This window comes from Pyrgilauda ruficollis, unplaced genomic scaffold (genome assembly GCF_017590135.1).
Source record: "Pyrgilauda ruficollis isolate IOZ18807 unplaced genomic scaffold, ASM1759013v1 scaffold79, whole genome shotgun sequence".
Taxonomy (NCBI): domain Eukaryota; kingdom Metazoa; phylum Chordata; class Aves; order Passeriformes; family Passeridae; genus Pyrgilauda; species Pyrgilauda ruficollis.
The window spans coordinates 2,094,015-2,165,764 of record NW_024529821.1 but is presented as its reverse complement, the minus strand read 5'-3'; the positions used below and the strand labels follow the sequence as shown (position 1 = coordinate 2,165,764).

Genomic DNA, 71,750 nt, shown 5'->3' with positions numbered 1-71,750 from the left:
TTGGGCAGGTGGCTCTGAGGGATCTGTGGGCCAAGGGGCCAGGGCAGCCCTGGGCAGCAGTGGGAACAATTCTGCTTTCACCACAACTGTCCCCCAGCAGGAAAACCGGGGGGAACCTTCTGCAGGATCTTCCTCCTGGGCATCTTTGGGAAGGGAGGGACAGGCGGTGCCTCCTACAAACAGAAAAGCCCCAGAAATGCAGGGGGAGGAAGAATTGCAAACAAACAGGGAATAACCTTCTCCCTCATCAACTCTGAGCACAATCTCAATATTTTGACAATATTTTCATCCCAAACAGGAAGGAAAACATGAAATGGCACCATTCTGTGGAGAATTACTCCTCAAATCCCAAACTACATGGGAATGCCTTCTTTTTTTCACACAGAAGCAAATCCACAGCCCTGCCAACACAGCTGCCAAAAACTTGTACCACAGTGCTGTAATTACCATAATTAGCCAACACAGGGGTCTGGGGGAGTGAACCCTCCATGCATATCATTACCAGGGTACCTGTTCCAAAAGGATATTTTGATTTTTCAGATGATCAAAGCTGTCTTTTTCTTCCAGGGATGTGGGTTTATTTTTTCTTTGCAATATTAACAAAAGCTTCCACGTAGTCACAACATTATTTCACAACCTATTTCTTTTTTTATCCCTAAACCACAATTGTTCTAATAACCTAAATAACACCAAAAGTTTCAAAATACAGAAGCAGAAGCCACGAGTTGAGGTTTTTACTGAGGTTATATTTCTGGATGAAATCTAAGCAATAGATGCACTTACTGCTAAGCAATACTAATCAATTATTTATTCCCAAGCACATCTTTTTAAAAAGTAGTTTGTTATTTTCAGATTAGAAAGCACGCCAGGAAATTTTCAGCTTATCTTTTCCCTTGATATTGTCTCTAGGTGGATTGTTCAATTCCAGTATGAATTTCCACATTAATAATAATATTGCAGCTCTGTGTCTGGTGGGTTTTGTGCATGCAAGGATTTGTTCTTAGAGCATACAAATCTGGTGTTGGTAGGTGTCTTGGAGGCTTTAAATAGTTCATGGTTTGTGATACAAATGTGTGTTTTCAGCACAAATTGTTGGTTTCTGTTCCATTAACCCTGTCACTTGCTGCAAACACCACCTGAGAGCAGCTTGTGACTGCCCTGCTTGGAAACATGCAGGATGTTGTAGCTGTAAATAAAAATATTCTCCTGTGGTACCTCCCCAGCCTCATCTCCTGAGCAGCTCACTACCACAGCCCTCACACAATTCCCACATTTGGCACCAAAGGGACAGCAGCTGCATCTGATTTGTGCTGCCCCACAGCTCCCCTGGCCAATTTGCTGGATAATACCATCTAGGTGACACCAATTTTATGAAAAACACACAGAAAAAGGCCATACACACACACCAGCACAAGCAAAACAACATCAAATTCCCCAGATTTCAATTTACACTTCCAAAGGGAGAGCAAAATTCTCCTCCTTGAGAAGGAGGTACAGCTCCCTTTTTTTTCAATGGGTGTACAGCTTGTAATTTCATTTCAGCAGGCAGGTTTGCTGCCATTAAAAGAGATGATAATTTTATAACCATTTATCTGGAGTTTTTTAAGCAAAGCACTGTAGCTGTGTAACCAGCAGTATCACAGGGTATTCAGCAAGCAGTCAAGCCTTCCCTTACCTGTTTTTAGTATCTTCAGTATATGAAAAATTAGCTGAATGAAGGAAATTCAGCCCTTGCACTACTTTGCACTTTGCATCCTTTTTTTTTTTTTTTTTTTTTTGTGATAAGGAGATGTCACCTCCCAGAGGCACAGACCCCCTTGTACAGATCAGAGCAAAAGCTTTCAAGAACTCTTCCACTCTTTCCTCTTCTATCTGGATTGTGGTGGTCCCCTTCCAGGAAGAAATGAGGAAAAGTCTCTTCAGGCAACGGGAGTTTTCTCACCACTGCAGGAGAGCTTCAGGCCCACAGTCTGAAACTTCATTTAAAGCAAATCAGTTCTCAGTGACCCTCTGCCTCACCTGGAACTGAACATGAATACCAGCTCAGCTGCAAAAGGCCAAGGTCCCAGATCAGGAGCAGAACAAGCACAAGTCCTGCGGGAGGAGGAGGAACACCCTCTGGAGCTGCAGGGAGCTAAATCCCAAGGGAGTCTGGGGTTACTGGCCACGTGGGGACAGCCAGCACTCATTCTGGAGTTACCCTGCAGAGTTTCTGTCAGGTCTGGGGCCAGGACAACCCCCAAACAGGGAGGAAGCTGACACACATGTTATTTTTACATAGCACAGTACCAGGGGAGAACTAAACTTAGGGCGATTAACACTCACTGCAGTTGTTGTAGTGACTGAATTTGTCTTCTTCATAGGCTAGATGGCTTTTTCTCCCCTCAGTCTTAGAAAATATTGCCCAAAAAAGTGGGCAACACCGGTCACACTGCTGACAACTGAAATAACATCCAGCACCCAGAAAATGTTTCGATATTTAATGGGTTTTCCCATCAAACTATGAGCAAGTTCAATAACAGATGAACTAATTACACCAGAATGACACCAGTACTGTCAGCAGCCCACAACAAAGGATTGTGCAACACCTTCATGATGTTTTGGCAACCCAAGTAGAGAGATTATACCAGGCAGCCCCTTTCCTTTTCCTGATTCCTTGGTTTTCTTGTTTCCACTGAGCACCAGCAAGTCCTGCTGGTAGGGCCAGCTGAACTCGCAGTCTGTGAACAACTTTTGCAGGGCACCTTTCATTTCCCCCCACAGGTTTTCTTGCAGAAGGCCTTTGAGCACCTTTGCTCAGCAGGAGAGGAGGCAGCATCCAGTTCTTCAGCTCTAGATCATCACACAGGTGCTTGCATGTAGTTTCACTTTTGAATGTGTTCCTGGTTTAACTTTGCCAGAAGGCTGGAAGGCAGCACTCGGCTAAGTGGGAGCTCCTTCTCTTGCAAGAAGTGTAAGTTATCAGTTGTGATTTAAAGACAAAAACACTGTTTAGCAGCAGCGTTGGGACTGCCAGGGAAATCTGTCAGTGAGGTAACAGAGATTGAGAGCTTTTTCAGGTCCTTCCATGAGATTTTCCAGGTAGAAGTGGAGCAGAGATTGTCTTCCAGGCAGCTCTTCATTACAAAGGTGGCATTAATTGTAATGTTGCAGTGTTTGCTCCTCAGCAGAGAGAGAGGCTGTTTCCAAGGAGGGAAAAAGGAAGGATGAGGCAAGTTTAGGCCATCCAATCCCCTTACTTAAAAGCTGCTTTTGCTTGAGAGAGAAAACCACTCTGGAGAGCACTGGGGCCCTGGACCTGCCTGCACAGGGACACAGGGAAATTGGCTGGAGTTAACTTAGGGGTGTGGGTTTAAAGTTAATTGGCTGAGCTGCATTAAGTTGCTTTGAGTTAGTGGTGCTTACTCTACTTTCAGATACAATTAATCTGAAGTACCTGATAGTAAAGCAACACTATTTGAAATCCAAGCCCACCTGAGGGTTTAACCAATTCAAACGGTCTGGTTATTTTAAATGTTAATTCAGGTCAACTTTCCACATCCTCACACAGCCAGAAGTCCTCCAATGGGTAAACCCTGGGGTGTCAGCAGAGTCAGTCCCTGCTAATGCCACCAGCTGGCCCTGACCATGCACTCTTTAATCTGCAAGGTGCACCACAGCTCTGTCATATCAAAGGCTGTCCAAAGGCACAAAAAGCTCCTGCCATCCCTGTCCAAGGTGAGCTCCACTGCAGTGGTTGGGTTTGGTCACTCAGAGAGGCAGGGTGCAGTCTGGAGGCAGGATTGCTGTGAGCAGAGAGCTCCTTGCCCCAGCTCTGCCCTGTGTGGGCACAGCACGGCCCCCCAGAGCATCCCAGGCTGGGCAGGAGCCTCCTGCACAGGGCTGCCCTGACACTGCACGTGCCCCAGACCACAAGGGGTTTTATGAGGCACTGATGCCTCAGGATTTCAGCTTTTCTATTTTTCAGATCCTGTACTGCATTAGTGCATAACTCCAGACTCCATACACAGTGTTAGTTACTGCCTTCACATTTTGCTCAGACAGAACAATTCCTCTGGGCCTGGGAACCCAAGGACACCCTACAGCCTCAGGCCCCAAAAAGTACAAACAAAAGTGAATTGGGAGGGTGCAAACTGGGGGTAAATGACTTCATTACCTAAAGCTGTAATTGGAGAATTAACCCCTGATATATGAGTGGACCAAACTTATAATTGTCTGTAAAACTGGTGCCCATTGTCCACCTTGGGTGCAGCCTCTGGGAGGCTGTGACTGCCCAAGGCGTGGCTGTAGAAGGTCTTTAATAAATACCCACTTTATTCTCTGAATCTTGTCTGCCTCTGCTCTAGGCAGCCCCTCCAAGGCATCAGCATCACCACTAATTTGCTGATGGCCACAGGACAGAGTGATCCAGCTGCACATGAGCCACAGCTAAAATCAAAGATGAAAACCAAGCCAAAGACCTTATCAAGCTCCTGTTACACCCCAGGCCAGCACATTTGCCGTGCCACGTTTTGTGCTGCTGACAGAACACATCCTCATGGCTTGCAGTCCCACAGCAGCCAGCCTCACACCACGGACATGTTTGCATCAAACAGCTCCAAACCTGCTGCTCACAGCCAATGAACCCTGCACAGCACCTCCCATGGATGAGATTTAAAAGCATGGAGTGCTTTTTGAAGGCAAAAATGCTGGAAAAAGCTCCAGTGGTGAGGGTTCATGCAGGTGTCACACTTATGATCTAAATGTAGCAAAAATGCACTAAGTGCCAGCCACAAATACTTCAGCAGAAATTTCTGGGATCCAAGAAGAAAAACATCCTTTGGAAGGAGACCTGGGAGGAATGAACAGAGAGGCTCCTGTTCCACTGGCTCCCAATTATCAACTGACACAGTTACACAGCCCAAACTGATGAACAATGGAGAAGGAATTTCAGCATCTATTTAAAGAAAGATGAAAAATAAAGGAAGATGATGAAAGTTGAGAGGAATAGCGGATTTGTCTTTACAAACAAGCTGTGGGTCTGCTGGGAGATAAAAGAAACAATGGGAAGGATTCCACTGATTGAAGAATGGAAAAAGATATTTGCTTTTACAAATAAACTTTAGGTTTTCATGATAAATGAAATTAGACATTGAACAATGAAAGAAACAATGGGGAAGAAAAACCCCTAAATTCCATAAGGATTAAAAATTAAAAGGAAGGGTTATACATTAGAGGGAAATCTTTGGCATCAGGCGTTCCAGAAAGCCTGAACCTCTCAAGTACCTCAGCCAATGGGGAAAGAGACGGGAAATGCGGCCGGGAAATTGGGATAAAAAGGAGGCTGAGTCCTCCAAAAATTTGAGAGATCCCAGGGAAATGCCCCATGGCCTCTCTCTTTATTGGAATAAAGTCAAAGGACTCCTCTGTCTCCTTTTTGGACATAAACCTCTGGTGTTTGTGGATTAATTTTCCTAACAACGTCAAAGTGCACACAACTCTGTTCCACTGCAGGAACTGGAAACAGATTTACACAAGCATTAGATGACCAATTACCTGCCTTTGCTTTGTTCAACTGCCTGAGTTTAACAATTCATTCCTATCAAATTGGAATTTGAGGAAACACAGGGAGAAGATCCTATCCTGTCCATCTACATAACCCAAACACAGACAATAATTTGAGGTATTATTGCACAGTGCCTTCTATAACGACCTCAGAGAGGACTGTTTGTTTCTCTGCCTTTATTCCTGCACATCAATGCTTAACCCTCACTACAGAGGGGTTTGCTTTCAGAAAGAAACCTCTACATGTGCACTACTGAGCAGAAGAGGGATTTAACTCTCCCCTTAAGCTCCAAAGCAACGAATCCAGTCAGGCTGCAAGTTTTTTAGCACAGCAGAAACCAGGTAGGAAACTGCTGCATTCTGAGTCATTCTGAGAACTGCCTTCTCCAAAACAAGCTGTCCTCAGTGAGGATGTCTGTGGTCTCCTAACTTTTTAGGAGCACAGCAGCTGGAGATCTTCAGCAGCCTGGTTTTCAAAAGGTGCAGATTTTGGGGTGATGGAGTCTCTTTGACCCCAGCCCCACACACGTCCATATAAGCCTTTATTTGAGGTCTTTTGAGCAGTTCCCTCAGCATCAGCGTGGTCAGTCCAAGCTGAGAAGCTGCATTAAGTCTGCAGGATTCACCCTCTCCAGGGAGCTGTGCCTTTGAGTATAATTAATGAAAGACTTGGGATCCTGGCTGGTCTCCCTGAGTGAAGTTCTCAGGCTTGCTCTACAGAGAAAGTCCCTCTGGACCTTTGAAAAGCCAACCAATCTATAAACAGCCCATGAGAAACATCCTGCAAGTTTAAAATTAGCCTGAAAACCACTGAGATCTCAAGGATCTGGGTAGAATAACAAAAGCTCTTTGCGTGGAGGGAGACTTCTGTACATGCACTCCATGTACATGCACTCCTCCCCCAGCAGGGCTGAGCCCCCCCAGCAGGGCTGAGCCCCCCCAGCAGACCCTGCCCGGGCACCTCCATCTCCATCACCCCCTGCCCAGCTCAGCTGGGGGCTGGAGGTGCCCAGGTGAGCCCTCGGATCCAGTGGGCACCCTCCAGTCACAGCAGGGTTCTCCACCTCTAAACCCCAACACCAGCCATGGTTTTCATCTTGAAAGATGAAACCAGATCTTACAACTGAATACAAATAAGGGAGAGGAAAACAAAAGAAAAAAACCAAGATGACTCCACAAGTAAAGAAGGACCAGCCTCCACCCTAAAACCTCCATCCTGCCTTACATATATTGCTATATTCTGAAACCCCAAACTCTAAGTTTTCCACCATGTGATATCACACAATTCTATTCAAACTCCATACCCATAATCCCAGTTCTGTCATTCCATATTGGAAGCCTTCTCCATGACCTCAGGTTAAATGCAGTGCTCTCTTGGGGGTCAGTGCCTGTCAGCACAGAAAGTCTGAAATTCTCAGCAACCAGGGTTCCAACAACTTATGAACATGGTAAATAACAAAAATGTTCCCTTCAATCCAAAATGATGATGATAGGATAAAAATATATTTATGGAATAAAGGAAGATATTGATTAGCAACAAAAAGAGCTTCATTCAATCTAAATTCTACATGTTGAGGTTTTTAATATAATTTGCCTAAAAAACCCCACCACTTTGCATTAAAAACCAGACAATGCCACAGTGGTAAATCAATGAGAATAAGATTAATCAGACAGGCTTTCCAGTGCTAAAACATCTTCAGCTGAGTCTGAAATTGCTGATGGAACCAGCAGACCTGGCTCCTGATTTGGTCTGATCTGAGTTGCCAGGATCCAGCTCAGTGACATCAACAATTCCCTGCTCCTGGAGAGGGACACTTGTTTCACACAGCTGCCCCATGCTCATCACTGCACATTTCCAAGGCCCCCTCAGCAGGAAATGCCTCCCCCTCCTGAATTTTCCATCTGACCCCAAACCAGAGGAGAGGTTCACCCCACGCTGCATTGGGAAGTTGCTCAATTAACCTGGGCATGTCTAACAAACAGGGATCTCTGTTTCCAAGAAAAAGAGAGGGCATGTTTGTTTTAGGTGCACTTCTCTGAATTTGCTTTCAGATAAAATAATGAAGACAAGGGGGACAGAGGACATCCATCTAGACCTGCTGGAAGTGACCAGGCAAGTGAGGGGGTTACAGAAATGGATGTGCTTGGCCAGGCTGTGCTGCTCTTGAGTGGGTGCAACCCAAGGCAGGAACCCAAAAGCCCCAAGTCGGGGTTCTGACCTGCCCCATCTGTCAGGGCAGAGGTTTATTTACAGAATCCCTGTCAGACCCAGGCAGGTGACTCTGCAGCCTCCCAGAGAGCTGGTTTTGATGAGCAGCTCCCCAGGTCAGGGGTGGGTTCTGCCTTTGGGTGATGTGCAGCCGTGCAAGGGGATGCCCTCAATGCAGTTCAGGTGACCCCAAGGGGATTTTGGCTTTTGCCTTTTCACTGATTACCAAATGCACAGCAGCGTCTCATGCTGATGCCTCCAGATATCGACTTACTGACCAGGACAGTTCTCTGTCTTGGCAGGTATCCCAAAGCAAATGCCATTTCCCACATTTTGGCAGAGGATTTCCCTGCAGGCTTCCTCAGGATGACTGGCTGTGACTCCCCTCTGTTCCAACAGGGATTCTCACCAGTCAGTCCAAAGTTTGGGCTACAGCCACTGCTGATTTCACTGTGTTTGAAACAGCTAAAACCTTTTCAGTCATTTTCCACCACCTATATGTTTTAGCAATCCTTTAAACAGCTTTTTCTATTTTGAAGGACAAACAGCCAAGTATCTGCATTTTTTTCCAAAACCAGGGAAGAGTGATCTTAAGCTACCCAGTTCAACAAACCCTCCTTCTGCAAGTTGCTGTTGGTCTGCAAACTGGAGCACTGAGATGCCTTCAGCAATCCATATCCTGTCCTGAGCAGTGCAGCAGGGAGAAACCAAAGCTGATTTAAAACCTGGTGCCCCAGGAGTCGGGGAGGGCAGGTGAAGGGGAGAAGCACTGGGGAGCTCCCCTGCACTGGGGGCTGTTCCCACTTGCACACTGTAAAACTCCTGGGGGTGAATCAGCCATCACACTCCCCTGCTGCCTTCCCAAACGTTCAGCCTGTTTCCATGCACCTCTCAGGAAGCTGAGCCCCAGAGACACACCTCAGACATGGCACTTCTTCCCTTCAGCAAATTTCAGTCTAAGACTGGTGCTCTGCTCTTTGCTGCTCCTCCCAGCAAAGAGTAATAGTGGTTAAATTAATTTGTAATTGGAAGGGTGACTCAGAGCTGAGCAGAGGCATTCAGTCCTGGGAGGATAAATATTAATAACTCTGGCTTCCAGGAAGTATGTCAGAAAATTATAATTAGAAAAAAAGGTGTAAGAGGGGAAAAGCCACATGCACATACATAAATGGTTGAGATATGTGGATGCCATGGGACAGAGAGAGAGAAACAGCAAGCGTTTCTCACAGTAGCTTGTAAGAAATTTTAAGGAGTTGGAAAGATGTGATAACTTGTTAGGTATAAGCATCTTGCAGGTGGTGTTTTTCTACTTTGTTTTCCTGTTGTCTTCAAGGACAGTGAGCAAAGAAGATGTTTTTGTTAGTTAGCCAATGACATAAAATCTCTCATACTGCTCTATAAAAACCACGCTGTTCTCTTGAATGAAGCCTTCTCTACAATCCTGCCTCTCGCCTGTTCCCGTGTCATTCTCGGCAAAAGAACGACAGACATAGAAGGGTAGAATATTTTCCCCCAATTTGTTGAAAACAGAGACATGGGTGTCCTGAGCATGTACAACAGAGAATCTCCCGTGGAGGAGGGAACTCTCCTGCCCTGAGAGCCGGCTGGCAGCTGGAACTGCTGTCCCTGCTGCCCCAGCAGCTGCCCTGTGCCCTGCCCACATCCCCAGCTGTTCTCCCTTCTCCTCTGCAAGTCCCCAGGAGAAGATGGAAGAATCCATCACGTGTTGCTTTTCCCCACCATCCATGGCCCAGCTCACTCACCCCTGGGCTGACTCCACACACCTCAAGGCATTCAGGGACAGGAGCACTTCAGAGCTGGAACAGAAACTAATGAAGTGGGGATAGGAAACTCCTCAAACATGGACAATTGCTGTCCTGAGGTGACAATAAATTGCTTCACGGGAGAAAACTATGAGGCTCCTGGTGTTTTTCCTCAAACAATTCAAGGAACTCTTCATTTTAAATACTCAATTCCTTAGCTTTGTCATGAGACAGTTGCAATTGTGCAAGTTTTTATAACTTGTACCAAAGGCTGTTTTAATTAAAGTGCACACTTTACTGTGGGAAGTATCTACTGCAGCTGGAGGGAGGAGGTTGTGATTTTATCCCATTTGATGTATTCAAGCCTTTTTTTTTTCCCCCTGAGTTCTTTTCTTCCAGCCAGATATCTAAAAGAATCAGATTACCAGTCTTGAGAGAGAAACTGAGGAATAGCTGTGGCAGCAGACATTACAAATCTGGGTTTAGACTACACTAGTGGCTTTAACAACCTCAAATACTACAAAACTAAACAGCCAAAGAGTGGCAGTGAAGGCTCTGACCAACCTATGACAACCTGAATGGACTGGAAGCACCGACCTTGGGAACTCAATTAAGGCAGGAAAAATTCATTAAACAGCAATTGAATGAAAGAAACTAATTTTCATTTACACACAGCCTTTAGCCGAAGTGTGAAGATCCCTGCTGGTTACACCTGCTCACATTTTTGAGTCTCTACTTCCCAAATTCCAACCTATGCCCCATCCTCAATACTGTTAGGAATCCTGAATACTGGAAAAGCCAGGAATGCCCCTCGCTGCCATTCTTGCTGACAACAGCCCTGCTTCACTCTGCAGTTTTGTGCTTCTTCCCCTGATGTGCACACACACACATCTCCTGGAAAGCCAGCAGGGCCCCAAGAGTGCACAAAGAGCTCAAATCCCACTGAGCAGCAGAGCTCTGGCAAGGTGGGAAGGGGCCCAGCACTGCAGCACAAAGCCCCTCCCTGCAGCTCCTCACTCAGCCAGCCCAGGGGAGATGCTCCAGGTCTGCACCAGGCAAGGACCTGCTCACATTTGCAGATGCAAAGTTGCTGGGGCATTGCAGGATTTCTTTCGGGTGCCTGTGCATTGGCTTCAGTATAGGAGCTTAAAATATTAATAATGCAGCAAAATCACGTTGACTCAGGCCACTCCTGACTGCCAAATGGGAAGGTGCCTGTCAAGTACTTTGCCATATTTACCCATATGTTGCTGGTAAGGTCGGTTTGGGGCTTTTGTTTTGTTTATTAAATAGAATTTCCTGAAACTGATTGCATAACTTTTCCCAATCTCACCCAGCATGCCATTTCCTGGTTAGTTTCCCTGATGATTACTAAGCTTTTGTCATTGTTTGACCATGAACAAGTGTCAAGTGCTGCTCTTGGTAGAATAATCACCTTCCGACTTGAAAGGAAGAGCTGTTTTTAAGAGCTGTGTTCTTGGAAACACTGCACTCAGTTCTGCCAGATCACTATCTTTATGAATCAAAGCAGAAGGTACATTAGCAAACAAACAGCAAATTTTTAACTTGACCAGGTCAGATAGATGTCACCAACTCTATCTGTTTTCATAAGCACTGCAATTCTCAGGCTTGCACTGAGCAGTCACTGGAGGCTCAGCCCTGATTGAAAGGAAAATATAAAGTGTTTCTGGCACTTGCTGATCCATGGAAGAGCTTTGAAGTGCAACTTCATCACAAGTGAAAACCTCATGCAAGATACCCAGGTGTTCCCAAGGGCTTTGGGGAGTTTGGAGGGATTAAGCTAAACTTTGCAGTCCAGGGATTTTGTAACAAAACACCTGGCACAAAACCAGCTGTATCCACCTCCGTGTGGTTTGTACCAGGGATGAAAAAACTGCCCTTCGAGTGTCCTTGTGCTGAAAGCAGCGTGGGGCTCAGCTCCCACACGCACTTGGTGCAACACTGGTGTCTCATCCTCAAATTCCTTTATGGCTGAATCCCTCTCCTCACCTTCAATGAGCTTCCTGCTGCATTGCACCCTCAGCTGCAGCAAACCACAAGGCTGACCTTTTCTGTGTTTGCTGTTTTTTCTCTAAGCAGCTCCCCTGTAAGAATCGCCCCCCACACACACAGTGACAGCTGGGCACAGAGGGAATTGAAGCCTGCTGACAAATTTCACTTTGCAGAAAAACAAAGCATGACTTCAGGTGATGGGATAGCTCAGCTGCTTTTAATCTGTGTATCAGCTTTTCCAAAGATGCTTTACTGCTTACACTGGCAGATTAGTGAATAAAAGCACCCATGTCATGCTGAGGCTATGGAAATATCAAGCACAGCTCTACAAAACCATCTGCTCCCAGGAATGGATGGATAGAGAACAGGGATGGGATCAGACCACAGGTACACACACGGCTTGCAGAAAGGAGAAACCCACAGCCATCACTGTCCCTTCCAGCCCTTAGATATTTTCTGGGGCAGGGAAGGTGCAGTGGGGGGACACAGCTCCTCCATGGAGCAGGAATCTGGGTGCCAGCACGGCCATTGCCACGCCTGGGGTGACAGTTTTGGACAGAAAGGAGCAGGGGGCAACACAAGCTTTGTTTTAATATTAATAGTTATTCAAGAGAACTGAAAATTAACTGAGCATAAAACTATTTCCTGCACTGTTCATTTGATGGCAAACAGTGGTAAAAATAGCTGATTTCTTGACACATCACTTCCTTGTTCACTCATACCACCAGGGCTACTCATTTGCTATTTTTTTTCATTCTCTGCCACATATGACAGTGCTGCATTATAGCACCATCATTATATTTCTTTATTAACTAAAAGTGTAAAGTTAAACTGGAGTAAATCAGAACTCCTTCAGGGCACAGGCTTGTGTGTCTAGAGGCAGGAAGGCATCAGGGTCAGGCATGCAGAGCTGGATGAAATTTTTACCATAAATCCTGGAGCAGCACAGCCTCACCAATGCCCAGGTGTCCCCACAGACCCACTCACACTCACTTACTCTGCCTTGGTTTGCATTACACACGTCAAGAGATGAGATCTGCAGAGACCTCCTTCCTTCCTTGGAGGACACAGCCAGGGAGGAGATGGTTTCATTGCTCTGTCACCCAGGGAAAGTTTCTGAGTTCCATGCTATGAGAAACACAGAGGTTGGCATTGCTGCAGGGCAGGCTTGCCCAGAGCACCCACCTCACCCCAGTGTCCCAGCAGGGAAAGGTCCATCCAGCAATGACTGTGGGGGCTCAGTTCATGGAAACACACCCATTTTATGGCTCTTCTTTTGCATCCCTCAGCAGTAGGGCAGTCAGATGGTGCAAAGCAAAGCAGCCACTGCCAGCTACAGCTGTGTCACCTCCATGTAGAATGAGCAGGAGGCACTGTGCCCACCCTGGGGCACCTCAGACCTCCACTCAAGATCAGCAGAGAAGCTCAGAGGCACCAGCTCAGCTGTGAGGTGAGCTCAAAGATAGCTCAGGCTCTCTCAAACCTTCAAAGCCAATTGAGCAAGGCTGCAGTGGTTTTGACATGATGGGGCATTTACTGCACTCTACACATCTGGCACCTCCAGAACCCAGCTGGACACAGGGAGCTCAGCTGCTGCCAGGATACACAACTTACCCACACAATTACCTCGTGCCAAAGCCAAATCTCCACTTCATTGTCCCAGTCACTCACCAATCTCCCTACACAAACAAGGTCTAGAACTGGAAGCAGGAAAGAAAAACAAATAAGAGATCTTATTTATGCAAATTATAACTCTTATGAAAAATAAGAAAAGAGTTTATCTAACCTATGGGTCACAATTAGCCCGGTCAGACTCAAATTATCTACCATGACAGTTCAACAAGATGAAGTTGCTTCTTGTCAAAACTGCTTTGAGTATCTCAGTTCTAACAAAACAATTTTTTTTTTTGTTGTTTCTCTTAAATTCTTTGGCTTCAGTCCTGGTTCACACATCCCATACAAACAGCCTTAAACTGGCACCTGGGACAAGACAACATCTTCCAAATTCCCTATAAAACTCTGTTCCCCTAGCAAGAAACTACTCTGCACTTTGTCCCAGGCACTGGAGGTCCAGCCTCAACCATTTGCTCAGCCTTTTTCCTAAATTCCAGTGCAAATGCTTCCTCCCACATACTTACTTAAGGAATGTGTGCCTTTAATGTATCTTTGGTAAACGAAGAAAGAATCAAGTAGGATAATGTCTGTGAAGATACCCAAGGAAAAACCAGGCAGCTGAGAGGGGAGACAGAATCTCAATTCATGATAATGATTTATAGCTTCCTTGATGGAGGACACTTCAGTGCCTTATCCCAGTTAAAGATCAGCTTCCGTTTTTTGGAAGTATTTTATGTGGTAATGCAGCTATTTGGCTTTTCTGAATGGGTGTGGAACACTCAGCTGAGCAGGAGAAAACTAAAGAAGTTCCCCCTCTGTACACTTGTTAGAATTAGTGTTTATATAATACTTCAGGCACCATAAATAACAGTGATTTTGTAATATATTAAACTACACACTGAGCCTGCAATTCTGTTTTCCTATTTTTATGCTGCTGATATATCTGAAACTGGCTTTTAATGAAATACAGCCTACTTTCACACATATTAGTCATTTTTATTTTCTTTTGGGAAATGAAATGAGTGCTACAAATGCTGGCACCACTTCCACCATCATTCCACCTGCATTTCATTTGTCTTTAACTCCCAGAGAAAGACTCAGCTATTCCCCATGTTGACAAGTCACATTTATAGACCTGAAACAACCCAGAGCATTTCAGCATCACCAGAGTGGTACGAGGTAAGCACCCATGGAGGGCTCTGTGTGAACTGCTAGGGGTTGGAACAGGAGATAACACCCAGCAGAGCTGTCCTGGAGCAGGATTAGCAAACGTTTGGCAGATTTAATCCCCTTGTTACAAGGACTCTCTTGTTTGTCACAGGTTAGAACCAATGCTGGCCCATGGAAGCACCTCGCTGTTGTTTTTGTAAAGGATGCCAGGGCCAGGCAAAAAATAACACTGCAAGGTATTTGCAGGAATGGAAATAAAGACATTCCAAGTCGGTTTTACTCCCACAGGCACAGCTTTCCATGCACACTGACATCCAAAACCAGCAGCACACTCAGACCTGGATGGAAACATCAAGCCAAGCTCACTGGGGTTTGGGAAGTGTCTCTTTCTGCCCCAAGAGATCCAACTTCTGCCAGAAGTCACTCACTCCAAACCACTTTCAGTCCACTCCCTCTGCTCCTGCCCTTCTCTGGCTTTAGGAGACTTATTTGGAACAAATTACACTAAACAAACACTTTTCCAAACTATCTCTCATGCCTGATTTTCCCTGCTCATCTTCCATTCTGCTTTTGCAAACATCCATGTATCTTCCTAAAACATACCTTGAACTGAGTTTTTTATTTTTTCAAATACTCATTGCTTAAATTTTTCCTCTAAATTAAGTCTTCTTCATTGTACACTGAACACAAGTCAGTGGTAGAGCACTAAGCTTCATGTTCACCTGGCTGTCAAAAGATGCAATTTAAATTAACTGCTCCCTTTAACACACATGAAGCTACAAGCTAACTGCAACCAAATGAACACAGAGATGCAAACTTTCAAAACTTGGAGACACAAACCCCTGCGGAGGTGACAGCCTGGAGGATAAGGAGCAGCAGGAGCCACCTACCTACAGAGGGAAGTATTTCACAGGACTTGGGTGGAAGATGAGCGGTGCCCAGGCTGGCCCCTGAAGGGCTCCTTCCCTTCTCAGTGGAGACACTGGAGGGTGCTGCGTCTGCAGCCCTTTAGAACAATCCCCTGAAAGAAGCCTTGCACACCACTGCCAAAACAGCCCAGAAGTTGTGCATGACAGGATCTGAGCATCAGACACCAGATCCCCCTCCGATGTTCCTGTGCATTGAGGCCATTTCCCAGACCTTTCACGAGACAAGGCTGTTTAGCAGCTCACCGAGTTTAGGTCCAAAAGAGAAGGAGCAGCTTGCTTAGAGCTTAGGGAGACACAATTTCACCTTCATCTGCACTTCCAAAACCAAGCTAGAAATAAGCACGTCCTCTTCCTTTCAAGTTCTGTCTTCAGGAAGGATCTGTAGCTCCTTCTGGAGTGGGGCACAAAGCCAGCCGGGTCTCAGCTTGCTCCCAGCACTTCCCAGGGAGCTGACGAGCTGCAGGGGATGCCCTGCTGGACCAGGTAACCCCACAAACTCCGACTTTCACCTCTCCTGTCAATGCACAGGGAGAGGAACTAAGGTATGGATAACCATGCACACCAATTATCTGCTCCGAAGTGAAGCTTCCCTACTGTGCCTTGTATCATCACCTGCTACAAGTGCTGCAGTTTCCTTGCCAGGCTGGTACAATTCACAAGTGAAATCAAACACCCACAGCTCTGGGCAAGAGCGTCAGACTTCACAGAGCAGAGGAGGATGAGCCATCGTGCCTGTGCCCACACCTTCAGCTGCCTGCAAGCACAGAAACAAAGGCTGGGGCAGATCCTGTTTCTTTTCAGGGAGTGCCTCCATGTATCTCTTTAACCATTACTGCTGATTTCCTGTGTGTTGTCAGATCGAATTCCCACTCACCCACTCCATTTTTCTTAGGGCATCTAGGATGGGTGTGTTTACTCAGGTGCATGCAGTTTGAATTTCTGGGACTTTTCCCCCCTTTTCTTCAGTGAAAGCAAACCCACAAAACCCCACAGAAAGCTTTGTCAGCCCAGACAAGGAAAAATCTTTGATGACAACAAAGTCCAGTGTTCCCCTGCCAGTAACATACTATCATTTCTTCTACATCACCCAAATACGTCCTTGTCCAGATATGAACTGCTCACAGTGGCAGTCACCTCCTCTGGCCTCTGGTCCGGCCAGATAACCTCTTCCCACCCATGTCCATGGCTCTCTAAAAACGCAAAGCCCAAGTGGGGTAAAAACAGGTTCCAGCTGGAAATTTTCCAGCTTTCCCATGTAATTACAGAGCATCCTTCCCAGTCCTTAGTCCTTCAGTGGGTAACTAGAAAGGGCAGTGTTGCCCCTTTTCCCCTTTCTACATGGACAGAAAGCTGTTCACTCTGGAAGCGAAGACTGCAGGAGGACAAGACTTTTGTTACAATCTAGCTATTACTGCCCACTAACTTACACCTGGCTCTTCTAAATACCAGATTTGTCATCACTTGCACTTTATACTAGATTTTGATCTAGGCAAACAAAAAAAGGAGAAACAAAAGAGGGTTACCACTGGCTTATTTTAAGCTCTGTCACAATTCTGTTAAACTCTGTTTAGACTGTAAATGAATCACATGTTGGATGTAGCTAAAACTGTTAGCATAACATTTGAAATTCCACGCTGTGTGCAAGACTATTGCACCTAAGTAACCAAGGGTTCTGAGAGATCTGGGGAATCTGTTGGACATTTTGTCTCCTTGTAGGAGCCCTGCAGGGGAGCAGGTGGGTTTGGGAGCCCAGGTGAGCAGACTGTGCTTCCATCCATTCCAGGGAGGGTGGCTGGGCTGGTCTCCACAGTGGGGGAATTGGTGGAAAATAATGTTGTGGGAATTAACAGATGAAACAGCCTAGGAAAAAAGTCAGAAGCTATTGGAATCTCAACTAAACACATAATAAGAAGGCAAATTGCTGTAGCAGATAGCTCCTTCATCCAAGGAACAGAGAGGTAGGGCTATCAAAGCCAAGGCTATTTGTCATCACTTGCACTTTATACTAGATTTTGATCTAGGCAAACAAAAAAAGGGGGCAAAAAAGAGGGTTACCACTGGCTTATAAAGAGGGTTACCACAGGATTTAGCCAGGGCTATCTCCAAGAGTGGAGATGGGGAGAGGATTACTGTGGCTCTCCTAAGCAGCTCCTCATGGCTTTTCCTCTGTAAGCTCCCTCCTTCCCTGGCAGTGAAAAGGAATGCTTTCCAAGCTGCCCTCCTTGCACTCCTGTCCTAGTGGAATGTGAGGCTCCTGAGCAGGGGTGCAAGGACCTGGACCTTCCTACCTGTATGAAATTTGTGAACACTGACACATCCAATCCATCCCAAGAGATGAGTGTGCAGAAAGGCAGCCCTCACAAGCTGAGGGCTCTCTGAACAAGCAGGGAGCAGCTGTGCCTGCAGTGGCACAAGGCTGCTACAAATCCCCAGGACCATGGGACAAGACATTTACCACTCACCAAAAGCAGGCCAATGACTTCACAGGATTTATTCAAAACAGGAGAAAGCTTTCTTTACAGACCTGATGAAACACTCGAGTACAGAAGACAGGGAAGGTGTTTTCACCAACACCCTGAGACTGTAGAGCACGCTCTCCCTCCCCATCACTCCTGAATCATGGAAGTGGCAAACCTGCTCCCCACCTATGCAGAAAAGCACACAGCAGTTGAGAGAGCCCCTCTGTTGGCCTGCAGAGGGCTGGAACTCATCTAGCAGCAGCTCTGTGGTGTTTGTGTCAATGGGTACAGCAAGTAATTCAACAATTGCAAAGGTAGAGGAGCAGAGAGATGGAAAAAGGCACCGACTTCCAGTGTGTTCTCCCATTTGTGCCAAAACCTTTCCGATAATAACGATTCTTCTGTACCAAGCCCAGCACTGTACTGGAAAAGTAAATGATTGCTAAAATTTATTTTAAATTATTAAAAAAAAAGAAGATTAAAAACTCTTGCAAGATTCACTGAATTATGAATTGCTTTCCTCTTCCTTTGCCAAAAATGTCACCTGAGTGGTTCCAGAAGTCTTACAATTTGGAAGTTCACAGACTGTTTATAAAATCAAATATTTTGGATTAGATGTGTCGCTTATCATTACACAGCCTGACAGCATTTCCATAAATCATCCCTACTCTGAAGAGCCCCTGACTATAGGAACAAATTTTAAACGATTTTTCATGTTTCCCAATGGCCCAGGGTTTTGGCTGTCACAACCCCTTTGAAGCAAACCAAACTATGTTCATTGTACGATCCCGACTTGTGCAATCTCTGCTTAGAAAGCCTCTCCTGTGCCTCCCCTAACCCGTCATCAGATGAGATGAAGCCAGAGGTATCCACGTGCTGCAAGAGCCTGGCTCCAGTGGGAGTCCATTTATTGCAGTGACTCATGCAGGTCAGTGGCTGTACCACAGTGAGCCTTACAGCTCACAGTTGGTCAACAAAGTCCTAAGAGCAAGCCTTGCTACATGGAAGAGCTGTCAAAACACACCAGTGCTTAGACCTAACAAATCTGACAACCCTGATTTAGAAAGTGCTTTGAAAGTCAAGGAAAACTAAACACAGTAAAACCAATCTGTCAGCAATGCACTTTTCGGAAGCCAGGCAGGGTGACTTTGCCGTGAGTGTAGATGTCCTCATCCGTGCCCTGGTTCATGTGCTTCACCAAGTTCTTCTCAAACAGGAGGGGGTGGTAAGCTCCCATGGTGCAGGCGTGGTCGTGGAACTTCTGGTAATAGTGACAGATGTCTGTCTGCCGCTTGGAAGGGAGGAATTCGTACACGTCCACTTGGTCACACAGCGTCATCATGAGCACGATGCCTGCGGGGGGACAGAGAGCAGACATCCCAGTCACACCAGAGACAGCATTAAACATTCCAGAGGGACAGGCAGCCAGCAAGGAGCGGTTTCTGTTATTAATGTTCAGAGCAGAGGGGCAGAGAACAAGTCTGGCCAGACAAGGCTCTCTTTTGAAGCCCTCCCTTGCCAAGTGTATGATCAACGTGATTTCAGCAAGTTGTTTACACTGATAGCCGTGCCAAAAGGACAATTTTTAAGAGTGCTACCATTATCTGTGACCTTCATGGAAACTTGGGTGTCTGCCAAGCGTGCACTGCAATTAGCTGATCCGAACAGCCCATCTCAAACCTGCCTGGATAAGCAGAGATGAGACCTTCACATTTGTCCCAGCTGCCTCTTGTGAGTGCAGGGAACATGGAAGGGCCTGTGCTGGGAGATGCTCAGGGAGACTGAGCAGCCTCTGCTCTTCAGGCTCCCCGGAGCAGAGCAGTGCTGCCCTCCTGTGTCTTCTCACCCGAGGACATCACACCAGGCAGTGCTGGGCACAGCCGGGTCAGATGGAAGCCATAGTTACCAGCTACTTTTCTTCTAAGTGCAAGAAATAACAAGAATAGAGAAACTGAATCAGTGTGCAACATCACAGAAAATTCACGCAGTGTCTGAGACAGCAGGGATCATGAGGAACTGTAAAACATTAAAAGAACCTAAAGTATATTTTAAACATGTCTTCATCCACCTTTTCAAATAAAAATTTTCTATCACACACAGGACTTCCAGGGAACACAGAGGTGGAAACTGGAACTCATCTATGCCCTTGAATTTGGCAAGGTGATTTGTTTTACAAAACAAAAAGCAAGAAGACTTGGCCCAAAGTTAAGCCCTGGAGGAACTGCTGTTTGACGTGTCTTCAAGCCCATAACTCCAGTTAGCAATTCTGCTGCTGAAGTCATTGACTGTGCTGTTACACAGCTGCTCTACACATATCCAAGCAATGATGCAATGATTTAGTAGGTGCTGGGCCTGGCAAAAACATGAAGCAACTCTGTTTACACAGAGACAGAAAGTGCCTCTGCCCCAGCAGTGATGAACAGAGGTGGGAGAAGATAAAGGGGTGGAAGCACAGCAGTTGGACAGTCTGTGGCAAACAAGACTCTGCCTCTGTGCTGTGATTTCAAATACATGGAAGCTTCCCCAGAGGTTCACTCCTTTTTATTCAGTTGGTCATGAGAGCTGCTCTCCACTAAGCAGGAAAACTTTTGCAACAGCAGAATGTAAAAAGGAGTTCCTTTGCTGAGGAGAGCATATCACTGACCTTTTCAGGGCAACTATTCAGTCTGACTTTCCACAGAACCCCAGTAAGTCTTTATATACATACACACACATATATTTATATATAAATAATATATGGAAAAGAAACAGGCACACCCTTAGAATTCATTTACAGTAATCAGATTTATTTGCCTGACCAGATCTGAGCTTGCAGGAGACACATCCTTCCTCTTGCACCCTGTGGGAAGTGCTCTGGCACTAGAAGCTACAAATCTAGAGACCATCCCAGTGCTGCAGCCTGCTCTCCTGTTTCCACCTGGAACTGGGCCATGTTTGTGACTGCTGTTTCAGAGGGGTGCTGCAAACCACTGACTTTAATACAACTGAGCTGCTGCTCTGAAGACAGGAAGCTTAAATTTTGGCACAGGACAAACACTGTAAAAACAACTCTGATAAGCACCATAAATTTGTAGCTGTCTTTGAAAGAAGGCATCTTGGAGAGTTCCTGCCTGCAAACTGAACCAGAAGTTTAGAGGGCAATTATCTTACCAAGCATTCCTGATGATGGTGGATTAGGCTGAATATGCTCCAGGGAATTCTCCTGCAGAATGTCCCAGAGTTGCCACTGCATTTTGGGATTCAGGATATAGAAGGGCTGCTCTGGATGTGCTCTACGATACGCCTTATAGCTTTCAAAAAAGTTGTAATCTGGTTTTCTGTACCACTGCAAAACAGAAACAGAAACAGATTCTTTATTTCTGGCCCACTCTACTGTAACCAACAAGAAACAAGAATGAGTGAACCTGCTGCTGCTGGGGAAGAAGATCCTGCTGTACACCCTCACTCACTCCTCACTCACTGTCCCCTTGGGTCACTGTGGTGAGCTGACTCAGTAAACAGAGCAGGAAAACCCCAAATCTCAATGAAGGACCACTGAATGGTAATTCAATTTCGTAATTTCATTTTGCACTCCCCAACAGCAAACAATGTTGAGAACTCTGCCTTAAATGTTCCAGACCCAGATCCTTCTCCACACTGTAATTCCAAGCAGCATATTCTGCAGGTAAGGGTTCCCAGCTCAGCCTCCTGAACCAGGCTGAGCTGATTTGCATCCTTAAATTTCCCCTTTCAGTAAAAACTAGGAATGTTTATGTTTTCCTAAAGTAATTTTGAGATTTTTTCCCTATGTTATAAATAGCCCATCCTGGTTTTACTGACTCTTAAACATGATGTCATAGCCCCTTATGCCTCCTGGAGCTGTGGGACCAGGAACAGAAATAAATATCAGTGAGAAAATAGGAAATGCAAAGACCTCTCAGTTACAGCCAGAATTTAAAATAAAAGTAAAGAATGGACTATTCACTCCTACCTGCTTTCACTGTGAGCCTCCAGAGCTCATCACATATCAAACAACACTTTTTTGTACTCAAAATCAAAAGTGAATTGCCAGGGGGATTGCCCACAGATGAAAGCTGACACAGACCTTCAGAGGGTTTCCCAATCAATTCATAATGCATCAAGTTTATCCCATGGCTGACTGCTGCTTGAAATATCCAAGCGAATCTTAGATTAACTGTCAGAGAGAGGAAATCATCCTATAATGAGACAACTGCTGCATCCAGCAGTGTCCTCCTCCCTGTGCCATCAGCCCATGGGAAAGTACAGGTAGTGACCCATTATTCGTGGCCTGAGGTCCTTCACAGAAGCAGGCAAGTGTTTTCTTAGGAGAACTCATGCATGGGATACTCACAGAAGTATGCACAGATATATCCATAAAACAAAAAGGCAGACAAGTAAGGCCTTGGAATGAGTGATTGCCCACATTAGGAGGAAGTGGTTTAACAGAAGGCACTTCAAAGCACGTGAATCTGATTTTATTTTAAAACAACTCAGCCTTACCTCATGAATTTCTGCATGATATGGTGCTGGATCCCAGACAATTAAAATTCCAGTGTTATATAAAGGTTCCCTCAGGAACTGCTGCTCTTCAACAGTTACAAGCTTGGAAAACAACAATAGATAGTTCTAACAAAACAATATTATACAATGATATGCAGTATATTATCAGAATTAGCAGGCAGCCAAGCAATAAAACACACCTGAAAATGGCCAGACCCTCCCACTGCTGGTTACTGAGCACGGCCCACTGTGTGCAGCAAGGACACAGCCCCAGCAATGCCCTTCCAACCCAAGCCAGTCCTGCCTAGCAGCAAAGGACTTTGTGGAGAGTCAGAACAGAAGCTGCCATAATGCTTTCCAAGGTTTTCCATCCATCTCCAGTAACACACTAAGGACAGCAGCTGCAGAGTGACCCAGCCTGTGTGAGGATCCCAGCACTACGACAGCAGAAGCAGGAGGAACAGCAGCTGCTGCCAGCAGTCACCAGGACAGTCCAGGCAGAGCCTAATGCAAATACACTGCTGGATCTATTGAGAACCTTCATTTAACCCCCCAAAAAAAGGCCTGCAGGTGGGTTTCTCCTCAGCAACAGGATCCCAGGCAGCCAGTGCTCAGCCTGCTGAGACCACCAGTGCAAGAGACTACAGCATCCCCAGCCAATCCTGCCTTGTGCCAAGCCCCTCCATCACCTCTGTAGGGCAGGGAGAGGAGGTTGGAATCTCCTGAGAGCAGCAATGAGAAGGAAAGCTTCAAACAGAGTTCTCTCCATACTGTGGACATAACCACCACTGCTTGGGACACCCAAGGGTAACCCAGGTTTGCAGCAGAAAGAAAACAATCCTAATCAAACAATTTATCTTCTGTCCTCCCCACTCACCCAAAGCCATAACCTGTACAGACACAGCTCGTAAACATTGTAATCATAAATCATAACAATCAGCTCCCATTTGTCCTCATTTTCTCCACAGATCTAATTATGATCTAGCCAATTAGTCCTCAAGCATCCTGGCTGTCTCAGGAGCTGGCTGCCTGCATGGCTGTCCCAAATAACCAGAGTACAAGGATGCTGCAGGCAGCCCAGATGGGAATTATTCCAAAAGCAAAAAGTTTCCTCACATCTGTTCTTAACTCCATGGGATTAGGCCTTGGCCTTGACCACATGCACTGCCTGGTTTAATTTCCTTACAGTAGCTAAAATATCTAGGTCACTGACAGCTGGAGTGTGCAGTGCTGCAGGTGTGAGTATCTGCCTGCACCCTGTGGACACCAGGGGCAAAAAGGGGCACAGCAGCTGGCACCAGCCATCCCCTCAGCTGGGCACAGGTGGGATGGAGCACTGCAAAGGAGCAGGGATGTTCGAGGGGCACATGCACTTTATTTTCATGTCGTTGTTTCCATAGCCATGCCAGCTGGCAGAAGCACACAAACCCCGAGAGAGCTGTGACAGGCACAAAAGCAAAGGGACAGGAAACCAGGTGGGGAGCACCTCCACAGCTCCAGTGTGTCCTCCCACACACTGGAGCTGGCTGTGGGCACTGCCTGCTAGCTATCAGTCACTTACCCTGTCTGCTGAAAGAATCTGGCTCCCCGTTTACCCTCAGTGTCCATTTGTTTTTTAATAGCAACTGATTCTTTCTAAGTAAAATTCATTTAAATTACTACATGACTGACTTGTCTTGCCCAGATTTTTGATCCTAATTAGTTAAGTGATCTGTTGGTTTTCTGATTTCTTCTTTAGCCAGTTCACTGTGTAACAGTATCCTGTTAATACAGTCCCTATCCTCTTAGTACATTTATTGGCCATATCACAATGATTTCCTTCTTTCCTGCTACCAGCAGTCAATGTCCCGCAATCTAAACATGCTCTCCTTTCCCACCACAGCCTTCCTCCATTCCACTGATGTGCTATCTCCTTTCTCTTCCTCCCTGCAGACTGTTAGTGCCAATAACAGCAAAGGCAGCCAGAGCAGAGAGCGTTCCCTGTGACAGCAAGAAGCCAGCCCAGGAGAACTGGAAACAAGGGTTGGGAAGAACAAGGTACTCTGGCCCTTGGTCAGCTGTGCAGAAAGGAGCTGTGTCCTCCACCATGACATTGGCACACCCTCACCTGTACTTCTGCCCTTGTTTTTACAAGATGTGACAGCTTTCCCAGGGCAAATCAATGCCTTGTGTCAGACTGCAGGAAAACATGCCATTAAAAAAGCAGCAATACTGATGAACCAGTCAAGGCCTGAGAAAATAAATGAGGCAACATTAAATAAATTCTTTATTTAGAACGACTACAAAGCTTGTGGGCCTACAAGCATATCCTCAGATCCAGAGATCCCGAATTTCTTGCCTTGTTGTCAGTACCAATCCATTAATCTTTCTCCATGCACACAGATGTACAAGATACTCCACTCTACTGTTAAAAACATCTGCCCCCATGTATGTCCTAGAGACTGGCCAGAAAATTACAGAAAAGTATCTTAAAACAATTATTAAGAAACTCAGGGCCACTGGCCATGTGTGCCACAGAGATATTACTCAATACAGACCAGCTTTGACAGATCAGATTCAGGAGATCCCATTTCCTTCACTTTGGCAGCAGACTGAGGTTGATCAGCAGTAAGAGCCAAAATAAAAGCAGCCAATCCCCAAACCCATTCCTTTTCCCAGTTATAACACAAGAAAAGCCAGCCCAGAACAAGAACAAATTACAGCTTGTCCAGTACCTGATGCCTGTAAGAGCTCTGGGCAAGGCCAGATAAGGCACAGCTCCTGCAGCGAGCTAAAAGGAGAACGTGATCAGGCCACCCCACTAACAAGAAGGTTTAATTGATGTCACCAAGACTGAAAACAGCACTGAACCATTCAAGTGCAAATAAAAACATGTAAGAAAACCAGGCTTCCAATCCAATGGTCTCTGAAGTTAACAAACTGCAGTCAGAGATGCTCAGTTTAGAAACCCCAGATGAGAGACTCCTGCACTATACATATGGAAAACATCTTTTTCCCTGGTCAGCAGCCAGATCAACGCTGCCTTCTGAGTCAACTTCAGCCTCTAAAAACTGCAGCAATATTGCTCTCCCTGTAACTGAAGTTTCCTAAGCTGGGGTCTCCTTTCAGAGGGAACATCACCCATGACTGCAGGCTGATCTGCATGGAGAACAGAAGCACTATAATGACATGGCTGTAACTCCACGTGGTCCAAAGCAGGAGAATCCACATGGAGAGTCACATCACAGCTGTACAACCACACAGTTACCCTCCTCCCTGAGCAGATAACACTGATAGCACATAGGTCATGCACATATTTTCTCTTAATATCACTGTAAGCTTGGCCATGAGCACATCCTCCAGAGAAAGTTTGCTTAAGTGATAACACCTATCTGACATCAGAAAAATACACAGAGACAGGAAAGATTAAAAAAAAAGAAAAATGTCAAACAGGGCACAGAAGGCAGCAGTCAGATCTGTCTGCTCAAACCAGACTGGCTCAGAAAGGACAAACTGTCACACTTCTGACTGGGGGCTTAATGCAGGGGAACAAGATGCAGCAAGCAACAGCAAAGAGCATGGCAGCAAGTGGAGAGTGACCCAAGAGCTGAAAGAGGCAGCAACAGCATTCACACAAGAAGCAAGAATATCCATTAAAAGACACACAAAATGAAGTTGGCAAACTGGTTACATATTAGCTCTGTCTTCTTGCCTTTGAAGAGGATGGTCAACCTCCTGCTGCTGTTTTGAGAAACTACAAACCTGGTTACACAGCAGCATCCACACTCTCCTCATACAGGGGCAGGTGAGAAAACTCCTGGCCTACAAATCTTAATTTTGGGGTAAGGAAAAGAAACTGCCTTTTTGGTTCAGGCTTACAAAAGCTACACTTCAGCCACTCATCTGTCTCTCACTCAGTTCCTCAGCCTTCATGTGCCTACAACCTCTTTCTCCTCTTGTGGGGTGAGGAGATGCTTGAACTCAGTGCTGCACCAGGTCTGTTAATCAAATGTCTCCTGACCCATTCAGTCCTCCTCCGTTCTCTCACCAGCACATTCTACTGAGATTTCCCCTTTTGTCTGCATGTCTACACTTGAAGATTCCTCCCCCCAGAAAGAATAACCATGAAGGGTAACAGGTCTATGGAGGAAAGGTGCAAACACTCTGAGATGTGCCTACAAGAGAAAGAGTCTCACTGTGCTGCTGGACAGGTGGCAGACTGACTCTGCTAATGCACTGTGGTACATGGCTCTAACCCTGGAGAGTTTGGCCAAAGGGAATCAGCAAAGGGACACCTTGGTACTTACATGGAGCTCTCAGAGGCAGGGAAGATTTAACTCTGTGAGCAAGGCCTTGCATTAAAGGCACTTTTTGCCATGCTCTGCAATGAGGTCCTGGACCCACCAGAGCCCATCCCTCTCCTGGCTGTGCACAGGCTACAGCTTTACAGGTGGGTCTTTTGTCAAGTGTCTTCAGCCATGTAGCAGCCCTGGTTAATGTGGTAACCTGCAGAGTCTGCAGCCTTGCTGGGCAGTAAAGAAAGACTGTTCTTTTATTCAAAGCCATATAAACATTCTTCATATCCATCTCTAGGGCAGGCACAAGTCATTCCTTGGCACACCCCTCCTCACTGACCTGCACTGGCTGAACTGTGGTGCTGTTCCTGCCTCTCACCCCAAGGGACCACAACCAGCATGGATTGGTCTTCCTGTGCCTACACAGAGCCTTTGAGCAAAGACAAAACACAGATTGCTTTGTGCCTGCTGTAAATCACAAGCAGGCTTCTGCAAGTTTGCAAGTGCATGCCAATGCCACTTTAGTCACCTCAGATTTACCAACTGTCCCCATTCCAAGGAGAGACATCCCCATCCTACAGCCATGTGCTAGGGACTGGAGAAATCAGATGGACAGCCCTGTTCTTCCCAGCTCCCAGACCATGCAGCTACACAGCTGTGCCATACTTGGCCTGCTTGGTGCACACTCCTCAGACCTACCTGGGAATTCACAAGACGAATTGTTGTCTTCTGCCCCACATCATCTTGAAAGCCCCTGACAGGAGCCCCATTGAACCGCAGGACGGCGTCGTGGCTGTCTGAAAGCCAAACAGAGGGAAAACCTGTGAGCCAACAACTGGGTTTGAGTGATAACACAAACAAGTGACATTATTCACCTGCACTCCTAATACCATCTCGTTAATCCCTGGCTTTCAACGTAACATTAGAAGTAGCAAGTCAGATTCTTTGGGGGAAGGTGTGGCTCCAACTTTATGACCAATACACTCTACTCTCTAAAACTACAACCAACTGCCAGGTTGAGAGCACAACCGTAGCCATTTGCTCTCCCTCTTCCTCCTTCCAAACACTTTACCAGGAGATAGACCAATAATTAATTTACCATATGGCTAGCTTCAAACCAAGAAACTAGGAAGCAGTAGCAAGCCGGCATCCTCTCTTCCAGCCTGGAGGTTGACCAGCTCCAGAAACATGTAAACCAACCACAGTGGAAAGCCAAGCTAACCTCAGCCTGCCAGCATGCCTCCCACAGAAATAAACCCACTGCTGTGCCTTCAACAGACATAGCTTCTTACATGCCTTGGCATTCACTGCATTTTCCTCTGCTGGCATCATCTCTTAAGATAGCACAGCACTCCTCCAGCACCCTCCTCTGCCTCGGCGCAGCCAGCCAGGCCACTATAACATCCTAGAGTCCTGCTGCTGCTGTGACATGAAGGGAGGTTGTGCTTGTCAGCCTGGCTCCTCTCTGCCTTGTGGCTCCAGTTGGGTAGGAAATGTTCCCTGTGAGCAGAGGGGCTGAGCTAAGGAAGCAGGGCAATCTTTCCTGCATTCACACTGAGGCCACAGGACTGCAACACACAGCATGTGCAGTCAGGGTCTGTGGGAACTGCCAAGTTCTAGGGCAGAAGGACCCACCTGGTCCAGAACTGGGTCTTTTTGAGATAATTTTCTTGAAAATGGGAGTGTTCTAACAGGCAATGCTGGAGGATCAGTAATCCCTGGCAGCAAAGACTGATTTCTCAATTTTATTTCTCCTGGACAAGTGGGGCTTCTTAAGAGCCCTTCCAAAGCACCATCCAAAACCAAGGAAGGTGATTTTCTGGAAAAGTGTCTCCATGCTGAGAAGTGGCTCTGTGCTTTCCACTGCAGACCCTTAGCTCCACATCCTGCCTTGAACTAACGCAATACAGGGTTATGATTTCCCCATCTGTAACTTCAGCCAGACACCAAGCATTCCTAGGCCCCAAGTTTGCACATTAAAAGGGTGTTTAGTGACTGCTCAGGCAGAGTAGCTGACTCTCTGTCCCCAGGTGGTTGTGCTACACTGGGTATCTCTCATATCAGATTTTTCAGTGGCAATTTATAACCTTCAGTAATACCAAGAGCCCAGTAAAAGGTCGTTTACAACCCTGTGCTGCTCTGCCAGCCTCCCTTACTTTATCTAATTGCTAATTTGATATCTTAACATGATTACATAGAACAAATATTTCACGGAGTAACAACTCAGCAATCCACTGTGCTCATTAACACAAATATTTAATTTTAAGCTTGTAAGATTTAGTACCTTTGTGACAACTTCCTCCAACAACACCACAACATTTCCTACATGGCAAAAGTGAGGAAAACAGTACAGAAATACACTGGTTGCTCCTGAATCCTTAATACTTCCTCTGCCTAGCTCAAGGCTGCAAGCGCTCAAACTCTGCAGAAGCACTAGCAGAGTTAAGTGCTTGAGCAGAAGGGTGAAAGCTTGTGACCCAGACACAAGAAACACAGGGCAAGGACACCAGCAGGGGTTAATGGCATTTGACTCAGGCACACTATACAGTGACCTCCCCAGCATCCATCCCTTGTGATCTGGAACAAACCAGTGCTTCAGTGTGGGGAGGGCTCAGAGAGTGGCTGTGGGAACAATGAAAGGGCTTTGCCTGTCTGACATCTGTGCTGGAGCCAAAGCACAGCCCACCCCACTTGGCTGCTCCCATAGCCAATGCAGAGGTGCAGGGACTGCATTCCAACACTCCAGAACATCACCTCCCACTCCTGTGAGGGTCTCCTTCCAGAGCAACAAGCACTGGCAGTAATGCTGGAGCCTAACACAGACAGCCCTGGGCACAAGCCAGCTGAGCTGGGGAGGCTGTTCAACAGAAGGTCACTTCTGTGCGAACCTTTAGCTCTGAACTCCAAGAGGCACCCAAACAACCTGAGACAGGTACTTGAAAAGGAAGAACTGCTTTCCCAAGTCTTGACCCATCTCACTTCAAACACTCCTAAGAGACAGAAACAATTATATCAACCAACTCTCCCCTGCAATTTTTACCAGGAGGCAATGCTGTTCTTCAATGCATATTTCATAGCATTTTAACACATTTCCAACTGATCAACCTCACTCTAGCTCCTGCTCACCTGCCCATGGACACAGAGGAGTCTCGGGGAGAACTTCTGAGCAAGTACCAGAACTCAACAGAGTCTCCCACAAGGGACTATGATTCTGAAGGCTTTGCCAAAGTTATCCATGAATGACATATTAAAATCTATCCATCTATCTGTTTCAAAAGATGAAGGCTTCTTACAGCTTAGTGCAGGCCAAAGGGACCTGATCCAAGAGACTACTTATGAACAAAACCAAATCCTGCAAACAATTTCCACTTGACAGAAAACTCCCAGACTTTAAAACTTCTCCTTCAGTGAAGCTACAGTTCAACAGAGCATGAACCTTAACTGAGCTCCATACACCAAAAAATGAAGCAAGCTGAGGGAGTTGCAGGCTCTGAAGAATTTTCTGCCTGGTACAAAATCCTGAGTTGAAGACTGAAGAGTTGGTTTCCCTAGCATGCTGCTTTTGTAAAGACACAAAATGCTTTGACATCAAAACATGCTTCTTTATAATTCACAGTAAAAGACCAAAGCTTTGGCAGTTATTAATTAATGCATTAACTTCAGGTAAATATGGTTAGATAAGACTGCAAAGCATCACCAAACTTCATCCAAAGAGTTAAATCCCTGTAAAGCCTTTTGATGGTCTTCTGGGCCACTCAAATTCAGCCAGCTGCCTTATGGCTCAGAATGAAGTAGTACCACTTTTGGAAAGCCTTGAGCAAAAATTGCAGCATCACTGAAGCTGGAAGGGACCTCTGAAGATTGTCTGTGCCCAGCCCTCAGCTCAACACAGACTGCCCAGGGCTATGTCCAGAAGGGTTTTTCCCCTTTACCATTTTCTTTAATTTCTTCTCTGAAAATATCTTCCAGTGTGAAATTTTTTCTGACTGCGCAATAAGCATTACACAACCCACCCCAAGCCCTCTCAAGAAACAAACACCTGAGGAACCAAGACTGCTTTCTGGTATCCAATATTTGTGTGACCCTCCAGTGATGCCAAAAGGATCACAAAAATCAAAAGGACTTGCTAGAATACAGTTACCTATTACTCCCACCTCCAGCTAGGCTGAAATATTTACTGACTTTAGAAGGTTAACATTTCCACTTGTTTTAACCCTTTTGACCACAAGAGACTTATCAGTAATTGCTTGACAGCAATACTGACTTCTACTCAGCCCAAGTTATAAACAGTGATATTTAACTTCATGCAAACTGAAAAATACCAACCTATCTCTTGTCCCAAGCGAGATGATTTCAGAGACCCTGCTGAGGACACGACAGCACAGCGACCCAGGTGTCCCACTGCTTCACTGAGGCTTTTCCCTGGCAAGTACTGCTGCCACTCAGAGGTACGGAAAGGACCATCCGACCTCTGGATCATGGTCACATTGACTCTGTCCCGCAGCTGGCACAGCAACTTCTCTGGGCTGAGCTTAGCATTCCTCTTCCCGTTGTAAGTCACATTGTACTTGTTCATGGCCAGGTAGTTTTTCCTGACCTTCTGCAGCCTGGGTATGAGATTTCTGGATGAGCTGTCCTTATCCCATACCTTCCCAAAGGCTGCTTTCTTGGACTTTTCAGCTGTTTCAGACGTGCTACCTTTTACTTTGTTTTGGGGACCAAGCCACATTTTGGATACCTGCCCCAGTTCACTGGCTGCTTCATGGAAAAGGCCTTGTGATTTAACAGTGTTCCATTTCTCCAAGCTCCTATGCCCCTGCAAATCATCATTCCTGGTCTTCAAAGGATCATAGTAGCTTCTTCTGGTTTCTCTCCACAGGCAAACTGTCAGTGCTACCAGTACCACCACAAGAACACACATGAACTTTTTCAACACATTGATGTGAACCATAGTGCACGGTGCATCCCCAGATGGGACACTGGAAGCTTGCCCTGGGAAAAGGAAACAGCTCAGTCAGGCTGCAGGCACAGGTAAAATCATGGAGATCTATGTGCAGTGGGAGGGGAGAGAGACAACATCAGGGTAATTCTAAAATTTCAGGCTGTTCAAAGATCTCATTTCAAAGTCTACCACCTCAAACACCAAACCGAAAGACCTGAGCTGGCTATCAGCCATCACATGCTATGTAATGGTGACCTGAGGCCACTGCCACTCAAATGTTTTTTCTACTCCCTTCCACAAGTGACAGCCAAATTTAACACTGCCAGTATCATACCAGCAAGCAGGGTAAGTCTCCACACTGCTTTGCTTCATCTCCATCCCTGACAGTCAACATCCAAATGCCAAAAAATGCACTTCCAGAAATGAGTTTTTACTTGACCACAGGCTTTAACATCGATGAAGAACATTATAAAGCACAGAACTGGAAAGAAAAAAAAAAGCTCTAAGTTCATGGGCACCAGGAGCTTCACCAGCCTGGTACTTTGGTGACTTTCCAGGGAACTGCTGCAAGTCTGCAGTGGGCCAAGTGCAGTCTCAACATCAAACCTCACTGAACACCTGCTGGAAGCCACTCAAGCCCCAGTAGGGTCTGGGGCATGTTGGGGCTCACTGGATGAACATTACTCCAGGTAAGTTACCTCTGGAGAAAGCAAAGCCAGATGCTGTTGTACAGCACTGCCTGCCCTCGTATGCACTGCCTCACACTAGCAGATACCTCCAGCTCCCACCAAGTCATAACAGTGGGAATCCAGTATGATGACTGCCCAAAAAGCAGCTCAAACTAGGCTGATTTATGGGGAAGGGGGGCTGGTGTATAAAATACACACTGATGCATAAACCTCTCACAAGCAGCACACAGGACCACAAAAGACAGGATGGCAGCTGCTCATTTCCCTACATGGCTGCCCCAGATGTGTCCAAAAGCATGGGAACAGTATGGAGACTCCAGGTGTCCTCAGGAGACTCCCACATGCAGATCACTGCCATTCCCAGAGAGGCACCAGCAGCAACTTCCTCCCTGAGTAACCTGCTGAGAGCAAGCCCTGCAATGCTGGACTGCTGAGAGCTTACTGAGCTGCAAACACTACCTGTGGATAAAGCAGCAGCTCTCCAACTCAAGTCATTTTTGGCTGTTGGCAGATTTTCCTCCGAGGGCTTAAGCAGGATATCCCAAAACAACAGTTCTGTGATGTGCTGAAGAGTTCAAGAAATACCTGCAAAAAAGAAGAGGAAAAAAGAAAACATATTAAGGAAAAACCTTGAGATTCTAGAAAATTCTAGAGATGAGCAAGTATTGCCTCAGATAAACCCTGTGGTCCCAAAGAAGCTGTTACCAAGGCCTGGAAGGACAGCAGCAAACACATTAACACCACATAAGCATTTCAAATGTCTAAATGCCCACTCGAAATGGACATCTTTCTTCTTTATCTGAAATCTGCTCCCAGCTAGAACAGACTCACAGGCTGCCTGCTCTCTGGGTCCACCAGAGCAACCAGATCCACACTGAGCACCAGATACACCCAAAATACAGTGAAGGAAATAACCTCATGCTGGTGGTTCACACACTGAAAAGGGAAAAAGAAAGAAAAAGCTAACTTTCCCCAGGGAGCTCTCTTACTGCCTATCTTTGAGTAATTCAGGCACTCCTGCAGAGAAGACTCCCTGCTCTTTTGGAACAAGACACATGGAAAGCTGATTAAAAAAATGTATCTTAATCCATAAATCTTCACAAAATAGATACATGTGTTTTAGACTTTACAGTTACACTCTGACAAGGAAATGCAGCAAGAGAAAGGGAGATTTGACAGTATTAGCTGAGAAATCAAGAAAGTAGCTTGCTTTTACAGGAAGTCTGAGTCAATACAATGCCACATGAGCTAAATTACAAACGTTATTCTTTACGAGACTAAATACTAAATTATTAAAGCATCCTAATGCTGAAAACTTATATTTTAACTTTATTAAGGAACAAATTTTTATTTTTTTTTTACAGAGAACTCCACAATGAAAAAGCAAATATTGCTGTGTTCCAGTTCTTAAACAACAGCAACAAAAAGATCCAAGAAACACAAGTAGCTCCAGCTTTTATTGAAGTTATTTGCTCTGCCTTGACAGACTGTATATATTTTCATTTCCTTAAGTACAAATGCACTAGAAGGGCACCCTGAAGTCTTTTTGAACCAGGAGAGGTAGAGCAGTCTGGCATCAGAGGTGGGGCACCAGAGGGGATGCAGGGCACCCCTGTGCTCTGTTCTGTGAGGAGTAAGGTTCCCTCCTGCCATCCCCTCTGCATCTGGGACCCACAGGGACAATGCACTCGGGGCCTGCCCCGTGCCAGGGAGAGCAAAAAGCACCATGTGAAGGCAGCTGACTGTAAAGCCATGTGCTGATGGGGAAAGCTGTGCTGAGTCAGCCTCCACACTGTCAGGGCTCTGCTGGCAAACCACACACACAGCAATGCTTTCCAAATCCAGAGGAACACCAAAGCAGAGCTGTCCTGTGTCAGCTTAGTGCCGAACTGAGACACCTCCCTCTGGGCACCACACAGCCCCCAGCCTGACTTTGTCCATGCTGAATGCCTTTACAAGAGGCAAGGATCTGGCTTCCAGAAAACCCAACTAAGACCTTCTGTGCAGGGGGGACAGAGCCTCAGCACTGCTGGGGGTGCCCAGCAGCCTTCCACCCTGCAGAGCAGAGCTCCTTGCTCCAGGCCCTGAAGGACTCTGCCCTGACTTCAAAAACTTCTGAGGGGTTTCCAGGTGGAGGTGACAGAAGGCACATCTCAGTAACCATCCGCTTTTGCTTCTCACACTTGAATCATCTAGAGGGGTGGCAGGTTCATTACAGTGAAACAGCTCTCTGCAAGTTCCTGCTGAGACACTCCTTGTGGTGGTGCACCACTCAGGATGCCCAGCAAGTCACAACACCTCCTCTCCTTTCCAGGCCACTCAAGGGCACCTGGAGAACTCATCTTCTGCACAAATTATCCCCACCTTTGACTGTACACGCTGCTGCAATGTGAACAGTTAGTCTGCTTTGATTTTTAAGCTGGCAAAGTAGGCTCTGCAAACATGTTTTAGCAGAGCCACAACATTTCAAGATACCTTCTGTTCCCCATGGATACTTTGCAATTCAGCTTAATTATTACTACTACTTCACATGATAGGATTTTATTTTATTTTATTTGCACAAGCAGTGCCCTAAGATGGGGTCCCTCTCAAGCATTCTTTCACCAAATCTCTGTTGTGGAGAAGAGAAGAATCTGCTCTTCCTGGCAAAGTAGGATAGCCCACAAGTGGCTGCTTGTGTGCACTTCTGTCTGGCAGTGGTCAGTACAAAGGTACTTTTCCAACGGTGTTGGAAGCTTGCCACATACACAAAATACAAGGTGACAGCTATGAGTATGAAGAAAGAAAGGACAAAAAAAAAATCCCCCAAACCTAGAAAAATACAAATAAAACATATCAAACAAATAGCTGCCTCCTTGAAACGCAGAACCTGACACAGCTGTAGAGTACAGCACTGGCTGGCATGTTAAGCCCACACAGCAAGTCCTCTGTGGATAAGTTAATCCTGTGCAGAGAACAAGTGAGGGACATGATATCTTCAAGGCAGTCACATTCTGTACACACATTCTAATACTTAACCTTTATTGTCCAATTACCTCAGTGGTCTCAGATCTTAAACCAGCAAAGTACACAAGAGTGTGAAAATCCTACTCCTCTGGTGTCCCAGAGGCTGCTGTCTGCCCAGGGAGCTGCAGCCAGCAATGCCACAGCAGAGCACATCCAAAAGTCCTGATTTCCACATCCCACAGCAGATTTACCCTAAAAATGCTAACAATGCATTTAAATGCATTAAAATGCTAATCCTCATCTCAAAGAGCCCATACCTGTCTCCTGTTGCGCCCAACAGCCGGTACACAGGCAAACCACAGGAACATGGACAAAGGTATGAATATGTTTCTTCCAGGAAATGCACACAGCTTCCCCAAAGTTGTGTCATCAGCTGTACCAATGCCCATCCTCTGCACATTTGTTTAATTGGCTCTTGAAACCACCCACATATCCCTAACAGCTTGAGGCAATGAACTCTGCAGCTGCACACAGGGCACAGACAACCCCTCCTCTCTCTGCTTTTCCAGGCTCTGTCCCACTTGTTCCAACACTCCTTGCACAGCACCTTTTCCACACTCCAGATGCTCTTGGTCAGCCTCCCAGCACCATCAGCAGGGCGTGACCGTCCCTCGAGGCAGGCACGCCGGCCACCCCTGCTGAACACGCTCTCACCACATGGTCCAGCAGCAGCACAACAATGGGGCTGATTTGTTCTCCTTGTGAAACTTCCTTCCTTTATTTCCCCTCTTGACCACTTCTGAGCCCTGATCTCTACACAATCTGCAATGACTTCAGATCATTTTGCAAGCTGCCCCGGTGCAGGGCAGGAATAAATCCACCTGAAAGAGCATTATCTTACCCCTGCTAGAGGCAGCTTCCTTTGCCCTGTGCTGCCCAGCCACCCAGGATCACCAGAGCCCTCTGCAGCTGCTCAGGGCTTCCACCAGTTCCAGCAGCCCCTCTGGTGACAAGGACAGCCAAGCTCAGAACTCAGCCCTTCCTCCTCTCCTCTGCAGATCGTGATCAGTTTTCAGGAGTGGGGATCCCAGAAAATCCCTGAGAGCCTTCTGTGATGTTGTGAAACAGACAGGCAGCCACTAATCCAGGACAGGAGCCCTCTCATCCCATGACAGCTTAGGGTGGCTTTTTCTGAGGATCCTGGTGAACAATCTCACCAAAACCTTGAAAATTCAAGGTTTCCCTCTCTCCATATTCACAACCTTCTGAAAATGACAGAAGAGGAAATACATAGATAGATTTGAAGTGTGACCCTTCTGCAAACACATGATGAGACTTCATTAGTTCTTACATATTCCACAGGTGTCATTTTTATTATGTTTACTGGTCTGAAGCAACAGATCCCAGCACAGTGCCTCAAACATAACCATGCCAAGTAAGAACTTTAATTTAATTTAAATGATGACTTCAGAGATGTAACCCCTGGGGATTACAGGATATGCAGGAATCACATCCACCTGGTCTACCACGCTTCTCCTTGGTCCTGCCATTCATACATCAGCATAATTCAGCTGCAGTTTTCTTCTCTGATAGATGCAAAAAAGGTTTTTACTTTGGCAAGTTGTCCCTCAATTTTTTTTAGATAATGTGATAAATATTTCATATTTAAACTCGGAGCATTTACATTTCTTTCCAGATTTCCTTCATTTATGCATATCCATCTGCACCCACAATTATGCTGTGCCTGTCCACAAAGTAGGAAAGCTTTGTTCCCAACTTTTGCTGATGTATTTTTGAATGTTTTTATGCTGCCCTATATAAAGATTTTATATTTAACTACACCTTCCTATTCTTTTTTTTTTGGATACATTCTCAATGTTAACGTTTTCCTCCACACAACACCCACTGTAAAGCATCTCTGAAAAGGGCAGTGGTTGGTACCAGAGGGTGAATGAGTTCCCATGTGTGTGGAAAAGAAGAAAGACATGGAAATGTATGGCTTGAATTCTTCTGTTCAAAATAGTATACTCAAGGAAACCTAAGATGAGAAAAAATGTGGATTCAAAAAGTAACCTCAAAACTGTATCTGTTCTTAAAATTCCCTATTCCTGTCCTGAGGAAAAAAAATGTTTATCAAGACCCTTAATAGTAATAAACAAACTATGCTCATGCCATTTTGCAAACGAAGAAGTTCCACTTTCCACATGCTGGATACGCCACATGAAAGGTGATAAAACACTTTCCAAGCTAAAGGTCTGTCCCTCTGGAGCCAAGTTTCAGATATCTTATTTAGCCCAGCCTGTTAATTCAACTGTGTGTATCACGATTTTGTAAATATACAAGCAGGGAAGGCTTGCTTCTAGCAATTATTGGTTTCTTTCCAAAATATCACTGTGCTGTGAAAATAAAACATCTGTTGAGCCACACATTTAAGTGTTTCCGATGCCACCAAACAGAACGGGGAGAAGAAGGAAACTTTACATAGAGATTTGAAGGAAAAAAAAGCATTTTACATGAGAAACATGGTTAAATTTCAGGTGACACACTGAAGAGCTATATAGGTCACTTGTAAAGAAATAAATCATTCACTTAGTCCTGCCTGCATTAGAAACCTCTGCATGTGCCAGTAAAAATATGCTGCTGTCACAGCTGAAAAAAAATCTTCCCAAGAGAACAGGAGAGGCAGATTCTGGGGGGAGGCACAGGGGTAAGTTTAAGCATGTGTTTCATCTCAGTTTTTTATATGTCAACAAACATTGGGATTTAATGTAAGTCAGAAGCCTTTATTTCTGACTGTGTCAGCCCTTTATTCTTGCTCTTTTCTACATGCCATGTTGGTTTTGGAGGGTGGCTGTGCATAGCACTTTGCCTCCCCTTCAGCCCTCATTAAAAGGCAGCAGCTTTTTTATATATAATAATTATATACTAAATATTTTATATGGATCTAGTACCTTAACCATGGTATACATATATTCGAGTTTTACCATGAAAGTATTCTAAATAATAATAATATTTACAAGTTAAAACTGCTTTCTGAGCCACAGGATACCACATAAATCCAGGATATCAGATTTATCAGCGCTTCATCTAATTAAAGGTTTATGTTTTAGTCTTGCTATAGAGGCTGCTTTTAGTGGCTGATAATATGGATTCCAGTTATGAAATACACTGAGCCAAATAAAGAGTGAATGTAGTGGACCATGCTTAGCATCCTCTTTGCTGGGTTACTCACCCAGAGGGACAGCATGTTTATGAACTCCATAACAGGACCAAGCCCTCAGCAGGTGGAACCAGCACTTCTCCCTGACAAAACCCCCCTTCCTACCCCACACACAGACAGACAGACACTGCTGAATGTTCCTTGTTAACCACAGTGGACAGGAAAGAGACCCCGTCTGCATGGGGTGTCTCCATGCCTGGGCCAGCTCTGCTCTCCTGTAGCATGCTCCCACTTGGATGCAGTTGCCAGGTAGCCACCATGGCAGCTCTCAGTGCAGCTCAGCACAGAAGCCATCTCCTGATGGGCACATGCCCATGGGGGTCTCACTTAGCAAGATACCTGGAGACCCCTCATAGCAACAAACCTTTTCCATTTCTACAGCTGCCAATTTCACCTTCAGTTGGAGAAAACTACAGGCATGAACAGCACCAGCTTCTGAAAATGCTACTTTTTCTTCCATACCCAGAGCCCCAGTGTCAGGGCTTTACAAGCGAGAATTTCATCATTAGTCAGCTTTATCACAGCCACTCCCACACTGAAGCCAACAGCAAAAATCCCCCTACCCTGCCCAGCTTTAAAGACCAGGATGCAATTGCTCATTTGTGGCTATTTACTTGACATGGAACATTACACCTTCAAATCATTCCCCCCCCAAGCATGTGTTCCTCTATGACGTTCATCCTTCAAAATGAACGGGATATGCTTCTTTATTTGAAATTAACAGTGTGTGGCAGGTCAACACTAACGCCTCTGCAAATATCACTGCATGCCAAGGCATGTAACTGGTGTTCCGTGGCCCCAGGACAATAAAATTCCCTGTGTGCCAGCTGCAGACACTACCCCTCAGGATAATACATCTGACACCAGCCTTTGCAGGTGGGGACAACATCTTTATGACTCAAGGACAATGCAGTAACTCTTTATGACTTGCTCAAAGAAGACTCTAATTCAATTTAACTTCAGACCTAGTCTTTCACTAAGTGAAATAAACTTGCTCAAGTCTGGATCTATCAATGCTGGTTTTCAGTCCAATAGCACTACCAAGATTTATTTTTCTCTACATACCCAGAGTTCATCCCTGTTGGGGATGGCAGGGCTGGCACACAACAAACAGCAGTGTTCTACCACACTGACTTCACTGGAAGAAAGAAGCAAAGTGTCAGTTCTCACCACTGACTTCAGAAAGCCCTAGTCAAACTACTCTATGTTAAGCAAAATACTTCCTGTGTTACATTTAAAATAAATTGTTTGCACTAAGAAATCTGTATTTTACAATGCAAAGACACCTACAGCTGTGAAGACTGTTTATCAAAAAGTATTAGGTGGTGAAAAAAAGGCAGGACCTGAGAGACAGGCAACTAGAAGCAATTAAAAGAGCACTAGAAAAGACACCTGCTAGAAACCAGTAAAGGAAATAACTACCAAAGAAATTGTAAAAACAATCATGTAACAACCAGTTCAATTATTTATCCAGCAAAAGTCAAAGTAGTTCCTTTCCATGCAAGGAACTTGAGGCATGGAGGACAAATGGAAACTTCCAAATTAGAGTTAATTATTTGTCTCTGATAAGAAAGGATGCAGGAAAAAAACCCATGTTTTTCTATAAATCAAAATCACTTGGTTTTAGTCTCCATAACCACTGCAATTGGAACACTTAATTGATAGCACTTTTATCTCACATCACCATTTCCACTGGTTAAACTGAGACTGAAACAACCAGAGGAAAGCCAGATATAACTCAAGTTGTTGAGAAAGCCCAGGTCCAAGCTCAGTGTCAGGCTGCAGCAGAGCAGCCAAGGCAGCAGACACACAGGAGTCAATGTACCCCATGATCCTGGGTGTCGTCTGTTGTTGAAGCAGCAGCCAGGTTCTCAAAAGTCAGAGTACCTGCAGTAGCAGATGTCAAATATCTTCTGCCAAAGCACATCAAGTCACCTCCTCACACAGGGAGCTCTTGGTGCGGCTGAACTGCAGTAGTAACAGCAAGTGCTGCCCTGTTTTTCAAACACATTTGTCTGGGAATACTATGCCCCTGTATCAGCATTTCAAATATATCTACTGTCATTAATCCCACAAAAATATTGCCAGTGAAGCAACCTTGCCTGAATACAATTCAATTTTATAAATCATAGGCAATACAAATGCATAGCACAAAACTAGGCGCCTAGACATATTCAAAGATATTTAAAGAGCTTAAGACACTCCTCCACCCTCAAAGTTTCATGTACCTATTTAGAAGAACAGGAAACATTAATGCAACCTTCCTGAGAAAGCCTGCATTTGAAACCTCCTTGCTATTTTCTTCCCTCAACATCCTCCCAGATGCTTAGGAAAGAAAAGCAGGTTCAGCAGTACCTCCTACCCAAACCCAAGATTATGGCCTCCACTTATGGATCCAGCATGGAGAACACCTTGCAGGAACAAACAGGTGCCTCTCTGATGTGCAATCCCCACTCTTTAGTGGGATGGAGGACTGGCAAAGCCTAGCACCACCCCCAGCTGTAAGCACCCAAAAAGAGCATGCCATCCATCTGGCAGCTCCATGGTGCACGTACATCATGGCCAAAGAATTCCCTTTTTCTTCTCCACTTACATACCCTGCAAGCATCCCAGTGATAGATCAGTGCTGCTATGGGCATGGCATGAATTGGTCTGAAACACAACAAGTCTACACAGTTGCTGGAGGGAGGAAAACACCATGCTTGAAACACATGTAAAGCTTACTGGAGTTCTGAGAGGCCAAGAAGGCAATAAAGGCCACTTTAATGTCTTTTATCACCTCCTCCCAGTGTTTTTAGCCTGCTTTCTTCACCACCAGAAAACCAGGTGTAAAGCCTGGAAAGCACTACCCAGCTCCGGCTCCCAAACACATCACTCACTTCCTACAGTCAGCACTTCAGAACCAAGTCTGGCAGCAGAGCTTGCAGATGACAAGTGGATGGATCCATCATGGATCTGAACCACACCCCCACTGCTTGAAGCAGGCAGCTTTCTGCCCTCTGGTATTTAAGACATTTTATGTATGTGGGACTTTGAGAGATCTAGACAGATAATTCCAAAAAAAACAGAAGTTACTCCCTAAAGCAGTAAAGGAAGCACCAGACGTTTTTTCTATCTCCTCCATTCAACATTGGCTCTCATACTGCCTTTAGTAAAACATGTTTCTGCAGTCTCAGAAATAGGCTGTAAGACTTAAAAAAGCTCTCTGAGCCTCCCAGAGCAAGGAAAGGTCCTCATCTTCTCCTACAACCAGCCAGCCCTTTGCTGGAAGATGGATGTGATACGTGAGGAAGGATGATACATGGAGGGATGGGAGGGGGATGTTATTGCCAAGGGCTGGATTCCTGCCCACAAACACACACAGTTCCTTCTAGCCACCCAGGGCCACCTGGCCACAGAGACACCAGACTTCCTCCTTCGTAAAGGGAACTCTCCTCAGACACAGAAGTCAGGCATCTGTCATGCCAGGAATAGATGCACCCCAGTGCAGACAAGGAGGCTGCAGAAATCCAGCAGAGATTTTCCACATGCAGCTGGTGGCTGCCAGCTGCTGGGGTGACTCCCAGGACACCCTGGGGGGACACCATGCCTAACTGCTTTAGAGCAAGAGCTGTTGGGTGTTTCCAACAGCAGTGATCTCACCCAGTGCCACAACACCCCACAGTGCTCCAGACCAGGAGAGGATCTGATGCCACCTCTAGCACAAGGCCGTTTCTCCTTGCTGCTGAACATCCAATCCAAGCTCAAACTGGAAAAGCATGGGGCTTAAAGTTCACTGAACATTAAACAATTTGATCTGGCTCAGACCAAGTTTCAGGTTAAAAGTTACTCATTAATTTTATTTAAACAAATCTGCATAGCTTCACTCCAGAACACTGCTAAGAGACAAGTTTTTAGGCACTTCAGATGCGAAGCTCACACGGGAGCTGATCTCAGGTGACCCTTCATCTTCCCTTTCCTTCCTTTTCCTGCCAAAAGGATCCTTAGCAGAAATGTACCTCACTCTCCTCTCCACAAACTCCCCTCCAGGTTAACAGGATGGGAACTTGGCTGCTACCATACTGTGTTGTAAGCTTCCACAGGTATCTGAAGGTAGAAAGTCCTGGATATCTCCTGACAAGAGGCACACAATTTTTTCCCTCCTCATACTGTCATGCTGTATCCCCTGAGGCTAAACTTGCAGAGAATCTTCAAGCTCTGGCTATGTTGGTTAGAATAACTCCTCATGTAGGAAGAACCACAGCACTTTAATATTAAAGCAAAGAAAAACAGCAGAGCAGCCTAGCAAAGCTGTCATAAACTATTTTAGGATTTTTAATTTGCATTTCACTGGTCTTTCTGTGGTTTTTTTGGTTTGGGGCTTTTTTCTAATTATTTTTGAAGAATCAGGCCAATTCAGCTAAAGTGGTTCTGTTCCACTGAAACATGTACTCTCTCTTGGATTTGTAACAAATACATGTACTTACATATTTACATACATAGCCTCCTCTATTTTTGAGTTCAGAAATAATGCATTCATAATACAGTGACATTTCAGAAATAAAAGCTTTTTCATAAGCTGTCCAACACACATATAGGCCAGAATTGTGTGTTGTCAAGGGAAATTACTTTCACATGGCGTTAGCTCTGAATTTTTCTTCCTCACTCCGAAGTAACAAATATAGAAATCACTAGTTAAAATGCATCAGCCTGATGAACATTTTCTGAAGTCTGCTAAAAGAGCAATTTAAGGGTATTTTCCCCAAAGTACAAGACTAAAAATTGTAAGCAGCCCTAGTTCATAGGTTCTTTATCTTGTCTGGATCTCTGTACAGCATTATCTGGCGGCATCTCAAATAGGGGAAGCACCAGTGGTTCAGAAACTTGCAAACTTCCAGTGCCATTTTTGGGAGGTCTTTAAAAGCTAACTGAACATCAGAGCTCTTTCAGAAATCTCGGCAGATTATGGCCCAAAGAGCTGAAAATCATCTACGTGAGAGCGGGGGGAGCAGAGCAGAAATTCCCCACACATCGGTCTGGAGGCGCCAGCTCCCCCAGAGCCTCGGACGCGGCCAGGGCGGTGCTGCTGCTGCTGCCGGGGCAGATGAAAGCCCCGGGCTCTGCTCTGCCCGGCCCCGCCGAGCCGCAGCGCGGGGGCTGAGCGCCCATCGCCACGCACGGTGGTTCGTGAAGAGCTCAGTTCAGAGTCCAGGGACTCACAGCGCTTTGTGGAGCAGGGGAGGGAGGCTGGAGGTGCTACCCACGAGAAACTGGGTGCTTTCCTACTGTCTGCATCTCCCGGACTCTCCTCTTCCCCCTGGGAAATCTTCCCCTAAGGCCCCTCACATCCCTTCCAGCATCCACACAGCACAAGGGGGTGCCCTAATTTCGGTGGCCTTTCCCCACAGTGCAGCCAGAGCTGCCTTCCTGCCTTGGTGAGATCCTACTACCAGCTGTCCTTCCACCCTCCACCAACCTTCCTTCTTGGAAGCCCTTCCCTTTTCTTCAGTTTTGGTCAGCTTTTCCCCCCCTTCTCTCCCAGATCCACTGCATGTAATGCCTGTTCTGGGCTCATAGCCTCTGCTCACCCAGGCGTTTCAGAGCTTGTGCACAAGTCCCACAAAATGCTTCAAGTGCAAAGCAGTGTCTGAGATAAGTGCCACCTGCCACAGCATGGACCTCAGAGAGAGGATAAGCCATGGGTACACAGAAAGAGAGCGAGCACCAGTGTGGAGAGAGGTCACAGAGCCACATACACCAACACCCAGCTCCTGACAGAACTGCCCAAAACTGATAGCACTGGCGGGACTCTCTCTAAAGCACACATGAAACTGCAGCCAAACCAAGCAGATGGGTTCACACTGCACTTCAGCACAAGTAGAATTAACTGTGCTGTCAATCTTACACAGTACCATTCCATGTGCATCATCCCATTATCCTGAAGGGAAACTACTTCAGTACATGGTCAAAGCCTTTGTTGCTGGTGTCCACTTGCCTGGACACCCACCTTGGAAGGCCACTCCTAAAGCTGGACACCACACACCAAAGCACATCCCTACCCTCTCCTCTGCCCATCAGTGTCCAACACACAACAAACCCTCTGCTCCAACAGGCAGGCTCTGCCCCTTTCTAAAGCAGGAGGGGGTCAGAGGCTCCCACACAGCCACGGGGAGCACTGGGGCATGAAGTGGGATGCGTGACTATTTTCGGTTTTACTTCCCTATTTCAGAGGAAAGTCCCTTTTCCACTTTTATATATTAACATATAAAACAATGTAATTGTTGAGAAGAGGCTGGACAGAGATACAGATATTACAGACCAAATATATCACTCTACTGGTTTTCAAATATCCATCTCCTCCAGCAGCCTTGCCATCTTGCAAACCAGGCCTAACCAGGCCTGCCTAGTCTGAAACCAGACTTAGTAACAGAGGGCTGGGTTTGACTGTTTGCCAAGGAAGACTTTGAGCATTTCAAAAGGGGCTCAAGATTTTGTTCTGGCACAAACAGAAGGTGAGTCTTCAGTGCTACCAATGCTCATTAAGAGAAGGAATATTTCCACACAAAAAGTTTATCTGAGCTTGAAAAGTCAGCTTGGCCTTGGGTTTCAGCTGTCCCAAAGGCAGGCACCCAATCAAAGCCAGCAGTCCCAGTCCCTGCTGCCTATCTGTGCCTTGCACATGCACAAGGATGTACCCTGTGCTCCCATGTCCACATGAGATCCACCCAGCTCACCTAGCATCACACCCCAAGTCACGTCTTTGTCCAGCGAGCAGACTTCCACAGAGGAACAAGGAAGAAAACCACAAGTAAAAAACTCTTTGTTTCTGTACAACAACCAAAACAAGAAGTTTTGCAGTGGAGGACTGGCTGACCTGCTTCTTTAATCCTTTATTCTCCACCCAAATTCCACCTAACCAGAAATCAAGCTGTTTCCAGCTTAGTTTTCTTCTTTCCCCATGAAAAAAGCAGCTGCCAGAGATAGCCAAGGCAAAGGGCTATGCTTTTTCTTTTCTACTCACCTACCTCCAGCAGAGCATTCCCACTCCTGCCAATGCTCCCCACGTTCCATACTGCTCTGTCTTGACCTCTGTGCAGATTTTTGGCTGCTCTCTGCCCTCCTTGGGGTTAGAAGTCCAGCAGGCCCTAGGCAAGCGGGCTGCTGGAACTCCACCACCCTTGCCCAAGTGTTAGAGTTTGCAATGCTAAAGGTAACACAACACTGGGAGAGAGAAGTGTTGCTCAGCCAGAAAGTAAGAAAGGGTGCTGCATTTTCCATATTGAAGATCAGGTTTTAAGTGGAGGAGAGGACATTAGCATGTTTCCAGCAGAAGAGGAAGTAAGGAGCAACAGCTGGCATTCTTGATGCCAGCAAGTTAAATATTTAGAGAAGCAGCTATATAATGAGGTCCTCCCAAACTTTCTTCACACATGAAAAGAGCCATAAACCCAATACTTACATTTGCAGTTGCTTCTAAAAGTATTTCCTAGCAAGTTAGCTTTTCCATGCATGAGAGAAAAAGGGAGGTCCCAGCAACAGCAACAGTCACTGCAATGGCTCACATGATGCTCGTCATCCTCAAGGGCAACAGGCAAAGGACTGCAGTGCTGTGATAAGGGGCAGGATGCCAGTGGGGAAGAGTGACAGGAAAAGTAGTGGCACCACCAACAGAAGCACTCCAGGCATGATCAGCAGAGGTCAGCTTGTAAGTAGGCAGCTAATTACTCTAACCTAGAGCCAAAGGCAATGTCCCCAAAGGGTTTCTAGGGAAAGCTTTACCAAAATGAGCCCCAGTACACATCTCATTCATTTTATGCAAGTCAGAATAAATATTGGATATCAGACTCTTTATCAGATGAGTAATCTCTGGCACACAACCAACACATGGCAGCTTCTACAAGGGCTCCCACAAGAAGCAGAATAAATGTCTTATTTTGCTTTAAAAGAGAAATATAGGATAGTTGCTAAGGGAGTATTAGGGAACCCTCCCCGTTTTCTTTACTATCCTTCCAGATAGTAACACAAGATAGCCCCAGTGCAAACAGCCATGCTTCAATGTATGTGGCCTTGTCACGCTGACAGTCCTGCTCTTGCTGCAGACATGTGGAAGTGACAAAAGGGGCAGGGAAAAAAAAAAGATTAAGAGCCATGGTCATCACCTTCATCTCCAGGTTCCTTTGCTGTCCACAGAGGTTCCTGTCAACCCCTTCCAGGCAGCAGCAGATTGCCAGGTAAGAGCTGTAGGAGATGCCACCACGGGCAGCACATCTGTGCTCTCCATGCAATTCTTCATGCTCCCATGTCCCTTTTAATTGAGTTCTCTAGCCTAGGAAAGAAATTAGGGTGAAGATGTCAGACAGCCACATCAGACTGATCAGAAAGGAGACTACCTACAACCACCAGCAAAGACCACCCAGCAAATCAGCAGTGGCACAGAAACACCCAGAGCATGCAGATAGTGCTGCGTCCACACCATGTGTCCTGCATAAGGCCAACAATCGAGCTGCTGACACCTTGAAACATTACTTGAGTAAAACACCACACATAGGCTTGTTTTGAAGGCAAAATCTTCTGGTGAATTCCTGCTGGCTGCAGAACTCACCAGAGTCTAATGCCAGGAGCCAGGGTGAGCTGGTAATGCTGACATCAGGGCAGAAGAACTCACCCTTAGTGCTGGAGCTACAGGTCCCTAAGGAGATCTTAAGAACACAGCCTGTACAAAAACATTTGCAAAGCCCTTCAAGGATCCCTCTCCCAATGAACCATCCATAGCAAAACCTACTGCCTACTCTGGCAAAACAGAACAGGGATGCACTGCAATTACCTGGTGACCCTTGCTGAAAACACAAAAGAGCCTTTACAGAGTTTACATTCCTAACCTCTCCCCTACTTCTGAAAGAAACTCTGTGTAACTGGAGCACATGTCCTAAAATCCTCTTAAATAAGATATTAATCACAAGACTGTTTAGCAAGCAAGAGCACACAGTCCACTTGAGGAAACACTGCCTCCCATAATTATCCTGCCCTGGGCACATTTCCAGTGTATGTGCATGGCCTGGCATATGCTCCACCTCAAGTCCAGCAGCTCAGCTTTCTGCTCTCAGTAGGGACCCCAAGCACTCACAGCTTAGTAAGAGGTCCCAATATGTCCATATCCCAAATTACTGCCAGCTGGAGCCATCCAAGGGATCCTAACCCACAGCAGCACACCACAGCAGGAGAAACAAAGCAGTGGAAAAAAGGTAAGCTTCGGCTGTACACATTTTGTGTGATGAAGAAAAGAAGGAAGATGGGGAAAAAGAGAGGTAAAAAAAAGAAAGGAGGAATATATTAAAAAGAGGGGTGCTGCCCATGCAAAGAGACATTGGCACACAGTGTCCCACCTCAAGCACTGAGGTCCCACTAGCACAGGCTGGTGAGGTTTCCTGCCAGGCGAGAGAGAGTGAAGGGTTAGGTCAAAAGGGAAAAACCAGAAACAGCTACCTGCTAGACTGAAAAATAACATTCTTGGTGTCTGCCAGCCTGCAGCAGTACCTCAGCATAGCTGCATCTTTGAGAAGCACTTCACTGAGCAAGGGGTCAGCCATCACAACAAGTGAGGAAATTTGCACAGGCACATCCCCAGGACAGCTGTAAGGCAGCCCAAGAAGGCTGGATGAGTAATGGTGAGCCAGAGCCCCAGCACTTTCACATGCCAGGCTAGGAAGTCCCCAGCCTGCAAGCTCAGCAGGATCCCCTTGCTGCAGGCTGTGTTCACACCAGCCTTTGTGGCCTGCAGAAAGGGTGCATTTAAGTGAGAAAAATGATGCAAAGGGGAGATAAAAGGGAGGGAGAGAAGCACAGACAATTGAACAAGGCCAGCACACTGGTTGTCCAGCCAGGCAGTTCTTCAGGGGCAGCAGTTTTAAAAACATACAACAATCCACACCTGGCTACCTGCTCCCTGCTGAAGTCTTGCCTTTATACATGACTGGAAAGTGAGTCCAGAGATGCCACCAGAGGCAATGCAACTTCTACTGTGGCAGAGCCTGGGCACCCACAGAGCTGTAAGAGGAAGCACAGCAGCCAGGCTGGGGCCAAGGGAGCTTCCCAGCCATCCACCCACTCCTTCCTGCTAACAGGGCAAAATGCTCAAAAATATTCACCAGCATCTCTGGGAGGCAAAAGGATCAAGGGGACATGTGCCCCTGAGCAAAGCAGGACAGCAAGAGTGCCAGCTCAGGAGCACTGAGAGCCCAGCACCTGCCAGATGTGCACAGAGCCTACACTGGGTGCTGAGAGCCACCAGCTGCAAGGTGGGCAGAGTCCCTTGGCAGAGCTTGAATTCTCAGCACTAGTTCTGAAAGTCATGAGCACAAGAGTGATCAGACCTCCTTGCCTTCTGGTCAAACCAAAAGAATTTGAGGAATTCATCAACGCAACATTTCTCCATGGCAAGTTTAACCATCGGGAAAACAAGCAGATAATTACTAAAAGAGGCAAAAGCTTGAAAGATGACAAGGTTAAGTAGGGGCCTAAAATTACCCCCAAATTCAGAACAATGTAAGAGTCTTCATTAATTTATCATTAATTCTTCTTCCCTCCTAAGACAGAGGATCTATATGGAAAAATCCTGGAGAGTGCTGTAAATTAAGTACCAGCCCAAAGTTTGTCTGCCTGAAGGGATTTAATACACTCTAGTAACATCCAGGCTCCAACGTGACAGGTCTGTGCACTAACAGCCAGTAATCACCAGACTGTGGGACCAGGAGGAGGAGGCAACAGCCTCCTCTGTCATTCAGCATCCCTCCCACTGGCAGTCAACAGAGACTTATGACTTATCTTTTTTCTATGAGTGAGGAATTATTTCTCCTTCCCTCCTTACCAGCTACAGAGTTTAACCAATAGCCTGATGGACGCTTTGGCAGAGGAAAACATCCTGCTGTCTGTCGTCTTGTAAAATAAATGGTATTTGTTTACGGCTTAATTGTTAAATTGTTAATGCTGATTCATCTCAAAGCTAGCAATCTTGCCACCACAACTCTTCTAGAACGCAATAAGCAAAGCCCTGCCAGTCAGGTTAATCACAGTTAAATGGAAAATCATTAAAGCCTCTGCAGAGCAGAGTACCAGCCAGGAATGTCCCCAGGCCCCATAGCACAGAGGCTCAGATGGGTGCCAGCATGGCTGGGAGGGCACAGAGACTAGCTGGGCAGCAGGGACACGAACAATGCCACCACTGGCAGGGACTGCAGTACCCTCTGATCACATCAGTCAGATGAGAAAATGTGAGGAACAAAGAAGCCAGAATGGAGTAGGTCTACCAGACACAGGGGACTGGGATGTGAAACCCAGACAACATCACAGACCAGAAGTGGAAGGGGATGCTGAAGCGCTTCAGACCAGGACTGGTGCATGAAGACTACTAAGGCAAGGACTGGAAGGCAGGCTGGGAACAAGGCTGAAGAGAAGCACTGACTGGAGCAAAGAAATACCTGCTCTCAGGCCACTGGCAGAGCCCATGGTTCCCCTGGTCGCTGGTGTCAACCAGCCAACAAATCCAACACAACTGCACAGCCCAGCCTCCCCACCGAGGCTCCACAGGGAGGACAATGTTTCATTAGCACTGCCTGCGGATGAATCAAGCAGGATGAGCCTGTGTGGTGGACAGCCCAGCCCTCTCCTCTCTCTGTAAAACAAACAAAAAAGACCTAATCCTGCACCTCATTTTGTCACAGCATACTCCTTTCACACAGCAGAAGCACTTGCTGAATAACAGCGTTGAAATAACCTTCTACCTGGGTGGGTTGTTTTTTTTTCCTGCAGATCTTTTTTTTTTTTTTTTTTTTTTTTAAGGTGTAGTAAATAAGGTACAAAAGCCAGATGAAGTCTCAGGAGAGGCAAACAAAAGTTGACAAAAAAGTGATTCCTGCCTTGTTTATTTTACAGCTGCTATGAAATCAAACAAACCTTAAACTTCTCCTATCTTTTGTTGCCAGACCCTGGCAGAAGGAGACCCCTGATGAGCTCTGCACATGGGCTGAACTCTCAGCCACAGAAGCGCACTTCATGAGAAATTAAGAGGAGAGAATTCCTGGAAGCTTCCCTGAAGAGCACCCAGAACTGGCTGAGTACCCTGTGCGTGCCTCAGCTCCCCATTTACAGAGCTGCTTTCCCACAAACACACCATGAACTGCAGCTGCTCAGATACTTATGAGCAGCACCACGGAGGAGCCTATTGGACAACTTGTGTTTCTGTTCTTGGGGCAGAGCTTAAGCACACAAGTAAAGCACAACCTCAGAGCTGAAAAAAGGAAAATGAAAACCCCAGCTAACAACTACAAATACAGATCAGTGATGCACAGTGAGCAAGGCAGCATCAAGCCAAGCAGCAACTGTGGAGCCACGCAATCAGAACCTGCAGTGCACAGAGGTCAGATCTGGGCTGTATTACTTAAAAGCTGTCCTGCCTTCTGAGAGCCTGGCTTTGCAGCCCCTTCTGTATTTCCAGAGAAAATACAGAAGTCCTTTCACTTTCATTAAAGACCTATTCTCTTTTATTAAAGCAAGTTCTAGGACAAGTCAAGGGCTACTGCAGACTACTGGCAATTAATTCTGTAAGTTGGCAGCTTGTGCTTAAACAGAAGAATGATCATCATCTCAGAAGAACTGGCTCTGTGCAAATACTGTAACTTCAGCAGCAGCACAGAAGAGCAAGCAAGCCCAAACCATCCCTTCTGCAGAAGAGAGGCCTGGGAACCAAGAACACAGAGAGCAGCAAAGGCACTCGGGCAGTGCCTTAGTCAGGGATGTGACTGATGTGATCACTGCTGCCAGACCTCAACCTCTGCTAGCCAGAACAGGAGGAGGAATTGAAAAACCAGTTACTGATTGCTAGGCTGGCCACAGGCCTGGGGAAAGACAGACACAATTACCAGGACATTACTGGGATACCCTAGAGAGGAAATCCCTTGCTGCTGGACTTTTGTTTCCAGGAACAGAGAAACTCACCTGTTGCAAGGCAAGCTGAAGCAGGACGTGGTCTCCCCCATGCCTCCAGGATAAGATGCAGCAAAAGGGACACTGCCAAGTCCCACAGCCACAGCTCAAGCAGGAGCCATGCCATGGCAAAAGATGACCTGTGCAAGGTATGGATGATCCAACCTCTCACCCAGCCACAGCCTCATCCCAGCAATGCCCCAGCAGGATCCTTTTCCCCTATCTACCAACTTTGTCACTGCTTTCCCCAGGTACTGCAAAGACCAATATTTCCATTTCAAACCCATCTTGCTCAAGATGAACTGAACTTTCTTGAGCCTCCTCCCCAAACCAGAGACAAAGAATCTTTCTCCAGTGAGCAACACCAACTTAGCTTCTCCATAGGCCTTTTTTAAGGGGGTAGTTATTGCAACTCACCTGCTCTGAACCATTACACCTACTTTTTGACACAAACGCACAGCTAATAGTCTCCTGGTAACTGGCTATAAAAAAAATCATTAGAACTACTGATAACACCAACAGCTAAATTCAGTTTTGTGAAAAATAATACGTGCAACTACAGAGAAAAGAGGCAGAATGTATTTAGATATTTGGACATTTGGAGAGTGGGTAGGGGTTTTCACAGTGGTATTTTTGGTTTTGGTTTGGTTTTTTTTTTTTTTTCTCCAAGAGTTTGTTTTCATGAAGCCTAAGAGAAAAAGCCAAGGATGTGGGAGGACTAGAAGATGCTCAAGGACCAGAGAGACCGAAAGCTGTCTAAGAGATGGCTGCTTAGGAATCTGGCAGGAACTGAAGGGGGCTACAAGGAGCAATACCAGAAGGATGAGAAGACTTCTAGGAGAATATGGCTAGCCTGGAATTTGGACAAAGGAATGCTCCAAAACAACTTCAAGACTGTGAGACACAGCATTAAAATGCTCCTGTGGGGTAATCTCAGATGAGAGGAAGCAGGATATGATCACCTTCTCACACAGCCTGAGTTCTTCACTTCAGAAAAACAGCCAGTGCTGGAAAAAGTAAGCCACAAACACAGCCTGTGGTTACTGAAACACTGGCAGGTGGGCTTAGGGCAGCCACGGTGGTCATCACCACCATCCTGCAGGCTCCAGCACCAGCTGGCCAAGAACAGCACAAGCAGCCAGGGGAATGTGGGAGGCTGGCAACACACTCCCAGCTGCTCCCCTCACTTACTGGGAGCCCTGCGCAGCGTTTAACCACACCCCACGGTTTTTTCCCCCAGATTAGGGAGTTACAGCAACCAGGGGAAATCCACATGGGTAGAATGCAGGAAGGAAGACCAGAGATGTTCTGACAGCAGTGACTGCTTCGATGAGCTCAGCCCCCGATCTGCTCCCAGCAGAGGTGCAGAGACGGGCTCTGGCACACGGGCGGGCTGAGGCCCGGCTGAGCAGGGCTGAGCCAGGACGAGCTGGGAGACACAGCGGGGACAGAGCCGGCCCTTTCCTGCCCCGCAGCCTCGGAGGCAGAGACCCCATTGAGCCAGGGTGTTTCTGTCCTTGGTTCACACCCCACGTGCGGCAGGACAGGACCTTCCTGCCTGAGAACACCTCACAGATGTGAAGCTCTGGCAGCAGCAAGAAAATGTTCAGGTGGAGAATTAAGCATCTGCAGCATCACCTGCAGGGTTTGACTTGCCGTCCACACCCAGTTAAACTTCAGCTCAGAGGTTGCAAAGGAACAGTGGGGGGGGGGGAAGGCATTTCTGCAATACCTCAGATAAGGGAGGCTTCCAGAGTGTTGTCTGCATGAAGACAGATGGGAAAAATCAAGCCAAATTAGTGCCAGAAATTAATTTTAGAAGTATGAGTTAATATGCATTACTGACCTTGGTACTCCCACATCTGTAGCCACGGTGAGCTTAAATTTCCTTCATTTCCATTCACTTCCAGCATGAACTAAACTAATTTTAATTAAGAGCATCCAGGCTGAAACTTAGCACCATTTCTGACATCAAATTTTCTAACCATTCCTTAATTAACCTCTCTGAATTTTTCTCCTTAGATTGCAAGCATATGATTATCTGTCCAATTAGACAATTCATCCGTGGATATTTAATAAACAGGTACCCAACTGTACTCCCCTAATAACTAGGCAAACTTCTTAACCTTAGAACATATAGTTCATCTGAAAGAGACGGGTCTTTTGCAAAGTGATTTACAAAGTGGTAAAAAGTTTCCAAAATTGAGAGTGGAGCAATATCACACTTGAAAATTAATTTGACTGTTACCCCAGGTGCATACTTTAAGGAGCTAACCTCAATTTTTTAAAACGCACTTCTAACCACATTTGAAATTGCTGAGCCACATCCACAAAACCTAAAATAATTGCCACTCCACACCCACACTATGTTATAAAAATATAAAACAGAAGATACAAGTAACAACTGCTCTGAAAATCAGCAGCTAAATCTACAGAAAGTTACACGGCATCCACACGGTTCCCCCACCTTTGTGCTCTGCTCAGACCCCTCTGGTAAAGCAGGCAGCCTGGCAGTGGTCCCCGCACACAGCACAGGGAGCCACTGCCCAGCTCCAAGGCTCCGCCACCTTTTCAAACCACTCAATCCACAGGCAGCTGCTCAGTCTGCAGGAGTCAAGACAGCTGTTCTTTAAACAAGCATTAAATTAAATTTGAAGAGCCTAAAAATGCCAGTGATCCCTCACTTTGTCCCATTAGCAGAAAGTCTGACTGACCCGTTACACAAGACATTCCAGCCACCACTCTTCCTTCCTGTCTGACTGGGGACTCCCATATCTCTAAAAATACCCTTTCATGTCACAGGCACAAGCAACACTTATTTCTACCAATTCCATTTTTGCCTTTGGGAATCCCCCCTGTCCAAATGAAACCTGCCCCTGCAGCATTTGTTGGAAGCAAGTCAAAACACATCCCTTCCCAGGGAGGAGGTTTCCCTCCACAATGGGCTCTGTTCAGAAAAGCGCAAGGTAGCTCCCTAGGCAGCTACAGACTTCACAAAATAAATGTTATCAAGCTCTGGAACAAATTTGTTAACCAGTCACTCTGATGATCTTCCCATGAAAGCAACACTCTCATGGACATAAGCATTTGTGAAAAGTGGATTTCAAGATTGCAAGAATGGCTGTTAATAAGAAACAAGCTTCACATTCACAGACACCATCATCTGGATGACAGCAAAACCCATCCAGCACCTTCCAGACTCTCATAAAACATATAAAGTATTCATCAGACTTGCCTGTGAAAATCCAGCCCAGAGGAGCCTGAACACAACTTTTCCATCTTTGCTACATTTCTGCTAATGGACCTCACTTGCAAAGTGCCCAACTCCCTGACAATTATTGACACTGAAGCTCTGCTGGAGGACAAATATAAATCTATATAAAAATGTAAGCAACTCAAAAAATATAAAGTAACATAGAATCACCATAGAAGGTTTTGGGTTGGAAGAGACCTTAAAGATCTTGTTCCACCCCCTGCCATGGCCAGGGACGCCTTGCACTATCCCAGGTTGCTCCAAGCCCTGTTCAGCCTGGCCTGGGACACTTCCAGGGATTCAGGGGCAGCCACAGCTTCTCTGGGCACCCTGTGCCAGGGTCTCATCAGAAGAATTTCTTCTAATATCCAATCTGAACTTACTCTCTGCCAGTTTGAAGCCATTCCTCCTTGTCCTGTCCCTCCAGGCTCCTGTAAAAAGTCCCTCTCCCCCTCTCCTGCAGGCTCCCTTTAGGCACTGCAAGGCCACAATGAGGTCACCCTGATCCCTCCTCTCCTCCAGGTTCAACCATCCCAATTCTCTCAGCCTTTCCACACAGGAGAGTTGCTCCATCCCTCTAATAATCCTGGTGACCTCTTCTGGTCCTGCTCCAAGAGGCCAATTTCCTTCCTCTGCTGGGGACCCCAGACCAGGTGCGTGAAGCCCCCCAAGTGGGGTCTCATGAGACCAACAGGGAGATTTTATCCCAACAATTACAATCTTGTACATCTAAATTTTTCATTTCTTTAGGACCTCTTGCAAGCACAAAGAATGGCAGGAACACAGTCAGGTCACAGGGATAACCAAGAATTAACACAGTGATCATCCATCCCTGGACCAAAGTAAAATCCTGAATTTAGGAAGAACTAAACTGTGAGGGAAGGAGATAAAAACAAAAACCAGCCAAATAAATAAACTTTAACCCAACTTAGTTAACAAAGAATCACACCCAAATTTTCAGTCTTGCAAGGCAATGCAGCTCACAGCATGAAGACATCTTCTGAGAAGTTTTTTATTAATTTATTGGTTTAAGGATGCTCTGGGATGCTCTGTGCCTTCAAAACAGAGCAGCTCAGACAGAGCTCTACTTGCAGCCTTTCCTAAAGATTCTGCCTTACAAACAAATTTAGAACAAAAAACTCATTACTCTGATGTTTTACATTAGATGTTATTTCAAGGTAAAAGCAGGTCCTTGAGATTACCAGGGGAAAACCAGGAGCACAGATGTCTTTTAGTCCCCAGGAGATCCATTTTAGAAATCTGTCATTGCTGCACAACTGCCATGCTATTTTCTGTTGTCATTCCATCCCAGTGAGGGTCATCACACTCTCTCCACACATTTGGGACTCTGCTGGCACACACAGGGTATTTGCAGAAAATCCAGTGAAGACAGTCAGGCTGATTGGAGCCCCTCTGATTTCCTAATCAGCAAACACTGTACCACAAAGTACAGTATATGCTGCAATGCATATTAAAAAATTAATCACTGCTGTCAACAACTCTTATTTTTCTGCAAAATTTTACAGCTGAAAATCCAAACTGCTGCAGCCACCGTAAGCAGAGTAGATGCAATATTAAAGAAGGGAGTATTAGCTTGTTTCCAGTTTCCACCAGCCCCAGGAGTCCCAGGCACAAGCTGGGCACTGTGACAAACACACCTGCCAGTGCCCAGGGATCAGTGTGGGATGCACAGCCAGACAGACAGGCATCCTGTGCTGGGGGCATTTGGGTTCTCCACTGCCTCAGCAGCACTGAGGTACCAGGAGCAGCTTTGCTCAGCTCATTTTCAGTAGCTGCCAGTTCCCAGAGCTAACACGCATCCGGAGTGCAGAGAAACGTTAGCACAGTCTGGCACAGAGCTCCCTTCTGCCTGTACAGACAGACCATCCCCAGGCACAGGAGTAAAGGTAGAAAAGCAGAGGCCTCCCTGAATTTCAGCATAGCGCTGTTAGAAGGTGAACTATTATGTGCAGCATTTCCAATCTCACAAACAGACCTTTTTATTTATTAGCTATTTATAGAAAAAGAAACTGCAAGATGCTGTGCTGCAGCTTTCCAAACCAACCTCTGTTTGAGAGCAGAGGTTGTGGGAACTTGTGAGCAACACACCACAAGCAAACATTGAAGTCCCCTGGATGACTTGGTGGTAGAGCTCTTAATTTCAGAGACACTCCAAGCCAAGCATCCCAGGCAAATGCATGACCTTCCAAATGCTGCAGAGGGACCAGCAAACCCCAGCTAGACAAAGGTTCCTGGAACCTGCTGAGACAAAAAACTACAAGGCAGACCTCCTCTGTTCTGGCTTCACAGAAGAGCTCCTGGACACCCATAGAGCCAAATTATGCTCCATACGCAAGATCTGCTTGTGAACATGCTGCTGTACACACACACTCCACACAGCAGGACCTTCAGCATGGCCCATGCTACTGGTACGTTCTGGGAAGGACACACACACCAGTACATGCATTTCTCGTTGCTTCCCAGCATCCTTCAAACCAAAGAATCTATCCTGCAGAGCTGGAATCGTAATGACAGGTAGAAATGGGCTTAAGTGCTGCCCTAAATCAGCCAAGTCACTGCTTTGCAGACAAGTTCTGGACTCTCCTTATCGTCATTGTTCACCTCGTCGCTCTGGGAATCAGCAGGAAAACTCATCTGCAAGTGGAACCAGCAGATGTGCATTCATATTCAGTGCCATCAGTGACCCACAGGGAGATATTTTATAGAAGCTTTGGGTTCACAGCTCACCAAAGGCTGAGCTACAGCACACATTCAGAAAGGCAATAAACCTTCATTTTTACTTACAACCAAGTGGCTCAAACATGTAAGTTTTTCCAAGGTTTTTAATCACACAAGTGATTAGAGGATCTGATAACAATGATCCCCACTGGCATGACATCTAAGAGCACTTTATAGAGAAAGCATCTCATTTCATCTTCTAGTTTTTTTTAATCAGCACAATTATAATTAAAAGAGCATTCAAAGGAACCACTTGTATTTCACACTTCATTGACAAGTTAACCAGTCAAACAGCACAGACTTCAAGCACATCTGAAGCCACCAGGAATGTTCTTCAAACACAACCATGTCCAGCCACTGGGCCACCTCACACTGGGAAGCAAAGCCTGTCCTTGGTGAAGCAGTTACAGTGAAAGCTGTAATATGTAGGTCAGCGTTCTAAGAAGGGCTGTGACTAAGACAAAGTATCAGATTGATTCATAATGCTCTCTGATTGCTAATCCTGTGCAGAATTGTGATTTACGTCCCGCTTCCAAAATCTGAGGGCTACGGAAAAGGTCTGGATACTTTGAAAAAGATCATCAAAACAATTCTGTCAGACCTATTACAGTGATCTTTACGAATGTTGACTAGAGCACAGGAAAATGACATTTCCACCGGTGGCTGTGCACATCACTGAACCTCTCCTGTGGAAAGGGACGAGGATATTGACTGCAGCAGCACTTCTGCCCTTCCAAAAACTGCCAGTACAACAGGTTAAGGGTGTGAGGAGAAGCCCTGGCAGTCAAAGAACTTGAGTTCAATCATGTCCTCCATACCAGCCAGCCTGAGAGCAAAGGGCAACACAACCTGGCCCGTTACCATCCCTGGCTGGTTCCCCCAGCCCAGAGCAGGACAGGAGCTGGGTGGGACTGTGCTGTGGTTGAGGTGTCTGTGTGGGTGTTGGGGACACACCCCTGGGTGCAGTACCCCCTTCAGTACCTGCCTGTCCTCTGACAGAGCCACAGGGACATGAACCTCTGAATGTACAGCAATTAGCTCCTCTGCAGCACTGTCTCAAGGACAGTTAAGACAGAACACTACTGGCTGCATCTGCTCTGCCCTTTGTTACACCACCCCTGCCCACCCCATACTGGCACCTCTAACTCCTCTCATGTATTTCCAGCTCCTGCAGGAGATGACTCTGCCAGCAGTCACTGCAAAACAAGGTTTAAGTACTCACCTATTTTGTCCCTAGAAAACTAGGTCTCCAGGAACAACGATACACCTGCATTTCCACTCTTTGGTTTTAACCAAGTCACAGAGCACACAAACAGCAGTCACCAGAGTGGCAGCCTGCTCAAAGCCACATCAGCAAATATTTTTGTGTCCAGGAATTAAGTAGATATGGTCAGATATCCCTCTTTTCTGAAACCTAACCTCACATTTGCTGCCAGCAGGAGACACATACATGTCCAGCGGAGCACTGCTGTTCCAGTGATAATGGGGCAGCTCACTTATGTGAGCATCTCCATCTTCAGGCCATGCACCACTTTTGCCAGAGGCATACATTTTGGCAGAGGACCCCACAATGTTCCCACTACACCCACAAAACACAGCTCCTTCTACTGTATTTAGCTTACCTAAGAAAAGCAACCATTGAATGAAAGAAAAGCAGAGGACAGATTTACCTGGAGCCAAGCTGCAGCCTTGCACAGCTGTCCTGTCCCCAACACCAACAGGGCACACACCTTGGCACTACAGAGCTGTTCATCCCTGCAGCACCATCACCAAACCAATTTATTTGCTGAACCAGAAGAAAACAGATGATTTGTCTCGACTCAGCAGCTGCATCACCTCCAGAGCAGTGGTTTATGCCCAGGTGAGATGATCAGCTGCCCAAAGTAGACCTGGGGATAGGCTGCTTGCCCTCTGAGATCCCCACATGGGTTCACCCCAACCCCCCAGGCCCTCACTCTCCTGCAAGAACTGCAGCTAACAGGAAAAGTCTGCCTCATTAGACTCTTGGCCTCTGTCCCAGGGGCCTTTTGGGGAAGATTTTTCCTGCTAATATTCTTCCTCGTGGGGAAGATTTAGCATCACTCATATCTATATGAGCTCCTCAGGCATTTGGAGCTCCACCTAAACCATCCCGGACACTGTGATGAAACACAAGGGATGAGTGTTTGTATTTTGTCCTAGCTACCAGAGATGAGGAGGACTTTCCAAGATGCTCTACCAAGGTTTTGCAGCAAAAGCTGAGGACAGAAAGCTGTCCCTCTCCCCCTCAGAGACACACCTTATGCACACTTACCCCATTCTGCTGGGGTCTCCTTCCACTGACTCTCCTCTGAGAGCAGGAGGATGATGCAGCCTTGTATCACAGCACTCCCATCTATTTAAAGTTATCCCAGCTCAGAAAAAGTATTCCAGGTTAGCTACCAGTCTTTAGGCAAGTGCAGTCCTGTGAGTGTGCCACTAAAGGAGGAGTCACACAGAGAGAGTTAGACTCATTCCTCACACATTAATAGGCAGCTCTGGTTTCTCACTCACTCACAGCCAAGAAAATCTCCTGCTACATCCAGCTGCTCTGCCATGGCACCTTTCCCCCTGCAGATATTTCTGTTTTGACACTGTCAGTGATTAGATCCAGTTGCAGCAAGCAGATACGGAAACAGCATAAAGCAGCAGCAGCTCCCACTCCTTCAGCCGCTGGTCCCCATCCACTGCCCTGATTTACCAGGGCTCATAAACGCAGGAACAGAGGTTGGCCCTGAAAGACTAGTACATGGCAGCACAAAAAACACGCTACACATTATTTATCCTCTCTGCAGCCTGACCTGCTGTGCGCTAGTAGAGACGAATGCAGCTACTTCTAAAATTAAATCCCTTGCTACTGGCGGGTACTGGGACTGGCGGGTCCCTGCGGCTGACCCAGGCCAGCAGGGATCTGTCAAATTCAGGCAAGGGCGCGCACAAGCCGGAGGCAGGCAGGGGCCGGGGTCTGCCTCACCCCCCGCCCATCCTCTCTCCTCGGAGCCGCCACCGGGCGGGCTCTGCAGCCACCGGGGACTTGTGTGCTGCCAAAGCGCCGGCGAGCGGGGAGAGCAGCAGGAGCAGGGGGACAGGCAGCCGGGGCAGGCGCCGCCATACACATCTGCCGCTCTCAGAACTTTATACTGATGGGGTTACAAACATAAATAATAAGAAATAACAAAAGTTGCGCCGCAGCGGAGCTGGCGCTCGTCCACCCCACGCTGCCCGCCCGAGCCCACTCACACCCGGGGGCCGCCTCACGCCACGGCCGAGACCCCCGGGGGCGGCGGGACGGGGCCGGGCCGGGCGGGGCACGGCCCTTCCCGCCCTCCCGCGGCACCTGCGACCCCCGCGGCGCCTCAGCCCTCGCCCACCGCCTACCCTCGATGGCTTCTTCACCGCCACCCTGGCCCCGCTGCCCCGCATTCACCACGGACCCTGAGGCACTCACCGCCAGCCCCGCCTCGCCGACCCTCGGCCGGCCCCTCACTCACAGCCGCCGCCCGCCTTTGTTGCCGCCGCGGCCGAGGCATTTAAGGCGCTGAGGCGAGGGGAGGCGGGGGCCGCCGCGCGGGGGAGGCGCCGCCGCCAGCCCGGCTGCTCGGCGGGCATGGGGCATCCTCCTCGCCTTCCTCATCCTCCGCCCCTCACGGCATAGCTGCGGGGAGGAGGAGCGGCTGCCCGGCAGCGACAGCCCCGAGCCCAGCCTGGGTGCTCCCTCGGCGCGGGGAGCGGCGAGTGGCAGCGGGCTGCGGAGCACAGCCCCAGCTCCAGCCGAGGGGGCTGGCTCGGTCGGGACAAAGTGCCGCACACCCTGCAGCAGCCTCGGTGGGAGCCCCAGAGCTGGCCCTGCCCGCCTGCCTGGGGGAGCTCTGTGTGGAAAGGCACAAAGAACGATCGTGCCCCGTTACGGACACGGCAGAGCCCCGCGCTGGCAGAGCTGCCATCTAACTCCGTCGCTGTGGGCTCGTTTCGAATTTGCGCTGCAGATACATCAATAGTTCATTAGCGAGCCGCAGGCAGCTTCCCCCAGCACCTATTTCAGTGCTGGGGAGGGAGAGCCCTCCGGGCCATGGTTCCTTCAGGGCACCCCCTGCACCTCCAGGGATGCCCAAAGCATGGAAAGTGGGGCACATGGCTACTGCCTGCCTGCAGCTGGCTACTGCCTTAAACTACTTTTGGCCTCTTCTCTGTCAAGCACAAGCAGGGATTAGTGTGTGCAATACGTTTTGCCAAGCTATGTACTAATCAGGGTCCAGGCAAGGCAACCTGATTATTGTGATCATAAAAGCTCAGACTCTGAGCCATGCAAGCTAGAACAAATGCCCTGCATGAATCAGTGCCAGTCCCCACTGGGGCTGCAGGACACGGTACCACTGTGCCTATCCTGGCTGCTGTGCTTCCAATGCTAACTGGAAAGAGCAAGCAAACTGTTTCTGGGGTTCATCCATGTTTTTCTAACTTGAAAGAAGTCAGCATCTGGTGTGGGGTTATATCCTACAAGTTTGTGTCCAAAATCAGCATTTCACTGTGCATTACTCCCATCTTAGCTGCAGATGATGTTCCCTCACACAATGTACCTCTCTGCTCCGACTGGATGGAGCAAGGTCTTCCCAAGGGTTTTCCAGCATCAGAGAGCATGAAACACCTGCAAGGATACATAAAGTGTTACAAAATAAATCCACAGAAAATAAATAGCCCCCAGAGCTGTTGCAGCATTCAGGTTCACATTGCAACCCCCTAGGTACTCCCCAGGTACTCCCATTACAGCTAGCACCAGTCTGAGCCAGGTGCTGGAGGGAGAGCTGACAGGGGAGAATTGTGGCTTTCATGTCTCCTGGTGCCTCTCCCTGGCTGCAGAGGGGCTGGATGGGATGTTCCCTGCAAGCAGTTTGATGCACTGCCGGGGAGAATCAGGGAGGCAGAGCCTGCTTGCCTGGACAAGGTGCAGGACTCGGGTCTCGGGTGGGTTTACACACCCTGTGCCCTTCAGAACCCTTGGCTGAGAGTACCGCTCTTGGAGCGTGAGCACTGAAGCTGGGGGTTCACAGCAGGCAGACACTTTCCTGGACAGGCAAAGTGGTTTAGGGCTCTTCCTGGCCTTTAAAAGCTAGTTAAGCCTTACATATGTGCTGAACCCGAAGGCAGACAAGTTCCTGTGGCTCTCTTGAGTAGGGACATAAGTGAGATGGGCAGCTGGCCAGCCCACACTTACCACTAATTGGGGTAGGTTTATGTGGATATTTGCTCAGAAAGGTCTTAGCCTGGGCTGAGATCCTTCACTCAGTTCTTTTGTACTTAAACCGTGTGGAGGTAGGTACCTGCTGGCAGTGCAAAGAGCTGCACAAAAGCCCCCTGCTCCCCCCTTCAGGTCAGGAACACACAGGGCTTGCTTTCTGCCTCTTCCCTCTACCCACTCCCCTCTCGCAGAAGTCCCCTTCTCACTGTCCCTTGACTCCATCTCAGATTCCCCCTGTGCTGTGCTGCTTGTGGAAAGAAGAATAATTTAACAATTTCACCTGCCTAGATAGTGCAGAAATCCCCAAACCACTGTAACTCTTCCCCAACACACAGACACACAGAGACACACAGAGACACACACACACACACACTGCTCACCCCCTCCCTTCTTGCTGTAATGAGGCTTCAGACCATGAGGGTACCTGAGCAGGGACCACCCATGGTGGAGACAACCCTTCCCCTACCTTTGGAGACTCTTACAAAATCGACAGATAACCTAAAGCAGTGTGCTGGAGCCCAGGAGCCTCTGGGCGGTGAACCTCACCCACTCACCTTGCCATGCCCCCAGGCAAGCAGCAACTGGAGACCACAGAGGGAGTGAGGGAGAGCATCCAAATTCCACAGGGCTGTGCTGAGCTGTGCTAGCTTTTTCAGGCTCATGACTCCTACCTTCCAGCAGAGCTTCTTTCTGGAGAACAAAGCTGGCATCAGCATCTTCGTCCAAGTCATTTTTTCCTACACTGCAGAATGAGCAGTTCAGGGAAAAGTGCTGGGAGTCATAGTCACCCCTCTTGATTTGTCACTCTAAAGAGATGGGCAGAGTCAGAAGAAGAACAGCATATAAAGGTGGCTCTTGTCCAAGCACGCTCTTGTCCTGTCCCAGCCACATCCCAGGCCAGCTCAGGGATTCCTGTACCACCCCCAGCACTGGCAGCTGCTCCTGCTGTGTCCCAGCACTACTGATTTTCTGGGCTATATGTGTGTGACTTCCAGTCATGACTGAATCAGTAGAGAAGGGGCACACTTACCTGTGCAGTGCTAGAAATATCACAGAGCAGCACGCCGCTGCTCAATGAAGTGATTAATATTTATGCTCTGGGCCTGCTAATATTAGAAGGTCGAGAACAATAGATAATGCTTTTATGGGGCTTTTAAATGGAATCTTCCTTAAAGACTCCTTCCTTTACTGAGGGGCCCATAAAGGTGGGTTTGAGTGGCTTTTACATGAAAAAATATTTTGCTGCATCTTCAATTTCTTAGCTCTTTGCTTAAAGCTCTAATAGCTTTATGATAAAAAGTTGCCACCTCCCTGATTGCCTGACCTGACTGTCCTTGAACTGCAGGGAAACCACACATGCTGGGCAGAGCAGTTGCAGAGAAGTCCCACCATGTTCGGGATGTGTACGAATACCTTCACCCTCTGCAATGGCAGAAATTTTCTCCAGAAGCTTCTGGCTTCTGCACAGTGAAATCAGCTAAGAAAAAAAAAAATACTGAAATTAATCTTAACACCCCACATTGTCCTTCCTTGCTGCCAAAACATGCATTCTTGACAGAGGTTTGTCTAACCTGGTCTTAAAAACATCTGTTGGTGGAGATATGCCAACCTGTATCTTTTCCAGTCCTTATTTATCCTACAGTTGGAAAGTTTCTCTCAATATCTTTTCCAAAATATTATTGTAATTTTCTCCTGTCCCCAGTAGGAGACTGATTTGCTGCCTTACCCTGTGGTAGTCTTTCATACACTTAAAGGCTTAATTCGTCTCCCCAGTCCTCCTTCCTCTGGATTAATCAATGCCACTTCATTTCTCCTGCCCTCACAGGTCATGTTTCCAAGTCCTCCACTCTTCCTTGCTGCCCATCTCTGGTCCTTCCCTAGTCAGGCTTTATCTTTTGACCTCTGTCCTGAAGCCTGCCCTGCCCTGAGCAGAGGGAAAGGCTTGCATGGTGGGCACAAGTGCTTTTCTGTTTGTATTTTTCATTTATTCTTCTCATAGTGGGAGTGTCATTAGAGGCTCATGTTCAGCCTGACCAAGGATCTTTTGGTAAGATCAGTGCCCTCCAGCCCCTGGCCAGGCTCCCCAGGCAGCAGACAGCCAGACCCCTCCTCACAGAGGGATGCTGTGCAGAGAGGAGCACTATGCCACTTGGCCCTCTTGTCTCCTGCACATGCTTTTCCTCCTGGCTCATTTAGGATCCTTGGATTCTTGCACAGGCAGGATGAGTATTGTTTTCTGAATTCCCATGGGTGCACTTTGCAGGCAAAAGTGAAGAAAACAAGAGCTAGCCTACGGTGTTTCATCCCTTGGCCTGCTCCAGCCTCCTGGGGCTGAGCAAGTCCACAGAGCCCATGATTCATGATGCCTGTGTTGTATTTATCTCTTCAGCTGGGACGTTGCTATTCAATAAAAATATGACACATTTAACTGTGGCAGAAACAGCGCACCCCAGGCAGCAGGAGCAAGGGGAAGGGAGGATGTATAATCCATGCTGGCACACACGCAGTGTATACATACACACGGCAACAATTAGGAAGGTTCAGTTGTCTCAGATCTCAGTTGCAGACGTTACAGATGCAAGTCTACACACAGCCCAAGCTAAAACAGGCAGATCCCATCTTTTTGGCTGGAAAATTCTGTGTCACTGAGTTGCCTCCCATGGAAGAAAGCAGTATCTCACTCTGAGCTAGAATCCTGCCTGCAAATGAACAGGTCACCACAAATCCCAGCAGCCTGTGGGCCATGGTTTCCTCTCCAATTCTACCAGCACAAGCACAGAGTTTTGGATGGCACAGCAGCTCATCATCCCTTCATCTGTCAGAGGAGGAAGAGGGGGCCAGACCCCGAGCTGGGATGTGGCTCACTAGGGATGCCCTTGTGCTCAGCTCCCTGTCAGCACAGCCCAGGTTTGCCTTTATGCACTGCAGCAGGGTCAGGGCAGGGGGGAAAGGTGTGAGGTTAAGTACACAGCACACATTAAATACAGCAGTCACTCTTTGCTCTGCCCAGGCACTGCATTTACCAGGCCCTGGCAGGGGGCTGGATTCTTTGCACAATCCAAGGCCTGGCAGGGTGTTGGAATATTTGAGAATGAGTGAAACCTAGTGTGGCAGGTCACAGCAGCTGGGGCTTTCTCAGATGTGGTTTTTGGTCACGGGGACTGACCACATTGCTCCTCTGCCTGCAGGGCCCCATGCCGTGCTCTGGGCACAGCACAACCCCATGTACGCTGTTTTATAACCTCCCAGGGCTGTGATTATTATTTTACAGCAGTGGGGCAGAACACCAAATGCACAGACACAGGTAACCCAGCCTCACTCACCTCCCACCTCCTCCCACGCTGGCACTGGAGGAGGTTGCTCTGAAGCCAGATCATGATGCACATGCCAATGAGAAAAATCACACCACTCCCTTTGCTGTTATGTTGCAGCCAAGCTAAAAATAAACTGCAGGTAGAATTTTCTTTGTTTTCTTCACATGGTAGAGAAGACTGAAGTCTCAACAATGAAGACCTAGAATGATTCCTGCAACCAACATCCATGATTATGTACATTGCTGATATCTTCAGCTCTTCGAGACTATGAAGTGGGGAATAAAATGGCACTGAGAGTTACTTAGGCAAGAAAGGAACTCATATACTTTTAAGCTTAGCAGAATCAGATTATGAGTGAGGTTTTTCCCCTCGCATTATCTTGATTACGGTTAGAAAAAAAGAAAAGGGGGGGGTTAGCCTTCCTACAAAGAAAATAAGGAAATCCTTTTCTGCAGATCATGGAGGTTACACAACATCAGCGGGTGAGCTTGAGGCTCTTGCTGTTGTGTGGTGGTTTTGCATGCGAATCATTTACAGAAGTGATACAACGATTCCAGCCACTGGCAAGCTGTACACACCTCTGTGGAAAACACATGTTAAAGACATAAGAAACACGGGAACTTCCTCTTTCCCTTTGGGCCGGCAACCAGGTAGCACAGCTGGCCCGGCCCTGTCTCGGCCAGGCTGGACGGGCAGCCCCTGCCATGGACCGGCCCCTGCCTGGGGCATCCCCACACAGCGGCTGCCGGGCAGGCAGAGGGGAGAGCCGCGGGGCCGGGCCATGGCTGCCATCTCTGACATGGTGCTGCTGCTCAACCCTGCCCCGCCGCCAGCCCGGGGCCGAGCTGGGTCCGCCGGGCGCCAAGAACAACCCCAGGCTGGGCTGGCTCGGCCAAGATTCCACCACCATTGGGGCTCACCCACAACCACCGGGCAGGGCAGAGGAGACGCCATCGGCCCCGGCGCAGCTCCGGCCACAAGCCCCGAGCCCGGGCGGTAACAGGCGACCATCTGCAGGCCCCGGGTGAGATATTGACTCGTTCAGTGCTTCGTCCTCCCTCGGGTGAGAGAAGGAACAAGAATGCAAACAATGTAGAGGAGCAACATGAAGACATTGAAGTTAGTGAAGAAAGAGTAAAGTCCCAGATGGGAGGGATGAGGAGATGCCTTGATCTTGGGGCTGAAATCCTCTTGTAAAGTCATGGAGAAATATGTAATTTATGTATCAGACTCTGTTTCCCTTTAACACATGAAAGCCTGGAGAGAAGATGGGTTCAAATTGGTATTGAGCAAATGCCTCCATGCCAAAGTAAAGCAGATGTTAAAGTAGCTGTGACCCTATGAGAAATTTGAACAGAGGAGAGAAAAGTGATGAAAATCCTGTGTCCCCAGGAAGAAGATGATTTCAGAAATAGATAATGAGAACCGTTGTCTTTGGACAGGTCATCTTTAAAACACTACCCCATAAGTTGACATGGCCAATAAACACATCTGTAGGAAAAGCTTGTGGAAAATGGGAGGGATTTCACAACTGCAGATTTCCCCAGGAAGCTGCTATTTGTGAAGAGAGCCACAAGAGAACTGTTTCTTGTGGAGAAGTCTCCATAACATTTACAAGAGGGACTTCTTTCCCTAAGCGAACTTAAGCCTATTCTAGAGGTGGTAAACTGACTGAAATTTTAGGTTTTGTTTCTTTACATTGTCATTGGGAAAGAAAAGGTTGTAAGGGAGGAGAAGTGTCCTGAAGGTTTTGTTCTGATTCTTATTACTCTTTCTTTTAGTTAGTGTTAATAAATTTTTCTTTATACCCTCCGTTGTCTTTGGACAGGTCATCTTTAAAACACTACCCCATAAGTTGACATGGCCAATAAACACATCTGTAGGAAAAGCTTGTGGAAAATGGGAGGGATTTCACAATTGCAGATTTCCCCAGGAAGCTGCTATTTGTGAAGAGAGCCACGAGAGAACTGTTTCTTGTGGAGAAGTCTCCATAACATTTACAAGAGGGACTTCTTTCCCTAAGCGAACTTAAGCCTATTCTAGAGGTGGTAAACTGACTGAAATTTTAGGTTTTGTTTCTTTACATTGTCATTGGGAAAGAAAAGGTTGTAAGGGAGGAGAAGTGTCCTGAAGGTTTTGTTCTGATTCTTATTACTCTTTCTTTTAGTTAGTGTTAATAAATTTTTCTTTATACCCTTTTAAAGTTTTGAGCCTGCTTTGCCTGTCTCCTGGTCCTACCTCACAGCAGGAAATGGGTGAGTACATCCTGGTGAGTGCACTGGTGATTGGCCAGCACTGAACCCACCACATACTGCCACAGAACCTGCTGTCCTCCAAAGACCAGTCTGTAGACTGGTTAAGTTCAGAATGTAACTTTAAATTCCTGCCTGAACATCTAAGGCAATGTCCTAATTGTGGAAGAAAGTCCAGTGTCACCTACCCTGCGAGCCACGACCTACTGAGGCGGCAGCAGGAGGGAGCTGGGATTTCCCAGGTGAAGCTCTTACAGGCAGAAGGGGACGGGGAGCACTGGGAATTTTTCACTAGCTCGTTTCCTGGAAGTCAGGCTGCTGCAGCCCCAGCAGTGCTCTGGAAGAAGAGGAGGATGTCTTCCTTGGAGCTCAGCCAACAGTCTGGGAGGTCAAGAGATGAGCAAGAGAAATTCCCTTGCACAAGAACAGAGTTCCCCAGCCCAGGCTCTTGGGCAAGAGGAGCCCTTGTGCAGAGTCTCGTTTCTTTCTCCTGGATGTTTGTTTTTTCAGGCTGGCAGGAAGAGAGCAGTTGACTGCAGCCAGTCCATGGTCAGTGTTCATTCCTGGGGGTCAGCAGAGGCCGGTGCCCATCCTTGAAAGATTTCCTGCCTGCAGAAGAGCTGCCCTTCCCTCTGCAGATGCAGAGTGCAGCTGTCACTGCTAAGACACGGCCATCAGCTGTCCCCACTCAGACTTTGGTTGAAGACAGTCCCAAAATTTTGCTTACTTTGTGGTAATCCAGACTTTAGATAGCTCTGGATTATCTCCCTTGCCCAGCTCTGAGAGTGGCAGCTTGCTTCTCTGCAAAGTCAGCCCAAATCTGCCTGACTGTGCACTTAAGTGAAGAGCTTCCATAGGCTCTGGTATCTTACTCTCTGGGGGTCTCTGAAGTGTTTGGGTTTGTGTTTTGGCAGTTTTATTTTAATTTTTTTTGGGGGGGTGTAGGGGTGGGGAAAGGAGTCACTGAGGAGGCAACTGCCTTCCCCATGAATGTGAACTGCACAGTCCTGAAATAGTAACACACCAAACCCCTGTTCTCTCCTCCCTCTCCTCTCTCTACTGTAAACCATCACAGGTCACAGTGCCCTGAATTTGGGCAGGGTCTTTCTCTTGTTGTCCAGAGGAATATTCTGAGCCAGAAGTTGCTTTTACAGGAATATTATAATTTTGTCCCCTGTGAAATGCAAACAATCCACATGGCTCAAAAATCCAATGAGCTTGGTCTGGGGCTGGCTGAGTCATCCTGTTTGATTGTCAGTCTATAGTAATTAGACTGTGCACAAAAAAACATTTCATTACAAGGCAGTCCAGAGTCAGACCCTGAAAAAAAATTCAGCCACTCTGGTCAGCACCTGCCATTAGTGTTAACAGAACATTTTAATGAAAACCAGAAACTCCCAACATGAAAACCACTCAATTCAAAGTGCTTTTAATGATGGAATTTAATAAAAAAATATTTTTCTTACATTTGTTGGGGAAAAAACCTCCACCCAAAACATCCAGCAAAAGGTTAGTTAATTGGAAAAATAAATTCAAGAAAATATTTTAAAGTAGTTCTCATCAGGACCTCCAACTCCTCAGAATCCTGGACAGATGCAACCTCTCCTTCAGAGATGTTCAAGCCCAGGATAGAATTAAGAAACAGCGTGTCCAGATCCCTGTTTCACAACCTATCTGTTGTACATTTGTGTGGAGCTGCAGAATTAAGAGCTTATCTGAGCTGAACTCAGCCCAGTAAGTCAAAGAAACCTTTAAAGATGCATCAAAACTCAGCACACACTGAACAGAGAAAGGCAGCCTCAGCAGAACCCCCCATTTGCAGTGTCCTCAGGCCATGTTTTCATACCCGCCCTGTGATCCCAGAGTGTGCAGGGAGTGCTTTGGGTTGGGCCAGAGATTTTGGGCTGTGCTCACCAGAGGGTGTCACTTCTCCCAGCTCCTGCCTGGCCCTGGCAAAGGGACAGTGAATGGGGACCTTGCACAGGCTCCATGCACGCTTCTGCAGGGTGCTCTCATCTGGCTGATGGAGCTGTTTGACTCACTACAGCAGGGCTGGAATTAAAGCACGTGTTAGGCAAAATTTGAGAAATTATTCCTTACCTTCTCTTTCAGTGAACTCGTGATAAGCCAACTCATGTCCAAATACACACCATTCCTGCCTGCTTCTACAAACTCTGCATTACCCCTTCTTTCCTGTAAATCAGAACTGTGCTTTGAACTGATGGAAGTGTAACATTTCTTCCTGCAGTAATCAGCTACCTGATGTTGAGTAGCCCTGTGCTGGAAAGGGTAAGGCTTTCCACCACCCCTAGCAAGAAGGCAGCAGGATATTTTTGCCATGTGTCACTCACATTAGAAGTTTGCAATTTCCCCTTGGTTCTCCTGGGTATAGTTTTATTATCATATATGTACCTGCATCCTTAATATGCTCTACGCCTTCAGATGCTGAATCCATCATCCTGAGGTATGCAAAATAAATAACTCCACTTTCAAGTCACAAATGTGGAAGTTCGGGGACAGATTTTAAAGCCCTCTTGATCCACACTCCTGTGGGCAAGAAGCTCCACCCCATAGTCCCAGCAAGATGTTGCTTAACAAAGCAATGTGCAGATTCTGCACTTTTAAGATTTTCAGAGAATTGTCTGGAGTAGTGAGAGGTATTTGGTTTCTCATTTTGTGACAGTTCATTGGAAATTCAAGTGTACTTCCTCCAAATTCTGGATCCTGCTATTCAGGGAATTTTAAGATCAACAAATAAAAGTATTTCATGTTCAGTCTTGATGTTGGTTTCCTCAAGAAGTGCAAGAGGAAGTTATTGTAAGGGTGCCGTAAATGCTGATTACAGCATGTCCTGTGCCCATGCTTTGAATCCTTGTTTGAGAAAAGACAATAGGGGAGGCAAGGTATCCAACAGGATGCAGCTATCTGGTGTGCTGACTTTTTAAACTGTGTCCAAAATAGGGCTAAAAAGAGCTCACACAGCACCTACTTCAGCAGTGCCTGAAAAAGCACTTTCCAGGAATGACAATGCGTGTGACAATGCTTGGCTGCATTGGTAGCGTCACAGCAAAATTTACTCCATATGAGCCCTGATGTGACAAACTGGGGACTGGGACCATGCTCACCCTGAGCCCCACAGCTTCATGATTTAATAAAATATCTAGAATTTCTTCTACTAGAAGCACACCGTGGAGGTTGGTTGTCAGGAAAGCTAGTCGATTATTATAATTTAATATCAAGATATTATTGCTTCTCTGCAAAGTCAATCCAAATCTGCCTGACTTTGCACTTAAGTGAAGAGCTTCCACAGGCTCTGGTCTCTCACTCTCTGGGGTCATCCTCTTTTTGGGGGATGATTTCCAAAATACTCTCAGGGGAAAAGTCTGCCACTGCTCCAGTGCCTGGCCACCACATGACTCCTGTGTGTCAGACCACTCCATGGCCACTGTCACTTGTATGACAAGGATAATTAAAGTTTTCTGTCTTTGAAATTCACAGCATGCATGTTTTTTTTAGAGAAATTGCTGTTCTTCACCATGCTTCTGGTGGACTCATCCTACAGCACTAGTATAGGTGACTTCTGGTTTCTCATTAAAAACAAAAAATGGGAGAGAGAAGGTTGTTAAAAATGACCAGATAATATTGGCTTTTGAATTTATTTGTTTGCTTTTGCATGTTGTTATTGATCATAAGTATTTATGTGGTAGTC

At 46.8% G+C, this 71,750-nt stretch overlaps 1 protein-coding gene across 5 annotated transcripts; it reads right to left on the bottom strand.

The window, feature by feature from the left end:
- Positions 1–17,717: 17,717 nt before the first annotated feature.
- Positions 17,718–60,927, bottom strand: ST6GAL1 (ST6 beta-galactoside alpha-2,6-sialyltransferase 1). Of its 5 annotated transcripts, none has more exons than XM_041487072.1 (8): positions 60,688–60,927; positions 46,411–46,577; positions 32,566–32,691; positions 30,802–31,467; positions 27,175–27,272; positions 22,202–22,303; positions 20,852–21,026; positions 17,718–19,054 (listed from the first exon to the last, which is right to left on the bottom strand). In XM_041487072.1, the coding sequence occupies exons 4-8, from the start codon at positions 31,424–31,426 to the stop codon at positions 18,813–18,815; spliced, it is 1,242 nt and encodes a 413-aa protein (XP_041343006.1). In that variant the 5' UTR covers positions 31,427–31,467; positions 32,566–32,691; positions 46,411–46,577; positions 60,688–60,927; the 3' UTR covers positions 17,718–18,812. The 5 variants fall into 5 exon arrangements, with proteins under 5 accessions (XP_041343006.1, XP_041343007.1, XP_041343008.1 ...); XM_041487073.1 differs by lacking the exon at positions 60,688–60,927 and adding an exon at positions 60,618–60,634; XM_041487074.1 differs by lacking the exon at positions 60,688–60,927 and adding an exon at positions 51,242–51,256.
- Positions 60,928–71,750: the final 10,823 nt, after the last annotated feature.

What these genes read in the sequence shown, in the direction of transcription:
- ST6GAL1 (XM_041487072.1), bottom strand. Translation starts at nt 31,426, where the DNA reads ATGGTTCACATCAATGTGTTGAAAAAGTTCATGTGTGTTCTTGTGGTG. An exon ending in TCGCTTGGGACAAGAGATAG is followed by an intron (nt 27,273 to 30,801) that starts GTTGGTATTTTT and finishes TTTGGCTTTCAG; the next exon opens with ACAGCCACGACGCCGTCCTG. An exon ending in ACCATCATCAGGAATGCTTG is followed by an intron (nt 19,055 to 20,851) that starts GTAAGATAATTG and finishes GTCCCCCCGCAG; the next exon opens with GCATCGTGCTCATGATGACG.